The sequence below is a fragment of the Rosa chinensis genome, chromosome 6, assembly GCF_002994745.2.
Source record: "Rosa chinensis cultivar Old Blush chromosome 6, RchiOBHm-V2, whole genome shotgun sequence".
Lineage (NCBI taxonomy): Eukaryota > Viridiplantae > Streptophyta > Magnoliopsida > Rosales > Rosaceae > Rosa > Rosa chinensis.
This window is the reverse complement of record NC_037093.1, coordinates 4,132,833-4,188,459: the sequence shown is the minus strand read 5'-3', so window position 1 is coordinate 4,188,459 and position 55,627 is coordinate 4,132,833. Positions and strand designations below refer to the sequence as shown.

The 55,627-nt window shown below is 38.1% G+C and overlaps 2 protein-coding genes, 2 long non-coding RNA genes and 2 pseudogenes across 4 annotated transcripts; all 6 read left to right on the top strand.

Annotated features, from left to right (window-relative positions):
• Positions 1 to 2,354: 2,354 nt before the first annotated feature.
• Positions 2,355 to 4,687, top strand: LOC112170019. Its single transcript, XR_002924996.2, has 5 exons — positions 2,355 to 2,503; positions 3,131 to 3,352; positions 3,608 to 3,857; positions 3,968 to 4,033; positions 4,185 to 4,687. It is a non-coding gene; the product is annotated as an uncharacterized LOC112170019 (long non-coding RNA).
• A 13,466-nt stretch (positions 4,688 to 18,153) lies between these two features.
• LOC112170013 lies at positions 18,154 to 19,857 on the top strand (annotated as a pseudogene).
• Positions 19,858 to 24,204: 4,347 nt separating this feature from the next.
• Positions 24,205 to 26,468, top strand: LOC121049768. The gene is made up of 3 exons (XR_005801295.1): positions 24,205 to 24,308; positions 25,373 to 25,445; positions 26,341 to 26,468. It is a non-coding gene; the product is annotated as an uncharacterized LOC121049768 (long non-coding RNA).
• A 4,268-nt stretch (positions 26,469 to 30,736) lies between these two features.
• On the top strand, positions 30,737 to 31,731 carry LOC112170608 (1-aminocyclopropane-1-carboxylate oxidase homolog 1). Its single transcript, XM_024307953.2, has 2 exons — positions 30,737 to 31,254; positions 31,341 to 31,731. Exons 1-2 carry the CDS (start codon positions 30,737 to 30,739, stop codon positions 31,729 to 31,731), a joined length of 909 nt encoding a protein of 302 aa, XP_024163721.2.
• Positions 31,732 to 38,250: 6,519 nt separating this feature from the next.
• LOC112174866 lies at positions 38,251 to 38,869 on the top strand (annotated as a pseudogene).
• A 9,309-nt stretch (positions 38,870 to 48,178) lies between these two features.
• On the top strand, positions 48,179 to 50,793 carry LOC112169176 (1-aminocyclopropane-1-carboxylate oxidase homolog 1). Its single transcript, XM_024306161.2, has 4 exons — positions 48,179 to 48,426; positions 48,957 to 49,493; positions 49,572 to 49,893; positions 50,312 to 50,793. The coding sequence occupies exons 2-4, from the start codon at positions 48,964 to 48,966 to the stop codon at positions 50,564 to 50,566; spliced, it is 1,107 nt and encodes a 368-aa protein (XP_024161929.1). The 5' UTR covers positions 48,179 to 48,426; positions 48,957 to 48,963; the 3' UTR covers positions 50,567 to 50,793.
• Positions 50,794 to 55,627: the final 4,834 nt, after the last annotated feature.

Sequence of the window (55,627 nt, the reverse complement as noted above, 5' to 3'; positions counted from 1 at the left end):
ATGTTAGGGAATGAATCAATTACATTAATGAATTAAATTAGGTGATGAAAAAAAAAGATAAGCTATTAATTATGTATTAATTTAAGAGATATGTCTACAAATTCTTTGACAAATATTTTTCTTCATTTAATTAAATTCTTTCCTATAATTTTTCTTTCCAAATAGCATGAATATAGTCAAGAAATAGGTATTAACTTTCCTTTTCAAATATTGATTAATTTCATCCAAAAAAATAGCATTAATAAATTGAATTTGGAAAATATGTATGTCTAAATTAAGAGGTAAGAAAAAAATTTCAGCCATTAATTATCATCTACAAATCTAAATATAACGGAAAAAAACAAACAAAAAATAATAAACTCAAATATAACTTGTAAACCCTAGCTACATAAAGAGAGAGAGAGAGAAAAAAATGAACAAAAGAATATATATAATCATATGAACATGTATTTTTCACATTATATTTTCAAAATTTACAAGAACTCAAAAAAGGTTGAATTCATATACATATGTTATGCAAATCTATTGATCGAGTGTATGTGCAAATCTATTGACTGAATTACATGAATTTTTTTCTATTCTTGATTGAAGAAAAAAATTGTTGTTTAAATCTAAGCATGAGTGTAATGAAAAAAAAAACCAAAATAATTTTTGTTTAGAAGAAAGCCAAAATAACTTAGATTCATTAGATTTTGGAAGGATAATACGGTCTTTTTCTCAAGAATTACATGTCATGATTTGACAAATTGGTGATGTGTGTAGGTGACATGACATGACAACTAAGATTGAGGCCACAAATCTTAGGCCTCATTAAGGCCACAAATTATTTTCCGTCCGTGAATATGTATGGTTCCAATATATGGGTACTTAAAATAAATGTACGTGCTTTAAGCATGTTCGTTGTTATTTTTTTTTTAGTTGTAGTTTGGATGTTAATCGACACCTTACGACAATTCTCTATTTTAATGTGGAGAAAGCCATTCTATTTTGAGTATTTTCTGTTATGTTATTATTGTGTTCTATAATAAAATGTTGTCATTCTCTAGTTTAACGAGGAGATAACCCTTCTATTTTCTATTTTCTGCTCTTTTCATTTATTTCTATAATTGTCAATAAAATAAATAAATTCTACCTCTAGTAGTGGAGTTTGATTGATAAGCCAATTAGAGGGATGAGTTGTAAACTCAAACATCAGTCGGTTGAGTTATTGTCTGCTTTCAAGGCTTGAATTTTCTGATACACAAGTTGTGGAGCTTGTTCGTGTGACCGAGGTTTCACTTCTTCTCTTTGGTGTACTCCAATTTCAGAGTTGCTCAAGTGTAAAAAATTTGAAAGAAGAGATTTGTTCTCGATACCAAAAATAAAATGTTTACCGGCCTCAAGTTCTTTATAGACAGAATCCTCAATCTTGAGATCTTACACAACCATTTATTAAAGAATACATGAAATACAACTTAATAAGTTCGTCGGAGTTCAGGTCGGTGAAGGCTGAGTCCGATCTGAGAGACAGCGGCGAAGCCGGTGGCTCCGTTGAGACCAAGGAGATTTGAATGAGAGAGAGAGAGAGAGAGGGGAATAGTAGGGAGAAAGAAAAAGAAATAGAAAAAATGAATTAGATAAAAAAAAAATAGATTAAGACATGTAAAGACGAATATATCCTTCAACTGTCAACTTCCGTAACGGAGCTAACGACTCCAGGTACCATTCTTCGGTCGTGGTAAGAACGTTAGGTACCGTTTTGATATTTTTTCAACGTGAGGTGCGAAAGTTTAGAATGACCCAAACGTCAGGTATGGTATGGACGATTTTCCCTACTATTATTAAGAGAAGAAGTTTTGTTAACCAAAACTGAAATTTTTTACTTTTATACCCTCAAAATATTAAATAACTTTATATATCTATTTAAATGTCATGAATAAAAAAGTCAAAATTTAAATTAAATAATTTAAAAATATATATATTATTTTCCAAAAATTAACCATCCATTTTTAAACAGATAATTAACCACCCACTTCTCCACACTCATAGAGTGTGAGCAGTTTCTAGTTAATAAGAACACAAACATACAACAATTATAAATATACAAAAGTAAAATGGGATTGTCACTGTTCAATGAACAGTGATACAGCTCTTTTTTTCCTTTCCGGATTTGCCCTCAAAACAGATAAACATGGGTTTTATATTGTTCTGCTGTGACGCTTTTGTCTCTTTTGCCGCTTCGATCTTTTTTCTTTAAATGAACAGTGATACAGCTTTTTTTTCCTTTCCGGATTTGCCCTCAAAACAGATAAACATGGGGTTTTATATTGTTCTGCTGTGACGCTTTTGTCTCTTCTGCCGCTTCGATCTTTTTTCTTTAATTCGTTTTGGGTCTTGGTCGGTTTCGTCAGAGAAGAGAAAGAAGAAGAAGGAGGAGGAGGAGACGGGCAGCTCCAGAAAGCTGATCATCAGCTTGCGCCCGAATTTTTCCCTTCTCTTGCCTCTGAGTCCTCTCACTGCTCGGGTATGATTCGTTCTTGCATGTGCTTAATTGATCTTGCCTAGGCATTCTGCTGGTCAAGAATGGTATTCTGGTATGGTTTATGGTATGGTTTAGGATGAAAGAGGTTAAAGTTTTGGACTGTGTTTTGGCCTCAAGCTGCAATGAAAGGCTGATTATCGCTCTTTAGAATATTTAAATATTAGCAGTCAATTGATGGATAGTTGAAGTTCTTCTCAACCCTATGTTTTAAAATTAGCAGTAAACCCTAAATGAAGAAAGTTTTATTGGAAAGCTATACATTCATTATCTTTTTCTTAAGAAATCCAAAGTAACCTTAAAGATTTAAAGAGTAATGTTATATGGCCACTGCATGATCTAAGTACTTTTCAAATTTTTTAGTTCAGATAAATGTAAACTTCACTATGTATGCGTGACTTTGGTTTTCCTCAGCAATCATCGGTGATCAGAAAAAAAGGAGCATATTTTCTCACTTCTGCTACTGCTACTGTTAATTCAATTAAATTAGCAAGTGGCTTTACTGCATATTTATATCTGTATATAACTGATCTGCTCTTCTTGATTCCTTTTTTAAGAAGAATATGTTCTGATGTTTTCCAATTTAATTTGAGCTTCGCTTTTGAAATACAGTTATGGCACCTAAACCGAGGATGACAAAAAAAAATGCTCTTAGAAGGTGATCATAGCTCAGCAGATTTATGTCATTCTGCAAGTTATAGTGAAAGTTTATCAAGTGAGGGGAATATGCGAGAAATAAAGAATGATCAGACTTTTTTGCATCTAGCAGAAAGTTCATTTCACGACGATAGCACACATGATCAAATCATGGCAAGAACAGGTTATTAAAAACTGGTAATGTGAATTAAAAGTTTTCGGCTCAATTTTCATTAGTTCTGCAAACTGGAATTTGCTATATTATAATGGAAATTGCAGTAATCAAAATGTGTTTTTAGAATTGTTGTTGTATTGCAGTTAACTCAGTTCACTACTTCAATTTATGTATACAAGAAATTATTCATTTTACGTTTTTCCTTTTTTTTTTTCCCTCAAGTTTCAAATTCGGTCTTTTAAGATTGAATAATTTTTGTTTCCTTCTTTTGTTTGTAGTTCTGATGCCTAAACAGAGGACAAGCAGAAGAAAGTTTACAGTTGCAAGCAGATAAAAGTGTTTATAATTATAATTGTGTGCAATCTAACCTTCATACTTCAGAACAAAGTCGTAAACACAAACGGAAAAGATGTACATCTGCTATAAATTTCAACTGTAGGGCAAGCACGTCCAACAATCTAGGAGTCGAGAAAGCTGCTTGACAAGGAAATAATATTGGACAAGCATCATAGCAAAGAAGCAAATGTGGTATGTCACTAACATTAATATTTTTTACTTTTAATAGTATTTATTATATGCATAGATTAACTTGCTATACTTAGTTTGTGTCACATAAATTCTATGTTTGTGTAATCTAGGAGTCGAGAAAGCTGCTTGACAAGGAAATAATATTGGACAAGCATCATAGCAAAGAAGCAAATGTGGTATGTCACTAACATTAATATTTTTTACTTTTAATAGTATTTATTATATGCATAGATTAACTTGCTATACTTAGTTTGTGTCACATAAATTCTATGTTTGTGTGTACATTCATTGGAGCTAAAATTGATCAAACTATCAATGATGGATCAGGACCTTATGGAATATGCGAGAAATAAAGAATGATCAGATTTTTGTTGCATCTATAGCAGAAAGTTCATTTCACGACGACAGCACACATGATCAAATCATGCCATCCACTATTAAATGCTTCAAAATACAAGTACACAAGAAGAAGGCAAGAGCACACATGCCAAGCAGGATTAGAAACTGCAACTCCTTTTGAAGACTGCCAACAGAAGATCAGTGAAGCCAGTCATCTACTTTCCGCTGACTACATGACATTCTTTCAACTGCAATGACATAAACCATTTTTTGAAAAGCTAATGGTTTTTATACTTTTAAGCAATGTCAATTAGCAGCGAATCAAGCCATGAACATCTTTTTTGCTCCCTACATGACAGTATTTTGTAACAAAATCAGACTAACTATTTTTTTGTTTGTACATATGATGCATACAAAATGCATCTCCTAGATCTAGGGCGAAACAAAATTAACGTAACAACTTTAGCCCGCGGCATCGCGCGGGTAAACTTTCTAGTACACCCAAAAGAAAGATGGGCCGAAGATTACAAACGAAACGGAAAAAACAAACATAAACAAACACAACCCAACCAACAAAAATCTAGCCAAGAACAGAGCAATCGCCGCTGTGAACACCAACGCACCAGCAATTAAGCACGAGCAGAGGACCAGATCCTTGGAGCTTGGGGAACAACAACCACAAGACCAGAAGAGCAACAGAGGCCCAAACCAGGGAGGCCTAAGCAGATCACCCAAATCCTTGTCATTTGAGAAATAGCCGTCGAGGAATCACAGCCACAAGCAGAGTGCAGCAGGATGAACCACAGCAATTCGACCAAACCAAAGAGCATGGGAGATGAAGAAAACAAAACCAAAGACAGACTCAAAGAGCCTAAATCCAGATACACAAAGAATACCAAATTGCAGAGCATCTCCACAACGGAGAAACTCTGCTGCCGCAACTTCCGCCACCATCGAAACTGAAAAAAACCAGAGAAAACGAGAACATAACACAATCCACAAAGGGATCTAAAGGACAGCTACCCATAGTTGCATCATCTCATGTAATATTGATGGGGCACATGCATTTGCTTGCTCTGTAATATGGCTTGGGAAAAAAAAACCATTTTCTTCACGAAAATAATGCCTGCCTAAATGCGTAATGCTTCTTATGCTCTTTCTTGATGAAGTAACCTTGATGGACTGGGGTAATGCCATAGTCAAGAAAATTGAAAAAGATTGATCAAGACGCAAATCTCGCGTTCACAGGGGTTTTGCATGTTGAGGGTTCTGTCAAGAGCACAAAATTGAAGCTCAGGTGGCTACCTGAAATAAATGAATTATCTCATTGATAGATTGGATTATCTGTAACAAAGAAGAAGGTATGTAGGCATGTAGCAGTAAGTATGAAGTTCTGTACGGCTTGGCATATTTATTTATTAGTATATGGAAGAAACATTCTTGAAAGTGGTTATCTGTGGATGGTAAAGGTACCTACATTTTCCTTTTTATAAAGATATATAGTGAACTTGTAGCAAACTATCAACTGGGAACCAAAAATCTTAATTCATTGATGAGTACCAAGAGAATTTCCTTGTGAAATATTGGCAAATTGATGCATGTGTATTAAAAATGTAGTGCGGAGCCATGTACATGTTCATGGTAGAAGATATTACGGAATCAACCCATAAATCATATTAGAACATTCATTCATCAAGTGCTCTCAAAAGCTTGTGCATTATTTGTTTCTGGAGAAATAAGCATTGTTACAAACTGATGAGTGTTACAGTAACTGAAGTTCAATGCTTCGGGTGCTTAAGTAGTTTCAGGCATGTGAATGTGGTAGTTGTACGTATGATGGTTTATTGCTTGTCCATGACGATCTGATTCTGCTGCATGTTTGTACCATGAACAAGTAGGATCTAACTTCGTCAAGGATTGTTGGCTTCAAGACATGATATAATATATACTAGTAACTTGCAGTTGAAGGCTAGAACTTTTTTCCAAAACTTTGACCAGGCTTTCAGCCAATCAGTTATAGGCTTCTGTCTGGTTTTTGAAAAACTTGTTTTGAATTAGGAACGAACGTGGCCCTTACACTTTTCATTTTCTACCTAATTTAATCTTGAACCAGTCTATATATTATGTAGTAAATAAAATCTCAGGGTCCCTTTGGATTGTATAATCCGTTTCCTACAGCAGTTTTCCTTTTGTTATTATGAGCAATTCCATCTCTTGCGGTTGAACACTTGCCTTTGTGTTAGTATATCATGTATTGGCATTCCTCACTTTAACAAAACATCTCTCCTATTAAGCCCATGGGTTAGGAGTCCAAGTATGCAGCCCAAGTCCATAAGTGGTTAATTATAATTTATCCCACAATTGTGTGGTTGTCTTGCTATCGAAGACCCCCTTGAAGACTTGAAGATTTGTTTGCTGTCAGCTTCCCCATCTTAGCATAATTGAACTTGCCTCTTCTTCTCTTTGGGGCTACCTTGTTGTCAAACACCAAGACCAAGTTTGAAGAAAAGTTCAATTGCAACTTGCAACCTCATCTCAGTTTGCTGCCTTGTTGTCGTGGTTCCCAATCCCATTTCATCTTGCTATCTTGTCTAAGATCCAGCTTCAAACTTGAAGATCAAAAGAAGACCCCTCTTCATCATGGCTCAAGTAAGCTCATACATGGCATCTCTTTCAAAAAGTCAATGGTTTTTCATGGGTTCCCTTCCTATGTCAGTTTTGATTATGGAGCTTGAGTGTTTTGGGTTCTTGAATTGGTTTCCCAATTGAAATTAGGAGCATGGGTTTACATGGGCAATCTGAAATTATGGGTATGGGTTTACCTACTCCAATTGAGATTAAGGGTTCTTTGAGTGAACTGTCCCTTCTCTCTTTCCTCTATATATATGGGTTCTCTGTTCCATTTCGGTCATTGAAAATACTTTTGTGTTTCAGTCCCTTTGTTTATCAAGAGTTTATCTCTTTGGTTTTCTGCTTTTCAAGTGTATTGTTCCATGTTGAAAACAATTTGAAAAACACAAAACCATTCATGCATATTCATCTCTTGCATCCCATGAGTTCAGTTGGGAATTGTATGCTTCAAAAGTGAAATCTCCAAGTCAAACTTGCTGCGTTCATAGCTTGTTTCATAGTTGAGCTTTCTGAGTTGTATCACTTGTATAAACAATTAGCAAGTAGTGATTACACACAGCCTAGTGAGTCAGTCTAGGAAGGATTGCCGCGGTCAGTTCAATCCCTGTAGTGGAAACTTGTAATCTATTTTTCATTAGTGATTTGGTTTTGGTCTTTCAAGTGTAAAGGCCACGCAGATGTTTTCCCTTGATAGGGTTTTACTGCGTCAACAAAAATCTGTGTTCTTTAATGCTTTAGTTGGTTTGCTTGATTATTCAATATATTTTGTTCAATATCAGCACTCAGGATTGATCACCCAGTTGCAATCCCTGAGAAAGTTTTGAACAAAAAATTGGTTGTGAGCCTATTCACCCCCCTCTAGGCTCCTTCTGGGATCTTCAATTGGTATCAGAGTGGGTCACTAACCTATGTTAGTGTGTTCCTCTGGCCTCCGAGAATGGACCGTGATAGAGTCTCTAGTTCCATTAACTCTCCTCCATATTTTGATGGGAAAGATTATTCTCAATGGAAAGTAATGATGATGGATTTCCTGCAATCTCAAGAGGATAAGTTGTGGAACATTATAGAGAATGGTTGGATAGAACCAACTAAAAAGGAAACTGAAACTTCAAATCCTATTCCTAAACCAAGAAGTGAGTGGACTGTTGCTGAGCAATTTGATCACAAATGTGATACTAAAGCTCGCTATAGCCTTTTCGCTGCCTTGTCGGATAAGGAAAGAAAAAGAATTACAAATTGTCCAACTACTAAAGCTTCTTGGGAATTACTTCAAACCACTCATGAGGGTAACAAAAAGGTGAAGGCACAAAAACTTCAAAGCCTTGTGCTTGAATTTGAAGAAATGACTATGAGAGAGGATGAATCTGTTGATGACTTCCATAGTCGCCTCGATCATCAATGTTACCAATCAATGTCATGGGTTGGGTGATCCTATTTTAGAGCATAGAATTGTGAAAAAGTTTCTTCGAGCTCTTCCTCCTAGTTTTGAGGCTAAGCAAATTGCCATTGAGGAAGCTCAAGATCTTGATTCATACTCATTAGATGAGCTTGTGGGAAATTTGAAAACCTTTGAGTCAAAAAGGAGAAAGGGTCAGAAAGAAAAATCAATTGCTTTAAGCACTTTGAAAAAAGAAGAAGACCCTTCTGATTTTAATCTAGAAGAATTTGCTCTTCTCACAAAACAGTTCAAAAAATTTCTTAAATCCAAAAGGTCATTCTCTTCTAAAAATTTTTCTGGTTCCATTTCTTCCAAAAGAAATCAAATCGATGATGCTTCTAATGACAAATACTCAAAGTCTTCCAAGCCTTTTCAAAATAAGTTTTTCAGTGAAAAACCAAAATGTTTTGAGTGTCAAGGATATGGTCATCTTGCTGCTGATTTTGCAAACAAGAAATATAAGTCTCAATCAAATAGAGCTTTTAAAACCTCTTGGAGTGATAGTGAATCTGAAACTCAGTCCGACCATGAAGAGGAAAATGTTGCTCTTGTTGGTACCACCAAAAATGAGTCCTCAGATGAATCTAATGATGATGAGCACTCCGAGGAGGTAGCCTCTAACAAGTTCCAGCAACTGTACAAAGCCTCAAAACTAATGATTGGAAAGACTGAGGAATTGAAGGATCAACTTGCTGTTTGTGAAAAAGAAAAATCTAGGATCGCTGAGAAGTTGCAATCCTGCAAGAAGAAGTGGGAAATTGAAAGAAATGCATTGGTAAGTCAAGTGGAGACTCTGCAAGAGAACTTGAATGCTCAAATCAGGTTAGTCAATTCTTTAACTTCTGAAAAAATCTCTCTTGAAAAATCCTTACATGATTCTCAAGAAAAGTTTTCAAAATTTTCAATTGGATCTGATAAAGTTTCCAAAATGATTGGAATGGGCAAAGTTGATAGGGACAAAAAGGGTCTTAGTTTTCATTCTGGAGAAAGCTCCTCTAAAAAACCAACTATTTTTGTGAAAAGTAGGTTGCTGCCTAAAGAAAATGTCCCTAAGTCATCCAAAAAAATTCATTCCCATTTGTCACCACTGTGGTGTTACTGGACACATTAAACCAAGGTGTCATAAACTCAGAAATAGTCCTCAAAAGTCTACAAGGTCTCATGAAAACTCTCTGCTTCTTTCTTTACAGTCAACTCTGGAAAAATCTTTGAAAGAATTTGGTAGGATTGCTAAACTTGTTGCAATCCCGAGAAAAGAAAATGTTGTTTGGGCAAAGAAAAATAAGTCATTTCATCCACTTGCTTCTGCTGATTTTAAACCCTTTGACATTTGTGGAACTGATTCTGAACCTTCTGAAATGTGTCTTCTATCCTCTTTATGTTTCTCACATGTTAAAGAAAATGAATCCATTGCTACTTGTTTGGTTGCTCTTACGGCTCTATCATCTAGAAAAGCTGATACTTGGTATTTGGATAGTGGGTGTTCTAGGCACATGATAGGTGATAAAAACTGGTTCTCATCCTTCTATGATGAGGTTATCAGTGGTTCTGTCACTTTTGGTGACGGAAAGAAAGCAAAGGTTGTGGGAAAAGGGATTGTAACTGCTCCTGGTATCCCAAATTAAAAAAATGTGTTGTATGTTGAAGGACTCCAAGCTAATCTCATTAGTGTGAGTCAATTGAGTGATGACTTTGAAGAGGTTAGATTCAATAAGTTGAGATGTCTTGTTCTTGATGGTAAGGGTAAGAGTGTCATGGGTGGACTACGATCCAAAGATCATTGTTATTGTGTTAATGCTAATGATTCTATCTCTTCTCAGATTTATCTTAGTTCCTCCTCAACTGAAGATACTCTCAATCTTTGGCATAGACGCCTCTGCCATGTGAACTACCAAGACTTGGTGAAGCTCTCCACCAAAGAAGGGGTAAGAGGTTTGCCCAAATTGAGTGGGAAACCAACTGGTATGTGTGAGGGTTGCAAGCTTGGTAAGCAAACTCGTTCTTCACATAGGGTCATTAATTCTATGTCTACTTCACAACCTTTGGATTAATGCATATGGATCTAGTTGGACCTGTTCAAACTAGAAGCTTAGGTGGTAAGAAGTACATGCTTGTTCTAGTCGAGGATTTTTCTAGGTTCACTTTGGTGAAATTCTTGTGTGAAAAATCTGATGCTTTTGACAACTTTCAAAGCTTGTGCAAAATGATTTTAAATGAACAATACTCTTCAAATAGATGCATTGTAAGACTTAGAACTGATCATAGAACTGAATTTGAAAATGCTTCATTTGATGAGTTTTGTAATGATGTGGGAATTAAGCATGAGTTCTTAGCTCCCATAACTCCGCAACAAAATGGTGTTGTGGAAAGGAAAAACAGGGTTTTAATTGAAATGGGAAGAGTTATGTTAAACTCTGCTGGTCTTGCTCATACTTTTTGGGCAGAAGCGATTAGCAATGCTTGCTATACCATCAATAGGGTCATCTTTAGATCGGGAACTGAAAAAACTCCTTATGAGATTTTGAAAGGAAAGAAACCAAATGTGAGCCATTTGAGAGTGTTTGGCAGCCCTTGTTACATCTATAGGGATAGAGAATATCTTGCCAAATTTGATGCTAAAAGTGACAAAGGAGTCTTTCTTGGTTATTCATTGAATAGTAGAGCTTATAGGGTTTATAACAAGAGAACTTGTTCTGTGATGGAAACCATTAATGTCTCTATTGATGACTCAATTGTGCTCTCACATACTCCTTGTATAAGTTTTGATCAGGTACTTTTCGAGAGAGAAAAGGATGATGATGCAGCTGCTGAAGGCCAAGAAGATGAGGAAGCTTCAGAGGGGATGATAACTCTGCAATCTAGCCAGTTTACAGAACTGGACAGCAGCAAGTACATAAGGATCATTCCTCTTCTGCCATCATTGGTGATGTGAATGATGGTTTGAAAACAAGGAGACAAGCAAAAAGGGTTGTAAGCAATCTCTTTATTCTTTCATGTTTCATTGCAAAGCATCAAGAAGATATTAGCATCATTACATTTTATGGTTTTGTTTCTGTTATAGAACCTAAAAATGCTAAAGATGCTTTGTGTGATGTTAATTGGATAAATGCCATGCATGATGAATTGAGTCAATTTGCTAGAAATGATGTGTGGTTTTTGGTTCCTAGACCGGACTCTTCAAATGTCATTGGAACAAAATGGATTTTCAAAAACAAATCTGATGAAAAGGGTCAGATTACCCGCAACAAAGCAAGGCTTGTTACTCAAGGGTATTGTGAGCCCCGAAAAATTTATCGAGCTTAATCGAGATCGTTCTATAATTATTTATTTACGATCTCGAAAATTATTATGGGTGCTCGGAAATATTTTTCAGAACTTTTCACAAGGAGAAATTATTGATTTAAATGTTTGATAATAAAAGACACGAGACGACGAGTTCGTGGGAATTTTCGGGGAATTTTTCCGGATACTCGAGCTAATTTATATGAATTTTGGAAGTTTTGGGATTATAAATAATTATTTAAGGGAAATGGAATTATCTGGTTTAATCTGATCCATTCATTTACGCACCGCTTAATCTGGACCGTCCAAGATTTATTAAGGGGACTATATATAGACCTTCCATCAGACCAACGCATCAGATCGTTCCAGAAGCATCAAGCTCCCTCTGACCCGCGACGCGACCCGATGACCCGAGAACAAGACCCGGTCGGAACTCCTCCGTCCGACCATATCTCGCGACGGACCACCGGCGTTCGCTTCGTCTCGACGACGCCGACGTGCCTCTGGCCACGGATCATCCATGCACGGACTGTGGGGAAAGATTCGAAACTTGAAAGGTTTGAACTTTCCGGCTATCTTCGGGGCTGTGTGAGGTAGGAAAACTAACCCTCTCCTTACGCTCTACGTGCTGGTATAAGTGGTTGTCAAATTCGATTAAGTTTTGATGAATTTGTGTTTTGGGTGATTTCGGGTATCGACAGACCGCCGTCCATGGCGGCGATTCCAGGCTTCTAGTTTTGTTTCTAGCGTCTTGGAAAACCAGTTGAGATCCGGGGAAGCTTGGCTCCTTGAATTGGTGTTCGGTGATGCTTTGGTCCTTACTGCACTTCAAACTGAAGGGAGAAATTGGGTGGGCTCTGCCTGACGTTTACTGAGATCCGTAGCTGCACGTATAGGCATGCTCAAGATGGCCTCTGTTAATGATTCTTTGATTCTCAAAGGTAAATTTGGAATTCCGAAACAGAATCGTTCTCCTGTCAAATTCTGGTTGTGAATTTGGTTTTGTGAATGGTGATTGGAAGCTTGAAGTTGTGTGGTTGATTAGTCTGGATATGCAGATAATTGATTCCATTGAAATATGATTCATTATGGTTGGTATTGATTGAACAAGCTGAATAATTATAATGCTGAAACGCAATTGTGATCTTGAATTGAGTATATGGGATATGTGTAAATCGAGCAGACGGTATGAGAAGTCCAGTAATTGAGACACTATAAAGCTAGATGTGATTGGTCAACTTCGGTCAAACTTTGGTCAATCCTGGTCAAACTAGGAGAAGTTGGTCGGACGATTAGATAATCGTTTAATAGTTGATTAATGGATTATTAACGATTATTATATTGGAATCTAAGACTCCAGTTACCCGAGAAACGGAAGGTTCGTGAATCTCGGACAATGTGAATTAAACGACTTCGGAATCCAGGTAGGGGATTCGGGGCCTTTCTCGGTTAGTAGTTTTCTTGTTTTATATAAAGTGAAGCATGATGCATGTTAAATTATATGGTATGGTTATGTTTAAATGCAATGCATACTAATCATTCCGTGAGAGATATCATTGATGGCTTAAGAGCGAAGGGTGGCTCTGACTTCCTTGGGTTCGATCCCCAAAACCTCCGGAGGGTTAGCTACACCGGTCGGACGGTGCGCGATCGTAATGACGACCCGATTCCGTGTGTGTATCTAGGTAGCGGACGCTCTCGCTACGCTTACCTGGTTATGAATTAATTTGAGGTAAGGTCGTGTAGTTGGTCTATGGGACCGGCCATCAGGTATTGTTTTGGGCCCGTATTTACTTGAAGTTCATGCATCGTATTTTATATCGGAAAATCATTTAAGTTGTCATTCTTAAAGAAAATGCATTTACATATGTTTTTATACTGGCGCCACAAAAGTTCATTTAAAGGTTTTCAAATCTAGCGGGGGTGAAGCCCCTGTTGAGCAGCGAGGACGAAAGCTCACCCCTACAACAGTGTGGATGCAGGTACTGTGCACTGGTGACGGGATTGACGGACGGAGCGGGTGTGCGGAGTCAACTTTGGTAAATGGTTGTAATGGGAACAGGTTTCGAAGTTTAATTCCATTTCTTGGATGTTCTCAGAAGTAGTTGATTGATCATTTATTCTAAATTTGATACTCGGATAACTGTAGTAATTCTAGAGCTAATACGTGCAACAAATCCCGACTTCTGGAAGGGATGCATTTATTAGATAAAAGGTCAACGCGGGCTTTGTCCGTTGTATTGATGATTCATGATAACTCGACGGATCGCACAGCCTTTGTCTACTCGGATATGTTGATTATTTCTTGACTCCATGTTGACTCAAGCCTTAGACGAACAAATATTTGAAATACAAGTTTTCAAGTTTTTACCTCAATATTATTTTAAACGTTTTCGCTGTGCAGTTTACGAAAAATTATTTAATAAAATGCCTTGCGGGTTTCTGGAATGTAAATCGAACCTTCGGTTTATGTTTCGGGGTCTCGCGGCACTGTGACGTGCTCAAGCTGGAGAGGTGCAGTTTGGGGTGTTACAGGTATTCTCAAGTTGAAGGTCTTGATTTTGATGAAACCTTTGCACCTGTTGCAAGGCTTGAATCTGTTCGTCTTCTCTTTGCCATTGCATGTCATTTGAGGTTTATTCTTTATCAAATGGATGTGAAAAGTACGTTTTTAAATGGTGTTCTTCAAGAAGAAGTGTATGTCGAACAACCTGCAGGATTCATAGATCCTATCCATCCCGACCATGTGTATAGACTTAAGAAAGCTCTCTATGGGCTGAAACAAGCCCCTAGAGCTTGGTATAAGAGACTTTCCTCTCATCTTTTGGATAAAGGCTATGTTAGAGGTTTAATTGACAAAACTTTGTTTGTAAAAAGAACTTCTGATCATTTAATTCTTGCTCAAGTCTATGTGGATGACATTGTTTTTGGTTCAACTTTAGATTCATTGATTGAAGAATTCACTAATATCATGAAAAATGAGTTTGAAATGAGTTTGTGTGGCAAATTAAATTATTTTCTTGGTCTACAAGTCCAACAAATTAAGGAGTGATGGTCTCTACATCTCTCAAACCAAATATGCCAATGACCTTGTGAAAAAGTTTGGTTTGGATGCTGCTACTGCTGTCCGAAATCCCATGGGAACTAGTTCAAAACTTGATGTGGATTTGACTGGAATTAGTGTTGATCAAACCTTGTATAGAAGCGTGATAGGAAGCTTGTTGTACCTTACTGCTAGCAGACCCGATATTTCTTTTAGTGTTGGTGTTTGTGCTAGATATCAAGCTAATCCTAAGGAATCACATCTAAAGGCTGTTAAACGCATCATTAGATATGTTTCTGGAACTTCTAACTATGGGGTGGTGTACACCTTTGATTCCAATGTTGAGATTGCAGGTTATACTGACTCGGATTGGGCAGGAAATGTGGATGATTGAAGAAGCACCTTGGGTGGATGTTTCTTTGTGGGAAACAATCTTGTTTCATGGCATAGCAAGAAGCAAAACTGTGTGTCTCTCTCAACTGCCGAAGCCGAGTACATTGCAGCTGGTAGTTGTTGCACCCAAATGTTATGGATGAAACAAATGTTGAACGACTATGATTTCCCTCAAGGTAAGTTGTCAATCTTTTGTGACAACACTAGTGCCATTAACATATCTAAGAATCCTGTTCAGCACTCATGCACAAAGCATATTGATATTCGATATCATTTCATTCGTGATCTTGTTGATGCAAATATCCTTGAGCTGGAATTTATTCCCACCGAAAATCAATTGGCTGATTTGTTTACAAAACCTTTAGACAACCTTCGTTTTAAGTCTCTTAGGAAGTCTATTGGAGTGTGCTCTACTGTTTGAATATTCTCACTCATATATGCAGGTTGTTTGTTGTATATTATGTGTGTTGCATTTAGTGTAGGTTGTGAAAAATAAGTGGTTTATTTCCTTTGGGGATTGCATGCATTGTTTCAATCCTGGAAAATACTGATCATGTCTTGATCTAAGATCAGAGGGTAGTGTGTTCATAATTTCTTCTTCCTTGGTCACTCAAGGTTCTCAAGACTCTTTGCATCAGCTTTCTATTGTTCACTGCTCTTTTTTGTTTGAAAACTCTATTAACTTAAACTCTTGCACCTAAATCTCTTGTGGGGTTTTATATTGTGCTAAGTTTTTATGATGGTTTGAGATGAGTAGTTTATGCTTCTTCGTGAAAATATTTAGAGAAGCTTGGCCAGGCTATTCCCAAAGTAAACGGGCCTCGGTCGTGGTGAACGATATGAGGATTGGGAAGAAAAGGGAATGGTTTGGTCACCCCGGTGGTATTTTTTTGTTTGATATCCTCTTTTTGACTTGAGTTGATATGTCCTTAGGAGTGCCCTTGTTACACTTAATGCCTTAAAACCAACTGGTTTGAGAGCCATTGACATAAGACTTGTTACATGGGTCAAAAATATGGTTTATTTCGGAAAGCTCAAGCCTAACAAAGCCAATGATTATGAGCTAAATAAATAAATTTTAAAAAAAAAATTGGAGAGATAAGGATCAATGAAAACAAATAGGACTTCATCTCATTCCTTTGTAATCTCTTGTGTATCAATTCTTATCCCTTGGATGGTTTAGCTCAAGTTTCTCAAAAATTCAAGAATCACGAAATGCTACATGTCATCTTTGAGCTATGTTTACAAAAAGGAACTGTCAATTTGTCTTGAGATCCGTTGTGGGATCTGGAAGGATTCAAAGTGGTCTGCAATCCTCTGTGGCTCTTTGCCTGACTTGTCAAGGTAAATCTGGGACTGACTATGTCCTTCATCCTTGCTTGCTTGCATTTTTAAATTCTCAACAATCTGCTGCATATATTGAGGGGGAGTATTCATTGATACATGTGGTCTTCCTTGTGTTCTTCAAAATTGAAAGTTGTTAGTTCAAAAATGTTATCCAAGTTGGCCATTTGCATTTTTTTGCAGATTTTATGCTCTTGAGTGAATGTTTTTTGTTCATGTTGATAGCTTTTTCCCTTTGTCATTCCTAGACAAAAAGGGGGAGAAGTATTAGGGTGCTTCATGTGATCTTAAAATGCTTGGCTGCATTGTTTTTCTTGTGCCTTAATTGCCCATGCTTCACTTGGTATTCCTTGTGCAATTGTTTCAGGCTCGGTTTGCAGCTGCTGTCTAAGTGTTAGACTAGTTTTTGGTTGCAAAGTAGTGTTTTGTTTAGGAATGCCAAAGGGGGAGATTGTTAGTATATCATGTATTGGCATTCCTCATTTTAACAAAACATCTCTCCTATTAAGCCCATGGGTTAGGAGTCCAAGTATGTAGCCCAAGTCCATAAGTGGTTAATTATAATTTATCCCACAATTGTGTGGTTGTCTTGTTGTCGAAGACCCCCTTGAAGACTTGAAGATTTGTTTGCTGTCAGCTTCCCCATCTTAGCATAATTGAACTTGCCTCTTCTTCTCTTTGGGGCTACCTTGTTGTCAAACACCAAGACCAAGTTTGAAGAAAAGTTCAATTGCAACTTGCAACCTCATCTCAGTTTGCTGCCTTGTTGTCGTGGTTCCCAATCCCATTTCATCTTGCTATCTTGTCTAAGATCAAGCTTCAAACTTGAAGATCAAAAGAAGACCCCTCTTCATCATGGCTCAAGTAAGCTCATACATGGCATCTCTTTCAAAAAGTCAATGGTTTTTCATGGGTTCCCTTCCTATGTCAGTTTTGATTATGGAGCTTGAGTGTTTTGGGTTCTTGAATTGGTTTCCCAATTGAAATTAGGAGCATGGGTTTACATGGGCAATCTGAAATTATGGGTATGGGTTTACCTACTCCAATTGAGATTAAGGGTTCTTTGAGTGAACTGTCCCTTCTCTCTTTCCTCTATATATATGGGTTCTCTGTTCCATTTCGGTCATTGAAAATACTTTTGTGTTTCAGTCCCTTTGTTTATCAAGAGTTTATCTCTTTGGTTTTCTGCTTTTCAAAGTGTATTGTTTCATGTTGAAAACAATTTGAAAAACACAAAACCATTCATGCATATTCATCTCTTGCATCCCATGAGTTCAGTTGGGAATTGTATGCTTCAAAGGTGAAATCTCCAAGTCGAACTTGCTGCGTTCATAGCTTGTTTCATAGTTGAGCTTTCTGAGTTGTATCACTTGTATAAACAATTAGCAAGTAGTGATTACACACAGCCTAGTGAGTCAGTCTAGGAAGGATTGCCGCGGTCAGTTCAATCCCTGTAGTGGAAACTTGTAATCTGTTTTTCATTAGTGATTTGGTTTTGGTCTTTCAAGTGTAAAGGCCACGCAGATGTTTTCCCTTGATAGGGTTTTACTGCGTCAACAAAAATCTGTGTTCTTTAATGCTTTAGTTGGTTTGCTTGATTATTCAATATATTTTGTTCAATATCAGCACTCAGGATTGATTACCCAGTTGCAATCCCTGAGAAAGTTTTGAACAAAAAATTGGTTGTGAGCCTATTCACCCCCCTCTAGGCTCCTTCTAGGATCTTCACTTTGGATTCTACAATAGTTTTCATTTTGGATTACCCCCATGGTCCACCTTCCTTAAATAAAAAAAAACATTCATTTTTGGAAATTAATGTCCAAACGACTAAGAGACGTATCGAGTTCCATCACTTGGTTCAGAAGTTGTGTATTCATCATATTCATTTTCATCAGTATATAACTTGCCATTTTTGGGTTTTCGCTATGCAACACATAGATAGAGAAATGGAGAAGGGTCAACAAAGAGCCTACAGAGCTCACTATTTGATCTTACCCTATCCTGACCAAGGCCATATCAATCCCATGCTCCAATTCTCTAAGCTTTTAGATCATAAAGGAGTCAAAGTGACACTGGTCACCACTCGGTTTTTATGCAACACAATGCCCAGGCGTATTCCACTAGAGACGATCTCTTATGGTTATGATGAAGGTGGGAGAGCACAAGCAGAAAGCATAGATGTCTATTTGGAGAGCTTGAAGAAATCAGGGTCACAAACTTTGGCTGAGCTTCTTGAGAAGCTTTCAAGCTCAGGGTTACCGGTTGATTGTATTGTTTATGATGCATTCATGCCTTGGCCTCTGGATATTGCCAAGAAATTTGGGATTCTTGGGGCTATTTTCTTCAACAGTCTTGTGTTGTTGACACCATCTACTGCCATGTGAAAAATGGATTGCTGAAACTTCTTGTGGTTGAGTCTGAAATATCGCTTCCTGGGTTTCCGACACTTAAGCCCTCAGACCTGCCATCCTTTCTATATGATTTCAGGTCTTACCTGGGCGCCTATAAATTGGTTGTTGTGGATCAGTTCCCCAATGTTGACAAGGCTGATTGGGTCCTCTGCAATACATTTTATGAGTTGGAAGGACAAGTAAGTATATAGGAAGCTTTGTTATTTAAGTCACTTTGTTTGGCTTTCATATGATTTTTGAGTTTCATAAACTAATGATTAATGTTACATAGACCATATGAATCTTTGTAGAGTTCTGTAGCATTCATATGACATCTTTGTAGATATTGTGTACCACATTACTAGACTAATTTTGATCATGAACTAAGTATTCTTAAACTCTTTTGCTCTTCATGCATAGGCGGTGGATTGGACAACAAAGTTTTGGCCAATGAAGACCATTGGACCAACTATACCATCTCAATACTTGGATAAGCGTCTTGAAGATAAAGACTATGGTTTCAACATGTTTAAACCAAAGAGTGATGTCTGCATGAAATGGCTCAATGAACAGCCAAAGGGCTCTATTGTTTATGTGTCATTTGGCAGTCGAGCAAAAATTGAAGCTGAGCAAATGGAGGAACTGGCTTTCGAATTGAGGAGTAGTAAAAGAAAATTCTTGCGGGTGATTAGAGAATCAGAAGCAAGGAAGGTCCCGAAAGGGTTCGTGGAGGAGACATCTGCAAAGGGTTTTGTGATTTCCTGGTGTCCCCAACTGGAGGTTTTGGCTCATGAAGCAGTTGGTTGCTTCATCACACATTGTGGTTGGAACTCCACATTGGAGGCTTTGGGCTTGGGGGTTCCAATGGTTGCAATGCCTCGATGGACCGACCAAAACACCAATGCCAAGTACATTATGGATGTGTGGAAAATTGGGATCAGAGCTCAAGTTGATGAGAAAGGGATTGTGAGGCAAGAAGAAGTAGAGCATTGTGTAAGTGAAATATTGGAGGGAGAGAGGGGAAATGAAATACAAAAGAATGCTATAGCATTGAAAGAATTGGCTAGAAAGGCTGTGGATGAAGGAGGAAGTTCTAACAAGAACATTGATGAGTTCATTGCAACTCTGGTTCAACGCTAACTGATGTTGATCGAGGAGCTGTTTTGATGGTATCCCTCAATGACGTCATTGCGAAAAAGAGTCTTTGACAAATAAAAAGTTGTTCTGTAATAAACTGAAAACTGTGCAATTTAATGTGTATTCATTTGTTGCATATATCCTGCAATTAATTGCAATTAGATTGCAAACGTAGAGCTTAATCTTCTATCAAGAGTTGATTTAAATGGACCACAAGAGTAAAACACAAGATAGATTTGTTAACGCGGGAGGTTGAGGTTGAAGTTGAGGGTGAGGCTTCTTGTAGATATATATGGTACTGACTTGATTCCAGATCAATAACATTTTACTTCGATCTATAAATCAATACAACCGAATGGAAAAAAGTAGAACCAATGTGCGAAGATTAGAAATCCATCAAAGAAATTCGGTGCAAACAATTACTTTACTCTATATGAAGCTTTCAAGGAACCACATTGAAATGAAGATAATTAGGCAAGAATCAAAATTAAACTTCAGAAAAAACTTAGGTCCACACTGTCCGGAAGTGTTTATGTCTCCAAATTCTCTTTTATTTGCCTACTTTAGCCTGTCTAAATTCATATACTAACCGTTTTTATAATTTAATCAATCATTAAAGATCATATCTGCAAAGATTTAATATAATAAACATAAATTGTTTATTCATCCAATTGCATCAAATAAATGATAGTTTTAGTAAAAGTTAGATTTTAATCATTTTATCCAACATATGTGCAAAGTTCTTATTCACATCATCATGGTTAGCTATCTGCAATACACAACCCTTCTTTGATCCTCGATCTATTACACACCATTTTATTTTATTTTTGAATAAAAATTGATATCATTAGAAATAATAGCCAGCAACAGCCAATAACTAGAGTCTACCTATCCTTACAACAAGATAGCCGGCAAGAAAATTATGAAATCCTATTCTAAGCAAAACAAACTCTTACAAGTTGATGATAAGCTCGCTAAAATTAGCGAACTTATAAACAAGGATTAAATACTCGTTACTCCTCATACGTTTCCCTGAAAAACAGTTTGGTCTCTCGCCTTTTAAATTAAACTGAATAGTCATTATTCTCTCTAATTCTCATATAACAAGTCCAAAATGATCTGAAATGACTATTATGCCCCTCATTTTCTATTTTTATTATTATTTTATCATTATTTTTATTTTTTTCTCTATTTTTTTAATTTTTCTCCCCTTTTTTTATACTCTCTCTCTCTCCCTCCCTCTCTCCCTCTCTCCTGGCCGCACGATCTCTCTCTCTCCCTCGACCTCTCTTCTTCTTCTCTTCCTCTGCCATCACCGGAGACCATCTCACAGCGCCACCATCATCAGTCGAATCCAGACCGAAACCCGAGTACACATAATATACGGCAAAAACAAATCCAAATACCCAGACCCTTACCATTCTTCTTTTCCAAATTAGAAGTCGAATCGTCGAAGCTGCACTCTACCACCATTAATCCTTCAGATTCCCTAGTACGCAAAAATAGTATCAATAATCCATTCTCAACCAATCCATATGCAAAACAAAGTCTCGAGTTTCTTACCATTCCTTCACATCAACGTAACTGACCCAGCAGTCTCCTCCTCCCTCAAAACTTCCAAAAAGCAGAAATCCATAGCCCTCTCACAATCCAAAATTAAACAACACAATTAGGGATTCCATTTCTCGTCAACCTAGAAGCTCCAATCAAAGGAAAAACACGAAGATTACCTAATAGAGGCGGTCTGAAGCTCCAGCAGCCATGAGCGGCGGAGCTAGCTTCTCCCACGCACCAGCGGCAGCTTTGGTCGGAATCGGAGGTTAGGAGTTTGGGGTTTCGAAAGATAGTGTAGCTCCGACTTCATTTATGGAGGTGTTGAAACTCGATTCGAGCTGGAGACTAGAAATCGAAGGCATGCAGAGCCGAGAGCTCCGGTGATGCTCGAACGACGTCGTTAGGCGTCGGCGGGCAGAGGGGTTTTTGGGTTTTGCTATCTAGGGCTTGCTGAGTCTGACGGTGGTGTCGATATGGCGAGGTGATGGTCGGAAATCGATGGAGGTTGAGAGGCGGCCTTGGGTGGTCGCGGGTGGAGGCCGGAGGCGGTGCATGTCGTTGGTGAGGCTTGGGCTTAGGTCGGATTTGGGTGCTGGATTGATTGGAGGTGGCGGCGTGATGAAATGGTGGCCAGAGATGGTGTTCTCCGGTGGTTGTAAAGGGAAGAAGAAAGGGAGAGAGAGAAGGACGCACGGCTGAGAAGAGAGAAAGAGAGAGTTTAGGTTTTTGGTGAGATGGTGGCCGGAAGTGGTGGTCTCCGGTGATGGCAGAGGAAGAGAAGAAGAAGATAGGTCGAGGGAGAGAGAGAGACCGTGCGGCCAGGAGAGAGGGAGGGGGAGAGAGAGAGAGAGAGAGAGAGAGAGAGAGAGAATAAAAAAAAGGGGAGAAAAATTAAAAAAATAGAGAAAAAAATAAAAATAATAATAAAAATAGAAAATGAGGGGCATAATAGTCATTTCGGATCATTTTGGACTTGTTATATGAGAATTAGAGAGAATAAAAACTATTTAGTTTAATTTAAAAGGTGAGGGACCAAACTGTTTTTCAGGGAAAAGTATGAGGAGTAACGAGTATTTAATCATATAAACAAAGATACTCCATATCTTTTGGGGCAAAATCATTCACTAGCCTTCTATTAGCCAATTACGCAACTGTGGTACCAATAGAGGTTGACATAAAGAATCGTCATGTAGAAACTACTACAAAGCCACCTCTAACCAAAAGAAAAAACAAAACTAGCACTCTCCTAGTACACCGGCCTTTTAAGAATAAATTGAAGCCCAAAACAAAAAAAAGATAAATGCCCTGAAGAAGAGTAAAGCAGATAACATGGTCATTTTTATTTTATTTTTGGTGATCATTTTAGCTCAAGAATATAAAATTCTTATTGGGGGTTCAATTTGGGTATATTTAAGATTTTACAACTTCTACATTTTTTTGACCTAGCCTTCTCTGCTAGGGTTTACTTTCTAGTTTTCTAGAAAGCAAGATTTAATCTACCATGGATATGGATATACTTAGCTGGAATTGCAGAGGGATTTGCAATGACACGACAACTCGGGCATTGAAGAATTTGATCGCTCAAAAAAGGCCCCAAATCGTCTTCTTATGTGAGACTAAGATCAGCAATCTTGTGGCCTTCGATGCTTTGCGTTTGTCACTAGGGTTTTCTCAGGCTAAGGAAGTGTTGAGCGATGGACAATCTGGAGGATTGGGCATGTTCTGGAACGATGATGTGTTGGTGAAAGTAGGTACGACGTCGCAGCACCATATCGATCTTGAGATTGACGGAGGTTCTGGTCACCCTAGGTGGAGGCTTACGGGTTTTTATGGCTTTGCTCGGACATCAGAAAGAGATAAATCTTGGCAACTTCTGCGGGATCTTAGTGATTTGGATACTCTTCCTTGGGTAGTGATTGGGGATTTCAATGAAATCCTCAATAGCAGTGAAAACAAGGATGGTCCAATTAGGGCAGAAAGACAGATGTGGGGTTTCAGGGAAGCTTTAGGCTATGGGGATCTGCTTGATTTAGGGTTTCAGGGACCTCAAGCGACGTGGTGGAACTCCGAGACCCAATTGCGGTTGGATAGGGCAGTTTGCACGCCAACATGGTGTGACATCTTCGAATTTGCTCGTTTGATGCATCTGCCTCCAAGTGATTTTGATCATGTGCCAATTCTACTGCAAGCAAGTATTGTTCCTTTGGCCAAAAGACCGCGTCACCATCGCTTCAAGTTTGAAGCTCATTGCCTACAACATGGTGAATGCCATGGTGTGGTGAAGCAAGCTTGGCAAAGGGATGTTTCTGGTCATCCCATGTATCAATTGACAGAGAAGATATTCTATACTAGAATGAAGCTGGATGCTTGGCAGAAAAAGACTTTCAAAGGTCGACAGATGACTATGTTAGGGATACGAGCGAGGTTGAAGGAATTGCTTGATGTAAATTTAACTGATTCAGTATTACTAAAAAATATTGCAATTGCTTCGCCTTTTTACTTCGGCAATAGTTGCCGTTGCAATTGAGACCCTATTGATATGGAGAATGTTCCGTCGCGATTAAGTCTTATCATTTGCGACGGCAAATCTTTGCCGTAGTAACTTTGTAATCGATTGCTACGCTTTTTCCTCTTGTCGTCGCCAAACTTATTTCTATTTCCCTCACTAACATCTCGATCTGCAGCCCTAATTAACCTCTATCTCGCCCAGCTCTCTCTCTCTCTCTCTCCCAAACTCTCTCTCTCTCTCTCTCTCTCTCTCTCTCTCTCTCTCTCTCTCTCTCTCTCTCTCTCTCTCTCTCTCTCTCTCTCTCTCTCTCTCTCTCTCTCTCTCGCCTAAGCTCCATAGCACCTAGAACAAGACATGGTCGAGGTTCGAAAGGATCGTCAGAGAGAAAAAGGTGATTTTTTCGAAACTCTAAAATTCCTAGATTTCTTTTAATCTGAAGTTCTGTTGTACCCGACCGATTATGCAATTTTGTTATCGCCAGTTGTCTCTCATGCTGATCGATTGTGTTGATCTTTTATTTAATTTGGTATATATTGTGCGAATATGATTTGAATTGGGTAGATTTCGTTTGGGTCTGTTTAGGGCTCAAGATCTAATTTTGATTCGGTTTTCTTTCTAGGTTTTCTAGCCAAAGGTTGATGAGATCTTTCCCTCTCCGTCAACTTCTCATCTTTCGCTCTGGTTCATTCTTCATCAACCCATAGATTATTAAGGGGAGGATCAATTTTGTAGGATTATTAGGTCAGGCACTTTAAATTTTGGTTATATTTCACTTGGTTTACTATATGAGTATGCTAGAGATACTGTTAACTAAGCTAAGTAGTGATGCTATGAGAAGAGAATTTGCACTGGAGTAAAGAAAATGGTTGGTTAAAGGTTTCGGAAACTAGTTTAGAGAAACTGGCCTTAGGAATCCACATATGGTAGGAAACCATTCATTTTTAGATGCCTAATTGAATGTCTGGTGCTACAAGTTTATGTTCTTTTTGTTTGTTTTCGTCTCGGTATATTCATCAGCAGGTGGCACTTTTAGTCATAATTCTCGTGAGCCTAAGTACAAGATTGAATTCCATTCTGATGATTCACCTTTTCCTCCTGCCAAAAGGGGCTGTGGCTGTGATACCATCTTCTAATATAAAGTCATTTGATTGAATTATGTGATTTTTGACTTTTGAAGCTCTTTTCTTGACTTTCTAATCATAGTTTGTCAGTTTCAATTAGTTCTTTTGTTTTATAGTAAAATTTGCATTCTTTTAACGTACTACTTCTATTGAAGTTTCATGGCACTCTTTCTGTTGCTTGTTAAAAATCCCAATAAGAGAATATCAAGTGGTGATCAACCTGAAAATGCTCTCTTCAAACCTTCTGGAAATTTGGTAGTGCTTAGTGTATTTCTTTGTTTAGTCTGTTTCCTTATCACAAATTAATTTGAATTTCTTTATTCAAATGTCTCAGAGATGGTAACTTACCCAGTTCTTTCATAAAAAAGTATCTGGTGAAAAAGCTGAATCTTCACAGCGAGGCGGAGGTAACATCATCTGCTCTCCCTTTTCAAATTAGTAAAGATGCATGTGAAACCCTTTTGTGTTATGATAGTGATAGTGCACGCATGTTCATTTAGTTTAGTTTTATCTTAATCTACCTGTTTCTTTAGAAACACCCATCTGGAAATGATTTATATCCACTTGGTTTGTTTCTTTTACTGGTTTGCTATTTGGCTATCTTATTATCTCTTGATTTTATTATTCTGTAAGAATTCGTTATAGACATATTGGACTTTCTGAGCTGCTCATATATCTGGCTTTGTATCTGATTATCTTGCATTGAGAAATTTGATATACAATGTCTCGCTTCTGGTCCATAAGCAATGTTATTGAAGTTTCATCGTAGCAATCAGAAAGTCTTTATAGTCAAAATCCTGCTACACGTTATCCTGAAGTCCACACATATTAAAATTAGTTACGGTAGCAGACGGAAATGATATGCAACAAAGTTAAAGATGAGTTATCCACTTAGAGCTGAAAGCTATCTATTTGTGGTCTGAAAGTTATCTATACGGCTAGAGCTCTGCTCTAGTAACATTTCATATTGTTATCTCTCTACTGCGTACAAGTGATTATGATGGATGTAGGTAGACTTTTACTATCCGTCACAATTGCTTGTATCTGTTACTCTATGGTAAAATATAAAGCCTAAGGTCTATGATTTTAGTGTAGACATCGAAACTGAAACTGAAAGCGAAGAAAAAGGTATGGTTCCAACTTCTATATTAACATTAGGTTTCTTGTGTTTTCTGCGCTGTGCTTAATCATGTTCTCTGCAATGGTTTGCAAGCTCATTTTCTTCACTATTGCTTGAAGTAAATGATCTTTTACCATTCCTGTTAGAGTCTAATAGATGTTGTATTGCTCTTTGTTATGCAGATTTGTGTTCTTTCCAATTTCTAACATGAAACTGTTTGAGGATGCTAGCTAATGAAGGTGCTGCAGTGTTGTGTTCCTTGCAATCTCTGACCTGAAACTGTTGAGGAAGCTAGCTAATGAAGGTGCTACAATGTTGGGGTTGCCTTGACTAGTCTTTGTTTTATTTTTTAGAGTTGTGATTGTTAGTTGGTGTAAGAATGATGGATATTGTATTTTGATATTTGTCAATTTATAATATATGCAAAACATGGTACTAGCTTTGGTGTGCAATTTTTTTTTTGGTGTGCAATTCACCCCACTTTTTTTTTTTTTAAATGAAATATCTATTTGCGACGGCAAAGTATCCGTTGCAAATAGTTTAGCCATTACGACGGCAACAATTTTCCATCGCAAGTACTTTTTGCAACAGAAATTTACTGTCGCAAATGGATCTTGTGACGCCACCTATTGCAACGCTAACATTTCCGTCGCAAAAAGTCAATTTGCCTTCGCAAAATAGGCGTCACAAAAGCAATTTTTTTAGTAGTGATTATTGGAGAAGAAGCAGTTAATGGAGAAGCTTCAAACTTTGTTGTCCCAAGAAGAGTCCTTTTGGAAGCAGAGATCGAAAGTAACTTGGCTAAAAGAAGGGGATCGCAACACTAGCTTTTTCCATAGGAAAGCAGCACTAGGAAGAGGAAAATGTTATACATGGTTTGTTTGATGAGCAGGGGGATTGGTGTGAGGATGATGAGGGAGTGGAACATGTTCTGACTTCCTATTTCACTCACATGTTCACCGCATTAGACATCGATGTGGAAGCAATGGCAGCGACATTGGAAGCTATCCAGCCTTGTGTCTCTGAAGCTATGAATGAGCAATTATGTGCTCAATATTCTCAGGATGAAGTTATGTGTGCCTTATTCCAAATGTACCCTACTAAATCCCCAAGGCCTGATGGGATGCCCCCATTATTTTTCCAACACTACTGGGAGTTGGTTGGGGATGAGGTAACTGAGGCAATTCAGAGTTTTCTTCATATAGGTCAGGTTCTACGACAAATTAACTTCACACATGTTTACCTTATCCCAAAAGTGAATAATCCAGAGCACATGTCGGATTTAAGGCCTATAGCGTTGTGTAATGTGATTTATAAGATTTGTTCAAAAGTTATAGCCAACAGGTTGAAACGAATTTTGCCGAAGTTGATTTCACCATATCAGAGTGCTTTTGTTCCTGAAAGGTTGATTACTGATAACATTTTTGTGGCTAATGAGCTTGCTCACTTTGTTCATAATAAAAGGGAGGGAGGTGACGGTTACATGGCTCTCAAATTGGACTTGAGTAAAGCTTATGATAGGATGGAATGGACTTTTCTTCGAAAAGTTATGGAGAGGTTTGGTTTTGCTTCTAATTGGATAGAGATGGTGATGCAATGTGTTTGCTCTATCAGATACTCATTCTTGGTGAGAGGTAAACCTCGCGGCCTTGTGACTCCAAGTAGGGGACTAAGGCAAGGTGACCCTTTGTCTCCATATCTTTTTTTGATTGGGGCAAAGGGATTTTCAGCTTTACTTCAGCAAAAGCAAGCTTGGGGGTTATTGCCTGGGATAGAAATATGCAGGGAGGCACCTCTAGTGAATCACCTACTATTTGCTGACGACAGCATGCTTTATGCTAAAGCTTCATTAGAGGATTGCTATTAGATACAAGATGTTATTGAAACATATGGCAGAGCCTCAGGTCAGTTGGTTAACTTTGATAAAAGTTCTGTTGTATTTAGCAAAAATGTTTATGATAATATGAAGGAGGAGGTGTCTTCTTTGTTGGGAGTTGAGGTTGTTGAGTCCCATGAAAAATACTTGGGCTCCCAACCTATGTAGGGAGGAAGAAGACAGCTACCTTTCAGTATATCAAAGAAAATTTGGCCAAGAAGGTTTCTAATTGGCAAGGTAAGTTGTTGAGTGGCGCAGGAAGGGACATTCTTATCAGAGTAGTGGTACAAGCTCTCCCTACTTATGCTATGAGTGTTTTCCAACTGACAAAAAATTTCTGTGAAGATCTTGAGCAATTATGTGCAAAGTTTTGGTGGGGAAGTATGCTAGATAAAAGAAAATTCATTGGAAGACATGGAAGGCATGTGTAACCCTAAAGAGGAAGGAGGCTTAGGATTCTGTAGCTTGGCAGAGTTTAATTCAGCAATGTTAGCAAAACAAGTTTGGCGGGTGGTCAATAACCCTCAATCTTTGATTGCTCGATTGTTTAAAGCTAAGTACTTTCCAGATGACTCATTTTGGACTGCTTCTTCTCATGCTTCTCCTTCTTATTCTTGGAGGCGTATTTTCTCCACAAGGGATTTATTAAGACAAGGGATGTTTTGGCAGATTGGTGATGGTGCAATGGTGAATATATGGACAGATTCATGGATTCCTGGGGTGCCAGATTGTCGCCCTTGTGAAGGTAATTTGGTTGCAATTGATCTCAATTTGGTGAGTGATTTAATTCACCATACAGGGAGTTGGAATGTTAGTCTAATTAATAGGGTGTTTCCGGTGTATGAGGCTAAAGCTATTTTATCTATTCCTTTATCGTCAAGGGAGGTTACTGATAGGGTGATTTTGCGTCTTGCAAAGCATGGAAAATTCACGGTAAAGACTGCTTATCGATTCTCCTTTTCTACTTCTCCTTCTCGTAGTCCTTTTGAATTGTCTGTTGGTGTAAGCTTTTGGAAAAAGTTATGGAAGGTAGTTATTCCTAATTCAGCTAAAATTCATATATGGAGAGAGAGTGTGTCACAATATACTCCCATCTTTGGAGAGACTTGCTTCGAAAAGGGTTGTGTTAGAGTCTATGACATGTCCTCTGTGTATCATGGAGATTGAAACAACAATTCATTTGTGTCGTGATTGTTCTTTCACAAAACAAGTGTTGCAAACAAATGGGGTTTTGGCTTAGGTGTGTTATAATCCTCACTTTGTTCAATTTGATCTTTTGGAATGGCTTAGTTCTTGTGCTACTGAGCTGTCATTGGAGTTACTAGGTATATTAGTCTACCTTCTTTGGGGGGTTTGGAAGGAAAGGAACAGTCAGGTTTGGGAGAACCAAATTGGTACTGTTGATGAAGTAGTTTTGAAGGCCATCTCTAGATTGCATGATTTTCGTTTCTTGAATGTGAAAACTGAGCATAACAGAGCTAGTAGTACAAGAACAGTTCGAAGGACTGCTCCCCCTTTGGGATATTTTAAAGTTAATGTTGATAGGTCTTTTCATCAAGCAACGAAGAATGGTAGCATTGGATTTGACCATTTGTAATCAGGGATTGGCAGGGTACTTTCTTGGCAGGAGGAGGTATGTCATTATATGGTCTATTGTCTCCTGAACATGTGGAGGCTTTGGCATGTAAACAAGCTCTTAAGTTTGTAGTTGCAAATCAGTTTCTTCCAGCTATTGTTGAAACCAATTCCCAATTGGTTCATAGTCAGTTGGTTAGTAGAGAGAGCTGCAATTTGTCCTTTTTGGGACGTATTTATGATGACCTGGGGGCAGTTTTGAAGAACCATGCCAATATGCATGTAACTCATACTAAGAGAAGTGCAAATCGGGTTGCACATCTTATGGCCGCTCATGCTACTTCTTGCATGGTGGACACATTTTATTTTTCTTCTCCTTCTTTTTTACTAGCTGCCTTAGCGGCTGAAGTTTGTAATCTGTAAGCATTCCTTTGATCAATAAAGTCTGACCTCCTTTATCTCAAAAAATATATAATTCTTATTGGGCCCCAGCCCAAAAAGGCGCTCAGAAATCCTATTTGAAGCCCAAGAGGCCGAATAAGTCATTATCTTTGCATGAGAATAAGAATGGCGTAACTCTTTAGTTGTCAGTATTAAGGCTTAGCCGCTAGAGAGTAGAGTCTTAACACTCCAAAGACCAAACACAATGAGTGATAAGTTTACCAACCAATTACGCACACTCTGACTCGCAACAAAACAAGAAGCAAGAATATATACTGAAAGCAAAGAAAATTTCTTCTTTTCGGTCAGAAAAGAGCAAAGAAAAAATATTAGAGAACAAAGCTCCTGCTTTCGTAGATGATGAGCTCAACTGCTATATATGACTTAATTGGGATGGAATTACAACGTTACGCCTTATGACTTATCAATGGCAACTAAGGGATCGAAACAAAGTCATAGACATTAGGTCATCTTTCTCTGTGGATGCACGTAGTTGTTCATTTATTCCTTGGAAGGGTCTAATATAGTCAATTGCAATTGCTTGAACTTTCCTTCTAGTTCTCTAGTCAATTAACATGAGTTTGGGAAAATGTTGGGGGGTGTCTAGTTGCATGCAGTACGTACTTCAGTGCTATAAATAAGAGCTTCTGCATATTGGGGTAATCAGATTTCTTACGTACAACAAAATGGCCAATACTCAAGAGCGTCTGCAACAGCTAAAGGCCTTTGACGAATCCAAAGCTGGTGTCAAAGGTCTTGTCGATGATGGAATCACCAAAGTCCCATCCATTTTCATATGCAAGCCAGAGGATCCCTCAGCCGAAGACACCCCAAGTTTCGGCAATCCAACTGGCCAACACCAATTCAGTATTCCAGTTGTGGACCTTGGTGATGTTGCCGCCGGAAGGCCTGCTAAGGTGATCCAAGATATCCTGCGGGCTGCAGAGAGTGTGGGGTTCTTTCATGTGGTTAACCATGGGATACCCAAGAGAGTGTTGGAGGAGATGCTCGAGGCGACGCGTGGGTTTCATGAGCTGCCAAGGGAGGTGAAGGCTGAGTACTATACTAGGGATCCCATGAGGAAGGTCAAATACTTTAGTAGCTATAATTTGTACCAATCAAGGTTTGCTACTTGGAGGGACAGCTTGTTTTTTGACATGGCTCCCGAGCCTCTTGATCCCCAAGAATTGCCTCTTGTTTGCAGGTATATATGATCCATATATGATCATGCATCTGCATCTGCATGTGCATGTGATTAAATTAATTAACGTGTTCTCTATCTCATTTCAGGGATATAACTATGGAGTATTCTGATCAAGTACAGAAGTTAGGTGTCACTTTGTTTGAATTGCTATCTCAGGCACTTGGACTCAAACCTGACCATCTTTTCGGTTTGGATTGCGAAAAAGAGCATCTTATTATTAGTCACTACTATCCTCCATGTCCTGAGCCTGAGCGCACAATTGGCACAGCCAAACACTCAGATGGCACTTTCATAACACTTCTACTTCAAGATCATATTGGGGGACTTCAGGTTTTGCATGAAAACCAGTGGATTGATGTTCTTCCTGTGCCTGGATCTTTAATAGTCAACATTGGAAATCTTATGCAGGCAAGATTTTTCTATGATCTATACGTAGTTACGTACGCATATGTTCCAAGAAACACTCTTTACCATTAATATTGATCCAGTAAATCCTCTAATCTGTCAATTTCTCAGTGATTACTAAACATTCATTTTCCGTACCATGTTCATATATAGGTAGATCTTCAATTACAAATTTGTAGTTCATGTTGGAGAGAAAAGATCCCACATTGGAAAAGTGACAAATGAAATATAACTTATAAGTGGGTGAATCTCACCCAATTGTACCGAGGCCTTTTGTGATTAAAACCCAACACCTAACGGGTGGTTAAGTTGGGACAGTATCGGTACAATGGTGGGCCACGGGCCACACTTGTCGCTGTTTAACATGGTATCAGAGCGGGTCCTTCTCCAATTGCGTCTCCACGTAGTCACGTATCATGAACCCAAATTGGGGTTCCCTGTATTGCCATTGAAATTACCAAGTGTCCAATGTGGGCCTTGGATTGTATCGACCAAGTCTCCGATATGAGACTTGTGTCCCAATTTCTAATGTGGAAATTGGATTAATTAATTTCACGTGCAGACCTAGAGTTAGGTTGCACGTGAGGGGGCGTGTTGGAGAGAAAAGATCCCACATTGGAAAAGTGACAAATGAAATATAACTTATAAGTGGGTGGATCTCACCCAATTGTACCGAGGCCTTTTGTGATTAAAACCCAACACCTAACGGGTGGTTAAGTTGGGACAGTATCGGTACAATGGTGGGCCACGGGCCACGCTTGTCGCTGTTTAACAGTTCAGATTATTTATATTTATATATATACGTAGTTATATTTATATATATATATATATATATATATATATTTTAACACTCTTTACCATTAATATTGATCCAGTAAATCCTCTAATCTGTCAATTTCTCAGTGATTACTAAACATTCATTTTCCGTACCATGTTCATAAATAGGTAGATCTTCAATTACAAATTTGTAGTTCAGATTCTTTATATATATATATATATATATATATATATATATATAAACAATAGAAGTGGAAAAGAAGAAGAAGAATAGTATATATAACCTGGTATGAGTTTCGTTATACAACTTAGATTCATGTAGCTAGCTTTGGGTAAAATATATGAATTTGGACCTATATGTACCACAATGTCTCTGGCAATTGTATATAGATTGATTGCATGCAGCTGTTTCGTTGTTTGTGATAATGCATCTTTTAGTGCAGATAATCTCAAATGATAAGTTCGTAAGCGTTAATCATAGAGTGGTGGCAAAGAAAGAAGGTCCAAGAGTATCTGTGGGATGTTTTTTCCAACCTGCTCCATCGGATAATCCGTCGAGGGTGTACGAGCCAATTAAAGAGTTGACATGCAAAGAAAATCCACCCATTTATCGAACAATTACTACGAAAGAATATTTTACAGATTATTACAAAAACGCCATAAATGAGGTCTCTGCTCTAAAATCTTTGAAGCTGTGAAGTTTGAACGTGAATTTGTATGTATGGTTCCAATATATGGGTACTTAAAATAAATGTATGTGCTTTAAGCATGTTCGTTGTTTTTTTTTTTTTTTTTAGCTTTAATTTGGATGTTAATCGACACTTTATGGCAGTTCTCTAGTGTAATGCGGAGATAGCCCTTCCATTTTGAGTATTTTCTGTTATGTTATTGTTGTGTTCTATAATAAAATGTTGTCATTCTCTAGTTTAATGAGAAGATAGCCCTTTTCTATTTTCTGTTCTTTATTATTCATTTCTATAATTTTCAATAAATAAACAAAACAAAATTCTACCTCCATATAAAGTGGACTTTGATTGGGAAGCCAATCGAGAGATGACTTGTAAACTCAAACATCAGCCAGTTGAATTATTGTCTGCTTTTAAGGGTTGAATTTCCCGATACACGAGTTGTGGAGTCTGTTCATGTGACCAAGGTTTCACTTCTTCTCTTTGGTTTACACTAATTTCAAAGTTGCTCAAGTTTGTTGAATTTGAAAGAAGAGATTTATTCTCGATATCAAAAATAAGATGTTTACCTCAAATTCTTTATATATAGAATCCTCGATCTTGAGATCTTACACAACCATTTATTAAATAGTACATGAAATACAACTTAATAAGTGCAAAAACCAAAAACTAATATGGTCAGTGCAATTTAATAAGTAGCAAATTTGTCTTCTACCATGTAAGCTAATTTTCTTTTAGATATGCTTAAACAAAATGTAAATGTAACTGAAAAGATTTAGAGACAAGTGACTAAATTTATGGAGAATTAAATTTGCACTCAACGTACCTTTTGCATTCTATAGTCCCTCCTTAGTTTTTTATTACTTTTTTTTTTTTTTGGGCTAAATACTGTTTAGTACCTTGTGGTATGGGTCCAACATCAATTCAGTCCCTCGACTTTTAATTTCATCAAAAACACCCTCACACTAGTATTTCTCGTCCAATAGGTCCCTCCGTCGGGATTCCGTCAATTTTAGACGTTAAGCTGCTGACATGGTATTTCCAACTCAACAAAGTGGGGCCCACATGGAAGCCAATTTCCCAAACTAACCCTGGCTGAAAAGATGTCTTGAATTAAAACAAATTGAATTACAATAATAATTGTTCACATCATGATAATATTGACTTTGTTTTTCTTGCTTAATTTCTTATTCTTTTTCTTTTTTCTCTCTTTTGTTTTTAGCTTTAGCATGAGTTCTTAGTGTTAAAAAAAAAAAAATCCTGATTAGGGATGGTGAAATTGTCTTGGTTCGTCGCTATCCTCCTTCTGTTCTTGAGCTTCTTTCCTACGTGAGAGGGATGTACTTTATGTGATTCAGAGCTTCTATTAGATTCAAATCTCCCAGTCTAGGATTTGCGATATTGAACTGAAACCAAACAACATGAACAGATAAAATGAGAAATTGAGTCAAGAATTGAGAGGCAATACCCAGAAGATGAACAAAGGCCGAGAAATTGAGTCGAGAATGGGTCAGTGATGGGTGATTGGGTATGGTTGGGTGAGATTGATACAGTTCATGATGGAGAATGGGAAGGAACCGCCATAATCAAAGATTGAAAGATCGGGTCCAGTTGATGATGTTCTGCAATTTGGTGTTCTTTGTGTATCTGGATCAAGGTTATTTGGTTTTGTTTTTTTCACTTCCCATGCTCATTGGTTTGGTCGAATTGCTATTAGTAGTAGTAGTCTAACGCTCTCCAGCACATTGACGATGTCGTAGATCAGGCGGCGGACGATGCTGAAGAGAAAGGCGGCGGCGTCGAGGTTGATCACGGCGGTGGACATAGTCGCGATTGTATATAGAGGCTAAGGAAATTGGAGCAGAGGAGGCTCAGGGACCTCTGCTTTCGTCTGTAGGAGGCGTCGCGGCAGGTAGTGGTCGCTGGAGGATGATCGATGACAATGGCCGAGTAGGCCATGGAAAGGACCATTAGGGAGAGAAGAGGGTTTGTTGGGTTTAAAGTTTGAAATTTATGGGCCGGTACTGCGCTTGTTGGAGAGGAGAATCGTCGGTCGTCGAACTGGAAAATACAGTTGTGTTGCAGCATCGACTTGTCATTTCCAAAGTACCAGTTCAAGGTGATGCTCTCAGTGCTGCCTCCAATTCAGTCAGCCGATTAGGTTGGGGACTGGGTGGTGGCGGCGGTGGTAGTGGCAGTGGTGATGGTGGGTGAGAGGGAGGGAGAGAACCACGAAATTTGGTGTTTTATTAAAATAATAATAATAATAATAATAATAATTAAAGTATTAAATTAATAAGTTTTTTTTATTTTTTTATTATAGTCAACCATAAACCATAGTTAATCCCTGTTTAGTCAGGGTCAGTTTGGGAAATTGGCTTCCATGTGGGCCCCACTTTGCTGAGTTGGAAATGCCATGTCAGCAGCTTAACGTCTGAAATTGACGAAATCCCGACGGAGGGACCTATTGGACGAGAAATACTAGTGTGGGGGTGTTTTTGATGAAATTAAAAGTCAAGGGACTGAATTGATATTGGACCCATACCACAAGGTACTAAACAGTATTTAGCCCTTTTTTTTTATTATTAAATGGGGGCCAAAAGCCTAGCAAAAGAAAACAAACAAAAACTAGTTACAAGGTATGCTCCTAAAACAAGAAGTTTCACACAAATCATCCAACATAATAGTGATAACTTGTGGAGGGGACTGCATCATGATGTGCACTCCAATCTCAGAATCCAATCCAATCTTGGACAACACATCAGCAACCTTGTTTACTTTCCTGTAGATATGCTTTATTTCACACCTTTGAAACTGCCTTTGAAGAGCCTTACAACTATTAATCACAGACTTCAAAGGGTGCAAAGCATCCACACCATCATTCATCAACTTGACAAGGACTTCAAAATTAGATTCAACTAACACATGTTGATAATGAGCATCAATAGACATTTTGAGACCAAGTAGGAGGCCCTATAATTCAGCTTGCAACACAGTACCACACCCGGAGTTAGGAAAGAACCCAAACAACCAAGACCCAGAATGATCCCTTATAACTCCACCAGCACTAATCACACCGGCATGATTTCTGGCACCATCAACATTAAGTTTAATCCAATTCATTAGGGGTTTCTCCAAATGCAAACTCACAGTAGTCCTTTGTGCAAAGGTCGGGCCACTGGTATTAGCAGTAGTCCATTCTTTGGCTGCATCAATAATGATTTTACAGGGATTAAAAGGAACATGAAACTCTCCATCAAAAATCACCTTATTTCTCCATTTCCATATGTACCAGCAATTAAAAATAAACACCGTACACCATTTAATGCCCCATAACAGCGAAAATTATGATGGATGTTTGCAGCAAACCAACCCTCCCAATCCAATTGCATGGCTCTAGAGATAGAATCCAGACATATAATACCATTCCAAACTCTCATAGCACTTGGGCAGTCTCTAAGGAGATGTAGGACAGACTCATCTTGAACATGACAAAGGGAGCACAGAGGGTTATTAGTTAATCTTCTTTTCCTCTCCACGTTTGTAAGAATCTTACCATGACACAAAAGCCAGCAAAAAGACTTTAGCTTGGATGGAATAGGGAGCTTCCACAAAAATAACCAAGGAAAAGTAGTAAAACTCTCATCCTTAACAAGAGTAAGATATGCAGATTTAACAGTGAAGTGACCGTTGGCAATGCCACCCCATATAAGTTTGTCAGGTCCACTTCCCATAAAACTGGGAGGAATCTGAACAATTTTATTAATGATATCATCATCAAAGTGTAACCTTAGGAACTCCATATTCCACCCATTAAAAGACCAACAATCTCTTACCTGCATCTGTAAATCAATATCAGAAACATCAAGAAGAAATTGAACAAGCGGTCCATCAGGTAGCCATCTATCATTCCAGAAATTGACGGATGAACCATCCCCAATTCTCCAACTCAAACCTTGTTTGAACAAACTCACACCAAACATAATACTCCTCCAAGTACAGGAGCATCCTGAAGGATAAGAGTAAAGTGGATTAAGAAGAGGTACATATTTAACATACTTTTTATTCAAAACATGACACCACAAACCTTGATCTTCCTAGACCATTCTCCAACCAATTTTCGTAAGCATTGCTTGATTCATCATGCTAGCCTTTTTAATTCCCAAACCACCAAACTCCTTAGGTCGGCAAAACAAGTCCCAGTTAGCTAAATGGATTTTTTTCTTGCCATTACAGTCTTCCCACAAAAAATCTCTATTACACTTGTCCAATGCATCACATATAGACACAGGTGACCTCACTGTTTGCATTGTATAAACCGGGATAGAATTAGTAACAGCCTTAATAAGAGTAAGTCGACCTGCTAAATTGAGCATCTTGCTTTTCCACCCAGCCAAATGACTCTGACCTTTATCAAGGACAGGAGCATGAGTTCTTTTAGTAACTCTAGAATGTATCAAAGGAACTCCCAAGTACTTACCAAAATTAGAAGTAAGTTTAGAACCACAAATTTTGCTTTTATTTGCAGCTAAAACCTTGCAAGTATTAGGAGAGCAAAACAAAACAGATTTATCATAACTGACCTCTTGACCTAAAATATCACAGAAGACATCTAAGCATCTCTTAAGAATCCTTGCTTGTTCGCAGCTTGCATCCGCAAAAAGGATCAAGTCGTCTGCAAAAAATAGATGAGAAATAAAGGGTCCAGAACCAGAAGCATGAACTGGCTTCCATTGACCCACTTCAACTGCAAAATTAATCAAATGTGAAAGTTTCTCTATGCACAAGACAAATAAATAGGGTGATAAGGGATCACCTTGTCTAATCCCCCTACTGGCTCGAAATGTCTCAGTAAGTTCTCCATTTAAGCAAACTTGAAAACTTATAGTTGAAACACAGTCCATAATTAGCTTAACCATGGAAGTGAGGAACTGAGCCTCAACCAATACCGTCTCAATTAATCCCTAATTTAGTCTATCATAGGCCTTGGACAAATCAATTTTCCAAGCCATAAATCACTTTCCACCACGAGAATGTTGGAACAAAGCTCCAACATTACTAGAGAACAAAGCTAAATGAACAGCCAAAGGGGTCTATTGTTTATGTGTCATTTGGCAGCCGAGCAAAAATTGAAGCTGAGCAAATGGAGGAACTGGCTTTCGAATTGAGAAGTAGTAAAAGAAAATTCATGTGGGTGATTAGAGAATCAGAAGCAAGGAAGGTCCCGAAAGGGTTCGTGGAGGAGACATCTGTAAAGGGTTTTGTGGTTTCCTGGTGTCCCCAACTGGAGGTTTTGGCTTATGAAGCAGTTGGTTGCTTCATTACACATTGTGGTTGGAACTCCACATTGGAGGCTTTGAGTTTGGGGTTCCAATGGTTGCAATGCCTTGATGGACCGACCAAAGCACCGATGCCAAGTACATTATGGATGTGTGGAAAATTGGGATCAGAGCTCAAGTTGATGAGAAAGGGATTGTGAGGCAAGAAGAAGTAGAGCATTGTGTAAGTGAAATATTGGAGGGAGAGAGGGGAAATGAAATACAAAAGAATGCTATAGCATTGAAAGAATTGGCTAGAAAGGCTATGGATGAAGGTGGAAGTTCTAACAAGAACATTGATGAGTTCATTGCAAGTATGGTTGATCGCTAACTGATGTTGATAGAGGAGCTGTTTTGATGGTATCCCTCAATGTCATTGTGGAAAACAGTCTTTGACAAATAAAATGTTGTTCTGTAATAAACTTAAAACTATGCTAATGAGAACTACTCCGAGGTAGTCGAATTGTGGATGATTGCAAAGACTACACGAGTGCTTTTGATTTTGTTCAAATTCGACATGTCTATCGTGAAGCAAATAGTGTGGCTCATCATTTAGCACACTTTGCTAGTCTTATTTTGATGATGTTTGGATTGGGGAGACTCCCTCAATTATTGAATATGTATGTAATTATACTCGTGGTATAGGCACCATGTCCCCCTCGCAGTATAGTAATTCCATCAATAATAACATCTAATGGGGCTTCTACCCCCCCCCCCCCCCCCTCTTTTAAAAAAAAAAAAAAAGTGTACTCATTTGTTGCATATATTATGCAATAATTGCAATTAGATTGAAAACGTAGAGCTTAATGTTCAATCAAGAGATGATTTAAATGGACCACGAGAGTAAAACACAAGATAGATCTGCTAACGCGGGAGGTTGAGGTTGAAGTTGAGGGTGAGCCTACTTGTAGATATAGTACTGAATTGATTCCAGATCAATAACATTTGACTTCTATCAATCAATTATCAATATAGCCTAATGGAAAATAGTAGAACCAATGTGTGAAGATTAGAAAATCCATCAAAGAAATTCGATGCAAACAATTACCTTACTCTATATGAAGCTTCCAAGGAACCGCTCTAAAATGGGTTATCAAGAAATTCAATGCAAACAATTTCCGGTTAATTTCTAGTAATGTTGCAGCCTCAAGTCAGTTGTCTTCAGGTTGCATGTTCAACAATGTACAGGAGCTTTGTGTCATTAAAAAAATGGGTGCTATATGCAAACCATGTCGGGAGCCTTGAATTATTGAAGTAAACTAGTTAACCCTACCCCCCCCCCCCCCCCCCCCCGTTGGTTGGATCAAAGTTAATATTGATGGTGCATGGAAAATAGACTCCAATCAGGCTAGCTATATATGGTGGTGTTTATAGAGACTACAAAGGCTTGGTTATAGGTGCTTTCTCTTCTACCCTTGATATCTCTAGTTTGGTGGCTTCAAAGGTCATGGCGGTCATTAAGACTACTGAACTAGCTTGGGTTAGAGATTGGAAGTATGTATGGTTGGAGGTGGCTTGGAGGCTTCGTGTGCAATGGAGCAATTGCTTGCATCGTATCTCTCAAGGAAATCAAGCTACTGATGTCCTTGCTAATTATGGTGCTTCATCAGATGGCTTTACTTGGTGGGATTCAACTCTAGATTTTATACCGAGTCATTGTAATAGGGATCGTTTAAGTCTTCCTAATTTTTAGTTTCATTAATTTGTGTTCTTTTGATTAGAGGTTAGCTGCGTTTCTTACGCCTGTCCTACCTCCTTTCTCTTTGTAACCTTCTTTTCATTAATAAATTTCACTCGCTTGGTCGAGTTTTCACCAAAAAAAAAAAACACACTGAAATGGAGATAATTTGGCAAGAATTGAAATTAAATTTTAGAAAAAACTTAGGTCCACAAGGCCTCATCATTTAGCCCGCAGATCAAATGGGTCTATGTAGGCTCGCAAGCCCGATAGGTAAAAGCCAGGCTCGACCCACAAAAAAGCCCGCTAAGGCCCGCCTCGGTGGGTAGAGGACCGGCTTGGTTTAGGGGTTTAAAACGCCAAAGACCCTTAAAAGCCCGCTAGGCCCTCCCCGCTTAGTTCTCCGAATTGGAAATTTTGTATACTAAGTGGGTCCTCAATCTATCTGCATTTTGATTCCGAGAAGTTGAAAACAATATCATGAGAGTATTGCAATACTGCTAGGTGATGTTTTCGCTGTATGTCTTCTAAGCTTGAACGTTTTTTACTTTCTGTATTAGGTTCTTGATATTATGACTATGATCATGATTGTCCTACTGAATCATACTTGAGGAAGTTGCAATATACTCATTTAAATTTGTGGTTTCAGGCATGATTTTGTGATTTCAATTAGTATAATATTTATGCTCTGTCATCAAAAGATTATTGATGTTCCTCAGTTCCTGACAAGTTAGCAAGGTCTGCAATTAATTTTATCTAGACATTATCTCCAAAATGTCATGTACAGATCAATGAGATCATGAATTGGATAATTAGCTGGGCATTATGTTCAAATAGAAAATGGACCTTTCTGCATATAATTTTTCATATCGATGTAGATTTTACTGAGTCTTCAGCTTCAAACCCCTTTAAAAAAAATAGTATCTTTAAAGATTTCTTTATAAATAAAGCCCAGCCCGGCCCGGAAAAAATGAGGGCTACCCGGCCCGACCCCAAAAAGCCCGCAAGGCCCGCTTTATATGGACGGGTTTTGATCTTGCGATTTACAATGAAGCCAGCCCCGGTCTGGCCCGTTATTATTTTAAAATGTAGTAAGACGCGGCCCGTTGACAAGGTCTAGTCCACATTGTTCGGACGTGTCCATGCATGTCTCCAAATTCTCTTTTATTTGCATACTTTAGGTCGTCTAAATTCATATACTAACGGTTTTTATAATATAATCAATCATTGAAGATTATATCTGCAAAAATCTAATGTAATAAATATAAATTGTTTATTCATCCAATTGCATCAAATAAATGAAGAGTTTTTTTTTTTTTTTTTAAGGGATAAAAGAACAGTTTAGTAAAAGTTAGATTTTATATATCCAATATATATGGAAAGTTTTTATTTGCATCATCATGGCTAGGCAAGCTAGCTATACACAACCCTTCTTTGATCCTCTATTACACACCCTTCTTTGATCCCCTTTTACCCTTTTAACAAAGATAAATTAAAAAAAACCACCATATGTGGTCGAGTTGGTAAGAGCCTCCTGGTGTCAGCCCCCACACCCGGGTTCGAATATCACCGACGCTGATTGGAGTTTAAATCCTAATTTATTCTTGGTGGCTAGGGGAGAAGAAGCGTTTTGACATGACCCCTCACGCACGGATTAGTCTCTGAGCCCGGGAAGCTTTATTAGATACCGTTTGATTTCGATTAAAAAAAAAAAAAGGTTTAAATCTCAATCTATTCTTGGTAGCTAGGGGGGAGGAAGCGTTTTGACATGACTCCCCACGCACGGATTAGTCTCTGGGCTTAGGAAGCTTTTGAAGATACCGTGTGATTTCGATTAAAAAGAATAATAAATAATAATAAAATAAAATAGAAAAGAAAATAATTATAAAAAAAAATATCCTAAAGGGCTCAGTCACTCAATGAGGTCTCTATATAGAGAAGAGTAGAGCAGATAACAGGGTTCATTTCTTTTTTTGTCAGCTCCTAGCCCAAAAATGTCCTCAGAAACCCTTATTATATTGGAGCCCGAGAGGCAAAACAGATGGTCTAGTTTTTGAAATAGAATGGTACCTCTTTAGTTGGTAATTTGGTATTAAGGCTTAGTCGCTTAGGCCATCTCCAGTAAGAGGGAGCTATATAGGGGCCGGAGCTATAATTTAGGCCCTAGAAATATTATTATTTATTCATGAACAAGTGAACCATCTCCAATAAGGCAGGCTAAATTTTAGCCCTTTCAATTATTTTATAATTTTACATTATGTTTTGTAATTTTTATGATTTTATTCTATTTTAATAATATTTTAATTTACACTAAAATTAATTTATGCAGAAAAAATTAATTTTAAGTTGTATATTTGGATGAGGTATTTAGGAATACATACATATATTAAAACAAAAACAAAAACAAAAACAAAAAATGAAGCCAACGGCTAGTTGCTCATGCATGTATAATTATAATCCTTAATTATGAGCCACTGGATTCATGCATGGCATCACAAAGAATTGATTATAAGCCATTGGATTCATGCATTGGATTGATACGCTCAAAGTAAGCGTATAATTTAACCCTGCATGTAGTTGTTAATATAGAATAAGTAGGGATCGTTCTAGCCGGGGATTGAGGGTGCACCTGTAATTGCAAAAACAAGTAAAGAATTAATAAAAGTAAAAAGTATTATTTACAAAAATAAAACAAAGAAAGAAATATATACAAGTAAACACAAATAGGGGGGGTTTTAGAATAATTAAATCAAAACTTAAAATAAATAAAATAAAGAAAATGTAAAAACATATATACAAGGGTGGAACGCAAGGAACAAAGATCAAAACCACATCCATATGAATGAAATCCAATCACAATTCCAATAGTTGATTTTCTATGTCATGAGAAAGAAGTTGACCATGTGAAACGTTAAAAAGCAAACGATTTCCCATTTTTTTACTTTCCTTGAATAATTAATCTAAGTGAAAGCACCTAAATCAATCCTATTGAACATGCAATCATAGTCTAGAAAGCTAGCTACTCAAGAACATATTCAATGCATGAAGAACAAAGAAAGGATGTCAACCAAAGTGCACAACCTAGTTATGAATAAGTTCACCTATTTGCAATCCTCCTTAATTGATTTCGACTTTTGTCCAAAGCGTTTACTACTTAAATTAGCTCCAATTACATACATATATCCTAAGTTGGCCACCAAAGAACATAAACATGAAAAAGTTTTCTATAATCCAAAATCAATCAAGCAATCTCACATAAGCAACATTTAAATCAACATATAAAAATCACAACTTTATTTCAAAACATAAAAATAGGCTTTAAACTTTGCCCTTAACGTTTATGTCAACTAGAAATCAAGTTCATACGAAATCAAAACAAAGAAAACCAAAAAAGTTACAAGGAATAAGATAGAATTACACCATGAAGGGTGAATGGTGGAAAGCTTGAGACGTTGGTCTTGAATCTTGAAAGCAAGACTCCAAAGCTTCACAACACAAGGTGGATGATGGCGGCTAGGAGGCTTCATGGCTTCTTCTTCTCTTCTTCTCTTTGCTTGAAGACGCAGAGACTTGAAACTAGAGGATGGAGAGAAAGCTTGACGTTGTGGAGAGAATTTTCTTAATGAAGAGGTGTGTCATATGGTGTAGCATAGGGGGGTTTATATAGGGGAAGGCAAGGCTTCATGAATTTAATTTCTAAGGAATTTTCTGGTTGCACCACACAGCCCCAACCAATAAATTAATGCTACGTAAGCTCTGCCATGTCACTCAACCAATCAAAAAGCTCTAAAATAAATCCATAATCTTTCCAAATATATTATTGCTGATTTTCTCAAGATTTAATATGATTTTATTCACCATTTTCGGCCAAATATCTAGGCATGAACCTAGACAATGTATCCGGACGCATTTTGGATCTTTTCTCCCTTAAATCTCTCCATGGCTTTATCCTTAATGTCCTCCCCTTGATTTTCTCTTGATTTTCATGACAAAATGAAGATTTTATTCTCTAATTTCAGCCAACATATCTTGAGGGAATTGAGGAACGAATCTGGACTTGTTTTGAATCTTTTCTTCCTTAAAATTCTCCCTTAATATTCTCTACGTAATCTCCTTGATTTTCCATGCAAAAATCGGATTTAATCTTCCAAAATATCTCCCACGTCATCATGTTGTCTCCTAATGCCTTCAGGTTTCCTACCCTCATTAGGATTCCTGATTTGACTGGGATTCCTAGTCGGACCAGGAAAACTTCATTTCTTCATTTCAGCTCCATTTATTCCAAGGTACCTAGAAAATAGAAACTTTTATTAAAATTACTAAAAATAGAAACTTTCTAAAGATGGAAACTTTCCTAAACAAGAATGATTTATTTAAGGAAATAACTAAGTAAATATGAGGAAATAACAATTAAAACGTCGCATTAAAATGCTCCTATCATGGATCACAAGGACCTTGATTGGGTTGATTTTCCGTGGGTCCCACCGAGAGCTAAATGGCTAGCCATAGGTAGGGGTGTAAATGAGCCGAGCCGGAGCGAATACCAAAGTGATCCTGTTCGGCTCATTTGTTTTTTATCAAGTTCGAGCCGGGTTAAAGCTTGAATTTTTTTTTGGGGCAGTGACCACTTACCCAATTTTGGGCAAAAAATTGTCCACTTACTCCACCAAGAGTTTTTTAACCTCGTTTACCCAATCCAACAGTATTTGACAGTATTACCCTCATTTTAATTTATAAATTACACTCATATTTCTCTCTCTCTCTCTCTCTCTCTCTCTCTCTCTCTCTCTCTCTCTCTCTCTCTCTCTCTCTCTCTCTCTCTCTCTCTCTCTCTCTCTCTCTCTCTCACAGACTCTCTCTCTCTTCCCTCCCCTCTGCGATTTATTCTCTCTCTCTCTCTCCTTCCCCCTCACCGAATTCTTCTCTCACCGGAGACTGACTCCGGCAACGCCGTCATTCCGCCATCCCCGCCGTGCCAAATAAAAGCGCCGCCTCCTCCAAGCAATTTGATCCCCAGCTTGGATCTGTAAAACCCAGTCCAGATCGGATCAGTTTGATCCGATGCGATCCAGGCCGCCACAGATACGACATCGCCCGGCAACCCTCGAACCTGCACCTCCAAGCCATTCCATCGATGAGTACAGCGAGGCAGCAAACCAAACCCAACTACCAACTCGATCTTCCCCTTCCAGCCAGCCACCGTGATCTCATCAACCGGAACAACCATGTCAATCGAGGAATCCGGCCTCGCACCAGACCCACACGTAGTCCACAAGGCCCGTTCGCCAATCCGACACCGATCCCAACCCGATTTGCCCACGCCCCGACAACTCCTCCACGGGCCTCACACTCCGGTGGGTGCCCAGAGCAATTTCTGGGTGCCTATATCACTAGGGGGCAATAAAGCCTTAATCAGCTTCTTGCAATTTCAGACATTGTGATTATCTATTTGGGTCAATTGGATATGTAAACTTGACTTGTATTGATCGGAATTATGTTTATTGGAGGGGAGTAATATAATTATTGGGAGGCAGTAGACACATTATTGGCCCGCAGTAGACTTTGATACGTGGGACCGGGATCACTATAGTGTGGTGTTTTGATAAGTTACATGTTGTTTTCTGTGTATTAAAGTCAAATTATCTGTGAATCCTACAAAAAGGTGCATTTTTGGTGGTCTATTGGGAGGCAGTAGAGACATTGGACTTAGTATTGGGGGGCAATAATATAATTATTGGGAACCAATAATATGATTATAAATTGATCAATTGTGTCTGTAGTGTATTTATTTTGGTTTTGGGAGTTCATACAATTCACTGGACGGCAATAATATGATTTTTAGGAGGCAATAATATGATTACTGGGGGGCAGTAATATGATTATTGGGGGGCAATAATAGCCGGATTCCGGATTCCAGTCATCGGTCGCCGGATTTCGGTTATCGGTTCCCGGAATCCGGTCACCGGTCACCGGTCGCCGGAGTCCGGTCACCAGTCGCCGGAGACCGCGCCGGCCACTGGTCACCGGAGCACAGCAAGGTGGAAGGTGACTTCTCTCTCTAAGTTAGAAAGAAGGAGAGGGCAAAAAAGTCTCAAAAAAAAAGAAAAAAGAATTAATTGGGTAAAGGGGAAATAATCCCTTAGAGTGTTTTGGGTAAATGGGGTTAAAAAACAGTTGGTGGAGCAGGTGGACAATTTTTAGCCTAAAATCGGGTAAATGATCATTTTCCCTTTTTTTTCCATGCTCAAGCTCGGCTCGGCTTGAATATTTTTCTTAAGCCCAGCTAGGCGCCTAGGCACGGCTTGGCTCAATTTATTGGACGAGCTCGAGCTTGAATAGTCTCGTCTTGGCTCTTTTGACTTTAAATTAAAAAAAAAATAAAAAATGAAGAAAGAAAATTTAAAATAATAATCCAAATTTGATGTATAACCATCACACAAATCCCTTTTGACTTTATTGTAATAGATTTTACTTAAATGCTCAGATTCTCTTCCAATTGAAAAGGAAGATAATAAAAAGAATTAAAGATTTGAGATTAGAAAAATTATATTTTTATTTATATTACAAATTTTCATGAGTTGAGTTTTAATACATGTTGAGTTTTAACAAACTCGAGCTGCTCACGAGCTAGACGAGCCGAATATATTATTGTTCAAGCTCGGCTCATTTATCTTACGAACACGAGCCGAACGAGCTAAAATCGAGCCGAATACGAGTCGAACACGAGCTGTATCGAACCTATTTACAGCCCTAGTCATAGGGCTAAATTCAGCCCTCCCCACCTCCCTCTCCACCTTTAGCCCTTTGGACCTTCCTTTGTTGGAGCCCATTTTTTAGCAAAAAGGGCTTAAAGTCACATGTAGCCCTCCTTGTTGGAGATGCCCTTAGAACATAACACATCAAAGACCAGACACAATGGGTGATAAGTTTACCAACCAATGACTCCACTCACTCACTCGCAAGAAACAAGAAGCAAGAATATATAGTGAAAGCAAAGAAATTTTTTTCTTTTCGGTCAGGAAAAAGCAAAGAAAAATTATTAGAGAACAAAGCTCCAGCTTCCGTAGATGATGAACTCATCTGCTATGGCTTAATTGGGTTGGAACTACAACTTTACAGCTTATGACTTGTCAATGGCAACTAAGAGAAACAAAGTCATCGACGTTAGTTATCTTTCTCCGTCGATGCATGTAATTATTCACTTATTCCTTGGGAGGATCTACTATAGTCAATTGATTAATTGAACTTTCCTTCTAGTACGTTCTCTAGTCAATTAAAATGAGTTTGGGTAAATGTTGGGGGGTTTCTAGATGCATGCATGCAGTACGTACTTCAGTGCTATAAATAAGTGCTTCTGCATATTGAGCGGGGGTGGAAGGATGTAGAAGGCTATATGGGCTCAAGCCTAGACAATATTTTAGGCCAAAAACCCTTAAGTGTATATATCTATCTTTAGCCCATACCAGCCCAAAGAAGAAAAAAATTATCTGTAAAAGTTGCGTGTATTCCCAGTCTCCCACAGCAGCTCACAGCCGCACACTACTCAGTAGGTCAGATTTGTGTGTTTCAATGGAGCCTCACATTACTTATCTTCGAAAGCGAAATGCCTAAAGCAATCCACATCCAAATTCCCTTCTTGTGGAAAATCTCACCCCTTATTGTCCAGTAGCCTCAGTTTGCAACGCAGACCAAGGAATTTCCAAAGCAACAAGAGCCTCACACTACTTATCTTCGAAAGCGAAATGGCTCAAGCAATCCACACCCAAATTCCCTTCTTGTGAAAAATCTCACCCCTTGTTGTCCAGTAGCCTCAGTCTGGGACGCAGACCAAGGAATCTCCAAAGCAACAAAGAGCCTCACGCTACTTATCTTCGAAAGTGAAATGCCTCAAGCAATCCACACCCAAATTCCCTTCTTGTGGAAAATCTCACCCTTGTTGTCCAGTGGCCTCAGTTTACGACGCAGACCAAGGAATCTCCAAAGCAATAAGAGCCTCACACTACTTATCCTCGAAATCGAAGTGCCTCAAGCAATCCACACCCAAATTCCCTTCTTGTGGAAAATCTCACCCCTCGTTGTCCAGTAGCGTCTGTTTGCGACACAGACCAAGGAATCTCCAAAGCAACAATCTTTCTTTCGATGGAGCCTCACACTACTTATCTTTGAAAGCGAAATGCCTCAAGCAATCTACACCCAAATTCCCTTCTTGTGGAAAATCTTACCTCTTGTTGTCCAGTAGCTTCAGTTTCCAAAGCAGACTAAGGAATCTCCAAAGCAACAATGTTTCTTTCGCTTTCTTGTAAACAAGGTATGAAACTCTATCGATCTCTCCTATTTTGAATTTTTGATACATCTTTGTTCTTCTTCTTGCTATGTTTTTTCCCTATGGGGTTTTCTTAAAGAAATTGCAGAAGGAGAAGCTACCAGTGGCGGATGTAATTGTGAGTTGGGCTTTTGTGTATAAGTTGAGGATTGGGATTGTTGGGATTGCTCTTACTATTGGTTTTGTTTGCTGAGTTGGGGGCTATCGGTTTTGGGTTTTTTTATGTACACTATTTCTAGTGGGTGTTTGGAAACATCAAATAGGGACTGGTTTTTCAGCTCAAGTAGTCAAGCTTTTGTTGGGCTTTGAAATTTCTTGATGCTTTTTTTGGCTTCTGATTATGTTGTGATTATTTTTTATTTAAAGATGTGCATTCTGTGATGTAAATTAGAGAATTTTTTTAGAGTTTTGGTGATAGTGTCTGAGTGTATGCCAAAAAAAAAAAATAATGGTCGTTCTAATTAGCCTAGACAAGGCTCAGATCTTGGATCGGCCACTGATATTGAGGTAATCAGATTTCTTATGTACCACAAAATGGCCAATACTGAAGAGCGTCTGCGACAGCTAAAGGCCTTTGACGAATCCAAAGCTGGTGTCAAAGGTCTTGTCGATGATGGAATCACCAAAGTCCCATCCATTTTCATCTGCAAGCCAGAAGATCCCTCAGCCGAGAACATCCCAAGTTTCGGCAATCCAACTGGCCAACACCGATTCAGTATACCAGTTGTGGATCTTGGTGATGTTATCGCTGGAAGGCCTGCTAAGGTGATCCAAGATATCCGGCGGGCTGCAGAGAGTGTGGGGTTCTTTTATGTGGTTAACCATGGGATACCCAAGACAGTGTTGGAGGAGATGCTTGAGGCGACGCGTGGGTTTCATGAGCTGCCAAGGGAGGTGAAGGCTGAGTACTATACTAGGGATCCCAAGAGGAAGGTCAAATACTTTAGTAGCTATAATTTGTACGAGTCAAAGTTTGCTGCTTGGAGGGACAGCTTGTTTTGTGACATGGCTCTGGAGCCCTTGGATCCCCAAGAATTGCCTCTGGTTTGCAGGTATATATATTTGATCCATATATGATCAGGCATGTGCATGTGATTCAATTAATTACCGTGTTCTTTATCTCATTTCAGGGATATAACCATGGAGTATTCTAATCAAGTACACAAATTAGGTGTCACTTTGTTTGAATTGCTATCTCAGGCACTCGGACTCAAACCTAACCATCTTATCAGTTTGGATTGCGCAAAAGAGCATCTTATTGCTAGTCACTACTATCCTCCATGTCCTGAGCCTGAGCTCACAATTGGCACAGCCAACCACTCAGATGGCACTTTCATAACAATTCTACTTCAAGATCATATTGGTGGACTTCAGGTTTTGCATGAAAACCAGTGGATTGATGTTATTCCTATGCCTGGAGCTCTAATAGTCAACATTGGAAATTTTATGCAGGCAAGCTTTTCTCTATGATCTATACGTACATATGTTCCAACAAACACTCTTTACCATTAATATAGATCCAGTATTATTCAAAAAAAAAAAAATTAGATCCAGTAAATTAATCCTCTAATCTGTTAATTTCTCGGTAATTACTAAACATTCATTTCCCGTACCATGTGCATATATAGGTAGATCTTCAATTATAAGTTTTGTAGTTCAGATTCTTTGGATATAAAAAAAATAAAATAGAAAAGAAGAAAAAAAAAATAGTATATATGGGCTGGTATGAGTTTCGTTATACAACTCAGATTCTTGTAGTTTGGGTAAAATATATGAATTTGGACCTAGACCAAAATGTCTCTGGCAATTGTATACAAATTGATTGCATGCAGCTGTTTCGTTGTTTGTGACAATGCATGTTCTAGTGCAGATAATCTCAAATGATAAGTTCGTAAGCGTTGATCATAGAGTGTTGGCAAAGAAAGAAGGTCCAAGAGTATCTGTGGGATGTTTTTTCAGACCTGCTACATCGGATAATTCGTCGAGGCTGTACGAGCCAATTAAAGAGTTGACAAGCAAAGAAAATCCACCCATTTATCGAACAATTACCACAAAAGAATATTTTACAGAGTATTACAAAAACTCTATAAATGAGGTCCCTGTTCTAAAATCTTTGAAGTTGTGAAGTTTGTCCGTGAATATGTATGGTTGCAATATATGGGTACTTAAAATAAATGTACGTGCTTTAAGCAAACAACGAACATTTTTATTTTTTTTTTCAGTTCTAGTTTGGATGTTAATCGGCATCTTATGGCAATAAATGTAGAGATAGCCCTTCTATTTTGAGTATTTTTTGTTCTGTTATTATTGTGTTCTATAATAAAATGTTGTCATTCTCTAGTTTAATGAGGAGATAGCCCTTCTAATTTCTATTTTCTGCTCTTTTTATTCATTTCTATAATTGTCAATAAATAAACAAAAAAAAAAATTCTACCTCTAGTGGTGGAGTATGATTGTTAAGCCAATAGAGGGATGAGTTATAAACTCAAACATCTGCCGGTTGAGTTGTTGTCTGCTTTCAAGGCTTGAATTTTCTGATACACGAGTTGTGGAGCCTATTCTTGTGACCGAGATTTCACTTCTTCTCTTTGGTGTACACCAATTTCAGAGTTGCTCAAGTGTAAAAAATTGAAAGAAGAGATTTATTCTCGATACCAAAAATAAAATGTTTACCTCAAGTTCTTTATAGACATAATCCTCGATCATGAGATCTTACACAACCATTTATTAAATAGTACATGAAATACAACTTAATAAGTGAAGAAACCAAAAAATAAGATGGTTAGTGCAACTTCATAAGTAGCAAATTTGTCCTCTACCATATTAGCTAATTCTGTATTAGATATGCTTAAACAAAATGTAGCTAATTCTGTATTAGATATGCTTAAACAAAATGTAGCTGAAAAGATTTATTAGAGACTAGTGAGTAAATTTATGGAATATTAAATTTGCACTCTACCTTTTGCATTCCACAGTCCCTCCTTAGTTTTTTGTTACTTTATCTCTAGAATGCCATGACATTTTGGTAATAAAAGCATCATGTGTTGATAAAAAACTGTTTATAAACTCTATTAGAATGTGAATTGTAAAGAAGACATTATCAATTTCACTTTCAAAATTTATATTTAATGGCACATCTTTTAATCCGATTTCAGGAGGTAACATTGAACTTCCGGCCATTTAGACTCTCCAAAGTTGTTGTATTTCTAAAGATATTGATTCTTCCAATCCATTTATTACCAGCAATTATTTTTGTGGTAATGGTATGTCATGGAGGACTTCCATTATGTGGTAATGGTATGTCATGGAGGACTTCCATTATGTAAGCATAAAGACAAATCATGGAGAAAGTTCAATGATGCTCTCAGCCACCTCTATGATGATATTTTTTTTTAACTTTATCTCTAGAATGCTATGACATTTTGGTAATAAAAGCATCATGTGTTGATGAAAAAACTATTTATAAACTCAATTAGAATGTGCATTGTAAAGAAGACAGTATCAATTTCACTTTCAAAATTTTTTTTTTTTTTTTGGTTGGAACTGGAGAACTAAGCAAAGACAAATAGCCTTCTTAGTTCCAGATTTTATTGAACTAAAAAAGAATACAAGGGAGGGGAGACAAAGCCAACCTCCGAAAGCTAAAAGAAACTATACAAGCGAATTACCGAAAACGAAACTTTGGTAGACCTAAACGGTCACCATCACAGTGTGTCTGGATAAAGGGTGGAGCTAAGTTCCACCATATCAAACCACAGGACGTAGAACCATAAGTCGCTAAAGCATCTGCCACTTGATTACCCTCTCGAAATATATGTGAAGATTTGAAATGCATTTATATTCAATGGCACATCTTTTAATCCGATTTCAAGAGGTAGCGTTGAACTTCCAGGCATTTAGACTCTTCAAAGTTACCATATTTCTAAAGGTATCGTTTCTTCCAATCCATTTACCAGCAATTACTTTTTTGTAGTAAAGGCATGTCTTGGAGGGCTTGCATTATGTAAGCATGAAGACAAATCATGGACAAAGTTCAATGCATGCTCTCTGCCACCTCTATGATGATATTTTTATTACTTTATCTCTAGAATGCTATGACATTTTGAACAAAAGCATCATGTGTTGATGAAAAAACTATTTATAAACTCAATTAGAACGTGCATCGTAAAGAAGACAGTATCAATTGCATTGAAGTCTCTAAGCTTCTCGATGCAACTTGGCTTTCGAAACCTAGGTTTTGATTGGCTGTGGCGCTTCTTCCTTTGGGAAAGGCGACGATCGTGGACGGCGGCGACGTGGGGAGAGATCTCTGCGGCGATTGTGGGTGCGGCTAGGGGTTTTCTCAGACCATGGTGGCGGTTTTCGGTCCAGGCGGTGGAGTGACGAGGGCGACAGCAGCAAAGAGCGGCTGGGGATTGTCTTCGTAGTTGTCGTCTGGGCTGCAGAGGGGGAGCAAGCACAAGTCGGGTCGGACAGTGGCGTCTGGGCTTGAGGTCGCAAGGCTTTGAGTCGTGCTTGGCGGCGAAGATCCGATTGTGTCTGGTTGAGAGGTCGGGGCTTGGAAGGCAGAGGCTTCGGCGGTCTTTGATTGGGATGGTGATACACGGTTGGAGAAGCCGGCCGCCAGAGCTATGGTTCGTCGCAAGAGAATAGTCTGACGGTGGCGGCGAAGGAACAGTGTGCAAGGATGCATCTCCCTTATTGGCCCTGGTTTGGGCTTAGGTTTCTGGCCTGGGCTCAACCTTGGGCTGATGGGGCAGGGGCCTATTGCAGCTAGAGAAGGTTTGATTTGGGTTGGCCTACGGGCTTGGGCTCAGATCAAGACAATCTGGGCCCTAATTTATTAGGGTATGAGCTTGTTTGAGGCTGGATTAACTTCTATGAGTCTTCTATGACGTTTCTAGTCTCTTGTTTGTACCACAATTGCGTGATTTGCAAGTGTGGGCTAGTTGAATGATTTTTTTTTTCAGTAGGAGGCGAGGTTTTTTTCATTCTTATATAGGCTCGCTTAAATGTGAGTGTCCCAGTGATCTTTAAAGGTTTGCTTTAGCTTAGGTAGGCTACTCCGGATTTTCTTTTCGGATTTCTTATGTAAGTTTTGGTAGACTTCAGCCAATTTGTTGTTGATCTAATGAATTCAACTTGTATAAAAAAAAAAAATAATAAAAAAAAAAGAGGTAGCATTGAAATTCCAGGCATTCAAACTCTTCAAAGTTACCATATTTCTAAAGATATCGTTTCTTCCAATCCATTTACCAGCAATTACTTTTTTGTGGTAATGGCATGTCATGGAGGGCTTGCATTATGTAAGCATGAAGACAAATCATGGACAAAGTTCAGTGATGATATTTGCAGCCATTTCTATGATGATATTATGTTCTAAATGATCGCTTATTAGACCCACTTTTTTATATTATATCAACATCTCGACCGTTCAACTTTTAGGTCCATATGAGTAGACCATCTCTGCAAATTTTCAGCCAAATTGATAATTATTAAGGCATTCATAACTGTGATTTACAATTATAAGCATGAACGGTTCAAGTTGGACAGATTCGTTTGTCCATTGGTTTAATCTAGTTTGATACCTTAACAATCATATCAATTTGGTTGAAAATTTACAGAAGTGGTCTATACATTAGGATCTAAAAACTGAAGGGTCGAGATGTTGATATATTATTGAAAAGTAGGTTTAAATGTGATCGAAAAATAGGTCCAATAGGCGACAAATCCTGATGAAAATGTGGCTTGCAAAACTGGAAGCACTTGGCGAGAAAAGACTTGTAGCAGACGGTTTTTGTAAAGGAAGCTTCTGAAAGAATTAAAATAGCCAAAAAAAAAGGGAATAAACTATATTTATCACTTTTGTAATTCTTTTGTCAACTATCATAACACTTAAAAGTTTATTGATGTTACAAATCAAACTACATGAACGTTTCATCTCTAATATGATGTTTGATGCATGTGAGCAATAACTTCAAATCATGGTTTTTTTTAATTTTTTTTGTAGTTTTTGATACAAAACATAAAATTTGAGACTACCGATTAATAACAAGAAAACGTTGATACTAGAAGAAAAATTAAGGGAAAGACTCATAGTGTTGACTATATAAAGTCACAATTCAAAAGCACATGAAGCTTATATTCTAACATGTGACAAGTCAAAATCTTGAGACTATTGATTAATAACAAGAAAACATTGATAGTAGAAGAAAAATTAAGGAAAGGATTCATAGAACTGACTATATAAATTCACAAGTCAAAAGGACATAAATGACATATTCTAACATGTGACAAATCAAAATTTTGAGACTACCGATTAATAACAAGAAAACTTTGATAGTAGAAGAAAAATTAAGGGAAAGACATAGTGTTGACTATATAAAGTCACAAGTCAAAAGCACATAAAGCTTATATTCTAACATGTGACAAAAGGGTCCTTGACCCTAAGCACCAAAATGAGTCAAAATTATCACACTTATCCAAGCAACAGATATATATATTTTTTATTTATTTTTTTATTTATTTTTGAGAATCCAAGCAACAGATTTTTAAATTCCCACTAAACCGATTTAAAGTAAAATGGCTATCCTACCCTCAACTTAATTAATAAACTACATCATTGTCCACACACTCTCTCTCCTCCCTCAGGTATACAGATCGATCTCCCTCTCCCCAACGTGGCCGACATCTCTCCTCTGATATGCACTCTCTCTTTCTCTCCTCTCTCTCACTCGTCGGAGTCGAACAGACGAGGATGACGGCGGCCTCTGTGGCGGCGAATTGCAAGAACAAGAAATCGGACGTTCACTTTGTCCCTGATTCCCCGATGCTCGAGAACTTGTCATCACTTAGGTCAACGTCATCTTTGCTGCCGCTGTTGTCTACTACTATTGTGCCTTCCTCAGTCTCAGCCTAAATCTACTATAATTTTTTATTTGTCATCGCCGGATTCAGTGTCAAGGTATGCTTTGCTTGTCCAAAGGAGTGGTTGGAGTCATTCTTTGAAGCAAACAAGCTTCCTAGTGGTTTTTTTTCTACTAAAAGCTTCCTGATGGGCATTGTAAACCTCATGTGTTAATTTGATAGACAAAAACAATTGATTGTTAATGGTTAATTTTGATTTTACAGTGGAGTTAGAAAAACAAATGATAGTGCCAGGGTTATTAATTTTCTATGCAAGTGT

What these genes read in the sequence shown, in the direction of transcription:
- LOC112170608 (XM_024307953.2), top strand. Translation starts at nt 30,737, where the DNA reads ATGGCCAATACTCAAGAGCGTCTGCAACAGCTAAAGGCCTTTGACGAA. An exon ending in GAATTGCCTCTTGTTTGCAG is followed by an intron (nt 31,255 to 31,340) that starts GTATATATGATC and finishes ATCTCATTTCAG; the next exon opens with GGATATAACTATGGAGTATT.
- LOC112169176 (XM_024306161.2), top strand. Translation starts at nt 48,964, where the DNA reads ATGTACCACAAAATGGCCAATACTGAAGAGCGTCTGCGACAGCTAAAG. An exon ending in GAATTGCCTCTGGTTTGCAG is followed by an intron (nt 49,494 to 49,571) that starts GTATATATATTT and finishes ATCTCATTTCAG; the next exon opens with GGATATAACCATGGAGTATT. An exon ending in ACATTGGAAATTTTATGCAG is followed by an intron (nt 49,894 to 50,311) that starts GCAAGCTTTTCT and finishes GTTCTAGTGCAG; the next exon opens with ATAATCTCAAATGATAAGTT.